Here is a 72,089-nt window from a genome sequence, read left to right as displayed (position 1 = left end):
TCACAACTGCAGCTTGAAGAACATTCAGATCCCAGGAGTGGCTTTTAAGGGTTTCCAGCTCTCCCTTTAACAAAATGTGTTTGACAGTCTATTCTCAGGGTAACAGCTCAAAAATGTCAACAGACCCAGTCCCCCATTAACATAAGTGGAAAATAGTATTTGCTTTTGCAGATGGTAAAATTAAGGCATGGGAAATCTAAAAGACTGAGCCGAGGTCATTCCATGAGAAGTTCAGGTTCCAGATCCTAAGGCCCTGGCCCAGAGGTAACCCTTTCCCTCCATTCTGGCTCAAGATCATTTAAGAAACAAAGTTTATTCACTGGAAATGTATTAACTCCAACAAATATCCACCCACATAAGCACCTACTCTCTGGAATCATGCCTATTGACTCACTTTCCCCCAGGAGACTCCAACACAAGAAGCCCCAAACTGGGGAAAGCCCTGGATGTAGCTTACCTTTAGAAAAGGGAGACGATGTAATTAATTGTTCATGCCTGTCACTTTCACTTGCAAAGGGTAATGCATGACCTATCTTAGAGGCAGGGCAGGGAACAGCTCCAGCACAGCTCTGGTTTGAATTCACCATACAGGTCAGGCACGTGTGTCAAGGCACATCAGTCAGAAGCAACCATGGAAGCAGAAAGCCCAAAAGCAAGCCTAAGAAACAGAACAGATTATGACCCTCTCTTGGCCAGCTAGCATAGGAAGAGCTTCTATCCTGATGCCAAGCCAAGACAGACCAAGAATAAAAGAGAGAGCAATGGCACGCTCACAGCTCCCTGCCACCTTACCCACAAAGGTGCCTGCATATGCCCTGGATTTCACATCTTTCCCCAGTCTCAGCAGAAAAATACACAAACCCTCCTCTTCCCAACAAGAATAATAATTGCCTTTGAGTTCTGGCTCCCCTCCTTGCTGGCATGCTCGAGCTATCCATCAACTCACCTATTTTTCACCTCTCCTTTTCTATTGCCACGTTCCCTTTAGCAGTGTTTCTTAGTATTTGCAGATCACAAATCTCTGAGAAGCAGGTGAGTTCTGCTTGCCCTTTCTAAGGGGTTGACAGACTCCCAGCCTCGTGGAGCCCAGGTAAAGACTCCCTGCTTTAGCAAGTCTCTTCCACCTGAGACCTTAGCTGCTGGTGGACACCTCTCCTTCCTTTCAAAGCACGCCTCTAAAATACAGGCCTCTGTGCTCCCTACACGCTATTCCCTCCTCAGTCCACTGTCCTCACTCCACTAAAGCTAATCCTGCTAAAGTGAGCACTGACATCCTGAAAGCCAAGCCCAACGGCCACCTTTTTCTCTCTCATGTGACGGCCTGCCACGTCTCACTGTGACCCATCCCCATATCATAAAACTCTTTCCCTCATTATCTTAACGCCACAGCAACAAACCTCTCTTAGAGCCTGGCTAATGATTTCTCTTCACTAGGAAATGCCCCTACCACCCAGCTGAGCCCCAGCCACCACGTTTATATTCTCCATGCCTCCACCTCCCCACCACAGTTGACCAGCCCACGAGTGGGCCTCACCGAGCAAGGCCAGTCAGTGACTTCGCTGAGAATTTTTGAGTAGAGAGAAAACCAAAAGAGTGTCTTGTGTCTCCCATTGTTCAAGTCACAAATTCCAGTTACATGCCTATATTTACGTACCTGACTACCCTATATTTTTAGAATACATTCCCTTTTTTCCTTCAGTCAGTTTGCATTTAGCTTCTTTTAATTGCCACCAAGAGACCTAACGGATATACACACCCTCTCACTCTTGAGTCCCCTCCCCTCTCTATGGCTGCTCCTCCTTAGCCTTCTCAGCAGGCAGCTCTTTCTCTCGTCCATCCCTTAGACACTGGTTTATTTAACAGAATTGCAGGGAGTAGTGGTTGCCAAGACTGAAAAGGAGTCAGGTCAGGGAACCTGATCGACCAAAGGCTTTGGATTTCACTGAGCCAGACCGGACCTCACTCAGGACAAGCTATTTGCAGCATGGGTTTCTATGAGGAAATAAAAATCTAGAAAAAACAATCAAAATAAACAGCTGCAAAGTTGACTTATATTAGACTACATTTTAAGAATGAGAGACTCAGAATATATATCACTTTGTAGAAAGGACCGGGCATCAATATATCAATATATATATAATATATATTATTATATATATTATATTTTTATATATATATTATAGATATATATATCCATGTATATGGATAGACATACAAATATATATGTCAGATCCAATAATTTGGACAGCTTTTTTGTTTGTTTTTTAAAATACGTTTTTATTGCTTTTTTTTAGAGAGAGAGGAAGGGAGAGGGAGAGAGAAAGAGAAACATCAATCGGCTGCCTCCTGTACCCCCCACTGGGGATCGAGCCCACAACCCAGACATGTGCTCTGACCAGGAATCAAGCCAGTGACCTCCTGGTGCATGGGAGGACGCTTAGTCCACTGAGCCACACCAGCTGGGCTGGACAGTTTTTGATATAATAGTCAAAAATCAAACTATAAAAGGGTCTTGTCCCTGACATTAGAATCTCTCTGATGTGATGTAGTGGGAACTGCAAACATGACATGACTTTCTGGTGAGCTACTGAAAATGGACGGCCTAAATCTAACTATGAATGCAACTGTTTTGTACAACAACTGGCCTGGACTCTTAAAGCACTCAGTGTCATGGAGAACAGAGGGAGGTGGGAGGACTTTCTAACTCAGACTAAAGAAAGGTAACAAATTGTGATGCATGAAATTTAATTGGAGACTGAATTTTTAAAAACATCTTACAAGAACAGTTTTGGGAATTAGAGTATGGACATGATTTTTGAATGCTATTGAAGTTATGTGGATTTTTTTTTTATGTAAAAATAATGTCATGGTCATTTGGGAGAATTTCCTTGTTCTTGAGAGACACAAATCGAAATACTTAGAGCTAAATGGTCATGATGTCTGTAGCCTGGTGCTCTTTCAGTAGCCCTCTTGTCTTCTCATTCTTCTCACTCAACTTTACTCACACTTACTCACCTATCCTACTCACACTTACCACACTCACCCACAGGCCCAACTTCCAAATCAGTATCTCTGGCTCAGAACTCCCTTCTTAGCTCCAGACCTGTGGAGGACCCTTTCCACTTCACATGCCCACCTCAATGTTCCCTCAGTGCCTCACACTCACTGCATTCAAAGCCAAACACATCTTTTCTCTTCCCAACCTCCCTCAAAAAAACCCTGCTCCTGCCTGGCCGGTGTGGCTCAGCGGTTGAGCATCAACCTAGGATCCAGGAGATCGAGGTTCAATTCCCAGTCAGGGCACTTGCCCTGGTTCCTGGCTCAGTCCCCAGTGGGGAGAATGCAGGAGACAGACGATCAATGACTCTCTTGTCATTGATGTTTCTATCTCTCTCTCTTTCTCCCGTCCTCTCTCTGATATCAATAAAGATATATTTTCAAAAATTAAAAAATAAACCCTGCTCCTCTCTTTGTGTTCTCTATCTTGATAAATGTCAAGTTGACCAAGCCAGAAACTCCTCTCTTCCTTGCGCCATATCTAATCAATTACCAAATCCTGTGCACTTCATAAATATCTAATCTCCACCTCTTCCCCACTGCCCCATTCTTGTCCTCATTGTCTCCCAAACTAAACATTATGAAAGCATCCTCACTGGTCTTTCTTGCCTCTAGTCTCCCACACTTCTACCAGAGTAGGTTGCTCCAAATTCTTCAGTGTCTCCCCAGTGCCTCCAAAATAAAATCGAATAAACTACTTTTCCACAATATTCGAGGCCTTTTATGGTCTTTGTCCCTGCCTTCCTTCCAAATCTCATCTCCTTCTGCACCCACCTCACAGCCAGTTCTTCACACATACTCAACTACTGTGGTTATCTGAGCATGCCTTGTCCTCCAGAGCTGCTCAGCCTTTTCACATATCATTCTCTCATCTCAGATGCCATCCCCTGCCACCCCTACACCAACCCCTCCCCACATTGCATACCAGCACACTCCTACTAGAGAAGATATGTCTGCTGGGAAGCCTTCTCTACATTCCCCCTGTTGATAAGAGCTCCATTTCTCCTATGGCCCCATTAACATCGATACACAACCTCATTAAAGCAATTTAGCTTATTGTATTAAGTTATTTGTTTATGAAACTGGCTTCCCAACAGACTGTAATATTCTTAATGATATGAGACCTTATTTTTAATTTGTTTTTTAAGTAACTAGTCCATTCCCAGTTGATAGTAGGCTCTCAAAAATTATATATTAAAAATTGGCAATTAAGGGGAAGGAAGGAGGGATAAATTGGTGGCATGCAGAGGATTTTTAGAGCAGTGAAACTACTCTGTGTGATACAGTAATGGTGGATACGTGTCATTATATATTTATCAAAACCCATACAAGGTAAAACACCAAGTGAATCCTAATGTAAACTACGGACTCTGGGTGATTATGATGTGTCAGTGTAGGCTCACCAGTGGTACCAAGTACACCACTCTGGTGGGGATGCTGAAAATGGAGAAGGCTATCGTGTGGGGGCAGGGAGTGTGTGGGGAATTTCTGTACCTTCTGTTCAGTTTTGCTGTGAACCGAAAACTGCTTTAAAGGAGTAAATTATATTTTATATGACTATATATATATAGAGAGAGAGAGAGTCACCTTTGAGGAATAAAGTAAAGAAACAGAGAAGAAAAGATGAGAAAACATATAAATACCAAGGTAGGCCAGTGCACAGTAGCTATTCAGTGCCAAAATGAAAGAATAAATGCACAGCAAGAGACAACCTTTGAGAAGAGTTTACTGAAAAACTATTTTAGATGAATTACCATAAAAGTACTGTTAACAAGCAGAAGAATCTTAAGGGGAAAATTAGAAATCCAGCCTCCTGTATTCAGTTGTAAGGGAAAAGAAACTAGTCAAGCAGTGGAGATGAGAGATAAGCCAGGAATGAAGTGAAAAATTTGAAAGTCCCTTGCACAGGCTTAGAAGAATAATTACTTAAACCAGGAAGACAGTAATTTAGGTCTAAAATGTCACTGCCATTAATTCTAAGTTTTATTGTAGTCTGTTAAAAAAGAGTTCTCTGGGGATTATTAATAACTGCTTCTCGAAATGGAAACTGCAAAAACAATGGGCATTTCTATAATCCTTAAGGAATGGGACTTGGAGAGAAAAAATGACTTTTCAGGAGGCTATCTGAACATCATTGTCTGAATAGCTAATATTCGTTCTTGCTTTATGTCTCCCTCATTAATCAGCCCCTATTAAAGATAATGCCATACGTGTACTTATATGGCATAGCATTATGTTAAATATTTAAGACTTTCATATTGTACTATATCTTGGTGTGGTAATATATGGCCCCAATTTGAGTCCCTGTGTCAATTTTTCATAGATTTTCATCTATATTCATGTCTCAAGGCCCCTTAGCAAATTAATAACCAAAAGAGTATAGTCTCCTCTGTTTGTAAGTCCTTAGTCAGTCATGCAGCATATTTCTCCACACTTGTCTTAGCTTTAAAAAACTATTCAGCTTTCTAAAACTATGCCTACCTTGTTTTCTAATTGCCCTGGTTCCCACATTAGATTTTTTTCAGTTACAGTTGGCACTCATTATTATTTTATATTAGTTTCAGGTGTACAGTATAGTGGTCAGACAATTGTGTAACTTACAAAGTGATCCCCCTGATAATTCTAGTACCCACCTGGCACCCTACTTGGTTATTACAATATTATTGACTATATTCCCTATGCTGTACTTTATATCCCCATGACTATCTTTTTTTTTTTTTTTTAAGCATAAAGTCTCTTTTATTTTCATTTTATTTGCTTTGATTTTCTGTACACCATTTTGAACTCCCTGCCTGTAAAGGAACCTAAGTTGAAAACTGCTCACCCAGTTCTGAAACTTCTGAGGTGCAAGTAGCATGATGAAAGAGACCGAGGTGCTTGAGGTTATTTACAAATATTTCATCACGATAAGCCAGCTGAAAACGCCAGGTTCCTGCAGTTCTCCAACATCGCGCCTGTACAAGGCCCTCTGAGCTGGGTTCAGATACTCGTACCCTCCTGAGAGAATTCAGTGGCCACATCCTTGAATGTCAACCATACCTGCATCAAACACAAAGATTCTCTGTGTCAAAGGACACAATCCACAGGGGGGAAAGGCAACCTCCGCGAAATGGATGTGGTGAAAACAGTCTAAAGAATCTCTAACTGTCAGACATTTCAGTTGATTTCCTGAGAAGGAGCCATTGCCGAACCCTCTCTCCTCTCCCTCCTCTCCTGGCTTCTTCCTCAAGCAGCAAGGGTCTCAGAAGTCAGGGCTCCTCCATGTGACCTTCGCTCTTGGCTCTCATCTTGCAACTCCTCCTTGTGACTGTTTTGTAACTACCAATTTGTGCTTCTTAACCACGTTAGGTTTTTCAAATCTAATTATGTATGATTTTAAAATCGCATCACACTTGTAAACTGAGTCATCAAAACCAACAATAAATGAAATAAACCAACACTACTCTATAAGGGAATGATGATTAAACTGAGTCCAGGATAGTACAATAAAATCTAGCTTATCCCGCTTATTCTGCATTTTTAACATACAGCAAAACTTATCTTTTAAAAAAAACTTGCCTGGCCGGTGTGGCTAAGTGGTTGAGCAATTGACCTAGGATCTAGGAGATCCCGATTGGATTCCTGGTCAGGGCACAGGCCCGGGTTGCAGGCTCGATCCCCAGCAGGGGGCGTGCAGGAGGCAGCTGATCAATGACTCTCATCATTCATGTTTCTATCTCTCCCTCTCCCTTCCTCTCTCTGAAATCAACAAAAATATATTTTTTTAAAAAACAACTCATCTTTACCCTGGTCCTTGTGGCTCAGTTAGCTGGAATGTCATCCCGTACACCGAAAGGTCACGGGTTCCATTCCTGGCCAGGGAACATACCTGGGTTTCAGGTTTGCTCTCTGGTCAGGGTGAGTACAAGAGGCAATCAATATTTCTCTCTCACATCAATGTTTCTCTCTCTCTTGCTGCCTCTGTCTCTAAAATCAATTTTTAAAAATACATAAAATAAAATAAATAACAATTTTAAAACCCATCTTTATAATGTTCCCAAGTGCGAACATGGGATTCCGTTCTTCATTCCTTACAACAACCTTATGAAAAAAAGTCTGAACTATCTAATTATATAACCAGGGCAACAAAGAAGGCAAGGTCCTTATCCAAATCTCCAGGAGATCCTCTTTATTAAGATAACCCAAGTCCCACTTTCTGCTCCATGGCTTCTCACCTGTTCACACCTTAGTTCCTCTACCAGTGGGAGCACAGTTCATCCATCATTGTTTTCTCACCTCATTCTGTCACCTCTGGCCAGAAGGAAACTACCAGTCTCCTCACCTGAAACTCTGAAGTCTCCCCTCATTTGGCACACTCCCCTGTGGGAGCTCTCTCTCCCTTCCCCCAGGAAGACACACTGACCCCTCTCTCTCCAAAGGATTCTCAATACCTACCCCCAGGATGATTCTTCACCCTCACCAGATCCACAGACTCATAGGGGATCCAACGTCTCAGGAGGAAGTAAGGACATTTGTCACCTGTCATAGTATCTGGGGAGACAACTAAAAAGTCACATCTAACATCTGTTACATTAGTCAGACTCACAGTTACAAGAAAAAAGACTCACTCAATTCGTCTTAATTAGTGGAGCTTTGAGATAAGAATACTAATGGAATAAGGAGCTTGAGGACAGCTGTGCCCAGACCTCGCAAGAACTAGAAGGCAGTTCAGAGTGTGAAACAGATCTAATGACCAGGAACGCTCGACCCCCTCAGAAAAGAAGTGCCGACTCCCATGACATGGGACAGAGCTGCCACTCTGTTTCTGCAACCATCCCTCCTTGCCAGCTCTTACTCTTACACCCACAGGCCAGCTCTTACTCTAAACTCTGTCCATGGAACATAGTGTTATAAAAGATGTTAACAGGTGAGAGTTCTGTCATCAAATGTCTGGGAAACACTGAGTTAACATTAGACAAGCCTCTTCCTGTGGAACTCTCAGGGTCTTTAAAATGCTGACACACCATGCGACTTTCTTAGAGGGGATGTACATGTAGGGTTTCCCTAATGCACTGGCCTAGGAAACCCCATTTAAAGAACATCTGTTACCTGTTACCAGCTGCAAGACCCAGCTCAGGCTCTGTGACTCGGAGCGAGACATCTTTCATCTTCTTCTTTGGCTTACTTGTGGTTATGAGGCCCCATAGCATCTGCAGACTGCCCTCTCTGTATTTTCAGGCCCTGCTCCCACAACCAACCAACCAACTCTCCCTATGTCTCAATTCTCTTAAAGAAATTGCTTATTCCGGTGTGGTCGCCATCAGGACAATTTGGGCAGATCCTTGGTATTGAGCCATCTTATAAGCTGTTGACCAACCTACAGCCTGACTCACCCTGACCCGGGTGATCACCCCTCACCAGGAGAGTGGAACTAAATTCGACCTCCCACCCTTCACAGGAGACTGTGACTGAGACAGCACCATGACTGACCACTCTAAAAACACCACAGACTCTCTAACTCTTTGTGACAACCAGCCACTAACTGAAGCAGTACAGCCTTTGTAACTGGGAGACTTTTGTTAAATGTTTTTCAAGTGCCATGAGAGTCCCCCAGCCCAGTGACATGCACTGTGATCAGACTGAGACCGGTGTCCACGTAACTCCTCTAAGCTTCTCCACTGAAGAGGTAAGCCACATTTGAAGTATATATAACCTTTTAAATAGATACATTTAAGTATACAGTATAGTTAAGTACTATATAGGATACATAGTATGTTTAAGTGTATATGTGTGATATATATACAGGATATATAGTATTTTAAAGTACTACATAGGATATATAGTAAGTTTTAAATATATATATTTAAGTATATAACATTGACTTCTTCCTTTAACTTACTACGTAGCTCACATGTCAAGGCTAAATTATATTTCCTTGTTTTTTATTGCTATTTACCCATATGTTTACCCATGTCTTTAACAGCTAGTAGCAAACCAATAATAAAAAACATTTTAACTTAAATAATCCAAAGTAAAAGAGTAGATACAAAAATGTCTTGTAGGCTTCTGTTTTAAAATGCTTATTTGCAGCACTGAATTAAAAATGTAGGTGTGCTTTGGTCTTCCTGGCATGTGTTTCTCCCAGCCCGGCTCCTGTTAAAGAGCTCAGCCCCCACCATCTTCACCTCGGCACTCAGTCAGCCCACGTGAGGAAAGTACTGCGTCATCAACCTCAGTTCACAGATTGGGTCATAAATGTACACCTCTTCAACACTGTAAAAACATAAGCCAGCCAATGTGACTGAAGGCCAACTTAAAAAGCCATGCACACTCTTCCAGCCACTCCTTCATAGCGCTGTTTATGAGCCGTCATTAACAGACAATGGCAAGACAGAGGGCTCCCCGCCCAGGAGGAGTTTAGCACAGTGCAAAGTACATGACCTGAAGTCAGACAGACTAGCTCCGTGACTTCGAGCAAGTGTGTTAAATGTCCTACCTGTCAGTTTCCTCTTTTATTAAGTTGAGATGTCGTGTAGTTTCAGAAAGAGGTTATGTACATAAAGGACTGGCGCTGTGCCCAGAATACAGTAGTTGCCCAATAAGCAGTGACGAGGTGGCAGCAGCAGTAGTGGAGGTTAGTAGTGCTGGGGGTGATAGTAGAGTGGTGATGATGGTGGTGTAGGTATCTCTTTGGTTGTCTGTCTTTCTTTTTTTCTTTTTTCTTTCCCTTTTTATTCCTTTTTGTCTACCTAACGTCCCTTTCCTCTATATCCTAATAATAACACCGCATTTTCTTTGGGTAACTGCCCCCTAATTCTATGCGGTCCTGGCCGCGGGGATGGGGTTCTGATCCAGGCCTTTGTAGTGTTTGTTCCCCTTTCTCCTGACTGCATGGCTGGGGCATGGGGAGGCAGGGTGCGGGGAGGACAAATGAGTGAAGCAGAACCAGTCTTTGCTCAGGATTTCATAGAGAGAGGCTGAGAGAACCTCCCCTTCCCGTGGGTGCTGGGCTGGGACGATAGAAGCTGAGCTGTCCGTGGAGGTGCTGCGCTTCGCCTTCCCGCACAGCAGAGGCGCACACTGAAAGGAGAGGACCTGGGCGGCGCGGAGAGAAGCGAAACAGCAGGGGAGAGAGGGAAAATATTTCTATCCCTGCCTCCAGCCACGCTCCTAGATGCACCAGTTCATGAAGTCAGAAAGTTCCCACTTTAGGCTTAAACTAATTTGAATTGATCGTCTGCCCTTTGAAGTAAAAGGTTCCTGTCGAATATAAATATACTTTTTTTAAAAGAGAAAAAAACAAGAGGAGGACCAGAAAAGAGCGCAGAGGCAATAGCCGGAGGCGCAGAGGCAATAGCCGGAGGCGTCCTCAGGGTTCATTCCGGCCCAGAGAACCGGAGCCAGCGGCGTCTGCAGCACCGCCACCCTGGGTGAGCGCGCTGACCCGGCACAGCCGCTGACACCACCCCCTGGAAGACACAGAAAACCATGCAACGTCACTGCCATCTCTCTTCTTTGTTGTTATTAATCCTCACTGACTTTTTTAGAGTGGAAGGGAGGGAGGGGGAGAGAGAGAAACATCGATATGAAAGACTCATCGACTGGTTGTCTCCCACATGCATCCCGACCGGACGAGGGTTGAACCCGCAACCCAGGTACATGCCTTGACTGGGTATCGAACCCGCAACCCTTCAGTTTGCAGGCTGATGTTCTAACCACTGAGCAACACCGGCCAGGGCTCACTGCAGTCTCTTGCCCACAGCTTAGTCGGTGGAAGGAAGAAGGTGACCCCGGGTCTTGTTTCCCTGGCCAGGTTTACCCCCTGCCCCACCCTGAAATAGGGAGACAGTGGCCAGGTAGGGACCATATCACAGTGGCCTCACTGTGAAATATGAAGGAGCTTACATTTTCTCCATTAAGCCACGGAAGCCATCAAAAGTTTTAAAAAGGGTAATGACATAATTTTTGCTCTTTTTTTAAAAAATATATCTTTCTAGATTTTAGAGAGAGGAAGGGAGAGGGAGAGATAGAAACATCAATGATAAGAGAGTCGTTGATCGGCTGCCTCCTGCACACCCCCGACAGGGGATCGAGCCCGCAACCCGGGCATGTGCCCTGACTGGGAATCGAACTGGGATCTCCTGGATCCTAAGTTGATGCTCAACCGCTGAGCCACACCCGGCAGGGTGATTTTTGCATTTTTCCCTGGCCTCAGAATGGTGTCTGGATTAGAGAAGGACAGAGCTGGAAGGAGGGAGACCAGAGGAAAGTTTTAGTAACAATCGAGTGCGTGCTTAAATGAAGACAAGCCAGCAAGGGCAGAGTAGAGAGAATGTATATTTAGCAGGTCAAATCTACAGGACTTAGTGATTGATGGTATGGGTTGAGGCCAGGGTGTGGAGGCAGAAAGAAGGGAGGAACCCAGGTCAGACAGTTACCGGACTTCAGGAACCCAGGAAAAAAGGTCTGGAACTACATACAGGGGAAAGGAAGGGGTTCGTGTTGGATGGAACATGCTCAGTTGGAGAATCCATGGGGATATCCAGGTGAAGACGTGCAATAAGAAATTAGGTCATCGGAGTCACGGAATCCGTGATTGTGGGCATGTTACTTAAATTCTTAGAGCCTCAGTCTCCTTATTTGTCAAGTGGGAATAATATTCTCTTCTCAGAGGTTTTAATTAACTTTCCCAAGTCTGCCCAGCATAAAACATTGTCCTTAAATGAAGAAAAAGAAGAGATAGAAGGTCTTAATTACTTTGAGAGTGACATTCCCAAAAGGCCCCTGATCCTGGGGGAGACTTCTGCTCTCCCCAGTCACCCACGCGCCTACTCCAGCCTTGTCCTTGGAAAGCCCAGAGACATGTGAAGCTCAGGGTTTGCCCTGAGGGTTTTCATGCAACTCGGCCTACTTAAGGGTTCGAGCCCACATTTTGGCCTTTGCACCTGTTGTCGCTTCTGCCTAGAACACCCTTTTCCCACTGGTTTTCCCAAGGAACACCTTCAAGACTTACTTTCTATCACCAGCCCCTCGATGTTTCATGTGCTTAATCTCCGTTGAGCAATTCAAATGTCATCTTGCAATAAGTCTTTCTTCCTTTGGTCACCAGATTGTCCCTTAAGTAGTTGAAGCCTGTGGGCCTTACCTATAATGCTGGCTGACACAACTTGAAACAATCTGAATTTAGACACCATTGAGGTGCGTGCTGGTTACTAAGCTGTAATCTCCCAGCTCCAAACCTATTTCTCCATGCCCCGTGCTGCTGGGGCCGGGACTCTGCAAGCCACATTTCCACTTGGCCAGCGGTCTTTCCGTTAGGCTTTGCCAAAAAGGAGGGCAAGAGGGAGACTGGGAGGCTAGAGGAAGTAGAAGGGACTCCTTCCTGCAATGTTTCTGTCCCCCTATAGCAGCATTTACATTTAGTGTGCAGTTTTCCCAATGCTTGTAGTACCACCTTCATCCCAGACGGTGCCTGCTTCTTAGATCCTAGAGGTCTGGTTCTCAAACCCACAGCCTCTCTTCTCCAAGCTCAGAAATACCGGTCACAGCAGAGCTGTGCCTCCTGCTCCTCATAGGTTGGGCTCCACTCCACAGGGCCCCTCCTCCAAGTTGCTAAATTTTAATAGTCCAGTCTTTGTTCCCTAAGCCCTGTGAATGTGACCTGCTTCCTGCCGTTGACTTGAACTGACTTAACTGAACAACGCTGGTACCAGGTGTTTTTAATTTAAGCATATAATTGGCTTGGATCCTTATATTTTATAGGATTAATGAGTCACCTTCGCCTGGGGTTCCCCAGCTCCTGAGTGTCTGTTTACCCTTAATATGTTCCTGTAGCCCAATCCCTAAATGCCTGGCTACCTTGATGTAATTAGGCTGCCCAACCCCCCGGCATGAATTCTTTCCAGATTCAGGACTCCACCAGGTGACCCCGTTCATGGACAGCCCAATGCAATAGCCTAAGGCAACAGGACATGGACCTAGCAGAGGCATCTGTTGTGATGTGCTACTAGGGTCTCTCTCTCCCCACTGGCAAGATTTTAGAAAAATACTCCCCAGGACCAACACTTGAGTCCTATGGAATATAGGTGGCATGAAAAGGGAAAATCTAGGTGGTAAGCTTGGGCAAGGAATGCCTTACAGTCCCTCTAGCTGAGAGCAACATCGAGCTCTGAGTTGAGAGGGCATTCTCCCCTACCTCACAGATGTCACATGGATGCCTCCGTGAAAACCCTAGGCCACTGGGGACATATGATACTGGGACTCAGACATATCGCCCTGGGACCCAGTACGTGACAGCAGGACCCTAAGGGTATCCTATGGAGGTGGCAAAGTGGCAGCATTGCCAGGCTGGAGGGTGTTCACATACGTACACATGGGAAAAGCCTCCTGGAGGACCTCAGACATATCTCACAGGGTGTAGTCCTGCTGGAGTGAGTGAGATAAGAGCCCACTCCATTTGGGTCATTATGATTGATGTGATTCCATTTGTACTAACAGGTAGTTATCTTGGGTCACGTGTGAAATGTTGCCTAATCTTAAACATGTTGCATCTTTGACAATAAAAGGGCCCCAGGTTTGCTATGTCAGCCAAAACATGCTGCCTTGTTTAAACATAAGGAGTCTTCATTTTCCTCTGACCAAGAAATGTTCAACATACTTTTATTTAGGCAATAAATCTGTACAAGTGCAAAAGCAAATAGGGGTTCAGATGCAAATTGAACTTCAGATGCAAACTGAATTCAAATCAAGTTCTACGAAGCAAAAGCCAGTGGGAAAACATAAAAATGTGTCGCTGTGGCAGGGCTGGATATCAGGACGTGGGATTGTCTCTTTTTGCTCAGCTACTATCACATGTTAATACTAAATCCAATACTATCCATGATTCGATACTTTGATAATTCTGTCACTGTGTCTTTTTGTCTCTGTTATACCCAGAGGACATGCCAATAGGCTTCCACTTTGGACAAGTCAGAAGTGACTTGACTTGACTTTGAGGGTTCCTCAAATTTATAAGTAATGATTCTTTGAAGGCAGGAAGTCATCCTGGCTGGTGTGGCTCAGTTGCTTGAGCGTTGTCCCATACTCCAGAAGGTGGTGGGTTCCATCTGCAGTCGGGGCTTTTGAGGGAGAGAGCTTATTGACGTTTCTCTCTCATATTATGTTTCTCTCTCTTTCTCTCTCTCTCACTTTCTCACTTTCTCTTTCTAAATATCAGTTTTTTTATTATTGTTTTTTTAATATATCTTTATTGATTTCAGAGAGAGGAAAGGAGAGGGAGAGAGAGAGAGAGAAACATCAATGATGAGAGAGTCATTGATCGGCTGCAGCTCACAACCCGGGCATGTGCCCTGACCGGGAATCGAACCCCGAGCGCCTGGATCCTAGGTCGACGCTCAACCACTGAGCCACGCCTGGCCTGGCTAAATATCAGTTTTTTTAAAGTTTAAATAAAGGAGGTCTATTTTATCCTGATTTCTACTAATGGCTAAGGTATCCTTCCGGGACGTACAGAAAAATTAGTTTTGGTTTCTTCTAACATAGCTTGCCTACAGTTTTGGTCAACTGTGCTTGAGGAATGAGACCGTTTAAAGTACTCCATGACAGATGTTTTTCTCTCTCTCAAATTCATTAAAAGGGAAACTAAATGTCTTGGCTAAGGAAAGAGCTGATCGTCTACTAAATTTATAGATGAAAACACCTCTTGGCCAATCCAGAGCTCCTTGAGTCAAAAGGGAAGTTCAAGGCCACTGCTTTTGCAGATAAATCGGTTTAGTCAAGGAAACAGTGCAGATCTGACAAGAAAAAAATGGCATGCTCAAGAGAAGATGAATTTTTACCATATTTCATTATGGAAGTCCACAGTGAAAGAAAAACGACTTCATCAATCCACTCTAGGAGCCCTGGTGAGGCTGAGAATAAAAGAAGAAAAACCCTGGAACAGGCTTCCTGTCACCCAAGTTGCATCTATCAGTACAGGGAAGCTTCAGAGAGGCACCTGCAATCACAGCTGACAGTGGATAAATCACAATTATTAAGACCTTATTAGCTATTGCCCGAGAGTTAAAGAGGGTCATTTGCCTCTATCAGGGAGCAATCGATTGCTTTGTATGGGCTATAACTTATAAGGCCAAGGTCAAGGTATGGTGATGGAAAATTAGGTTAGCTATCAAACATCCTCCAGCACCAATCCTTCTTATCTGAATGAGATTGCTATAAACTATTAGCCCTGTTATATTTTGTAGGAAATATAACAAAATCCAAAAGCATAGTGAGCCCTCTGATGGATAATACGGTATATCAGAAAAAACTAGACAGATTGAACTTTCTTCACCTGATAAGAAGAGAAAATTGAATTTACTCTGCCTTGATGCACATGGTTAATTCTTCAGACCAGCAAGTACTCATCAAAATGGGGCAAAAGACACTTTATAGAGGAAAGATTCTCTTCTTCTCCTTGTCTCTCTTCTTGCTATGATGCAAGAGGACCCATGCCTTAAATGAAAGTATCACAAGTAGCCCATGAGGTTGGCACTGACCAATGTGAGGGGGTAATTCTGTCATAGTGTCTTTTTGTATCTGTAAATAATCACCAAGAAACAAACTACAAATATGTATATGTATATGTGTATATATATGTGTGTGTGTGTGTGTGTGCGTGTGTATAGATATATATACTTCTCAACTGCCTAACTAAAAGATGTCTTATAACATTTTAGAGTTGTCAGAAAATATTAACAATTAATAATTGCCTGAATTACTGAAAATATTCCCATTTAAAAGTTAGGGGGAAATCTTGTGATAGTTGGTAAAAGTAAAAGTAGCTGTGGTTTAATTCATAAAAATGGTTTTGTGTATTTTTGGTATTTCTGTTTTTCTTACAGAATAGTTACTTTAATTTTATGGGCATAACAAATGGCTTCTGTTTTATGTATACTGAAGTTTTTATACCTAGCATTGTACCAACTAGAAATATCTATAAATCGGCATTTTCATACTGATTGCAACAAATATTCAACCAACAAACCTACCTATGTCCTTGTTTGGCAATTTCAAAAACTTGGAAAAAGATAAGACAAAAAGACAAATATTAATGTCATCTCTGATGACTATCTTTAGCATAGTTGAATCAAACAAGGAAAAAATAATCAATTTCCTAAACTTTAGAAAAGCATAAAGTTTTATTAAGTCCATGAAAAATAACAAATATTTTGCCCCTGCTGGTGTGGCTCGCTTGATTGGAGTGTCATCCCGTACACTGAAAGGTCCCAGGTATGATTCCTGGTCAGGGCACATACCCAGGTTGCGGGTTTGATCCCAAACAGGAGGCAATGGATTGATGTTTCTCTCTCTCTCACTTCTTCTCTCCTAAAAAAAAAAAATCAATAAAAACATATCTTTGAGTGAAGATTAAAAATAAATAAGTAACAGATATTTCTCAAATGAATCTTGTTTAGAAATGTCAGACGTTAGAGATTGTTCTTAAAAATCATTAGATAATGAGAATGAGTCTGATCAATTCTCCAGGTGCAGAAAGGGAAAGAAGAAAATGTAAGTCCAGAGTTATCTCTGAATTCTCAGCTAGTTGAACAAACCTACATTATTAAGTCAAATTTTTCTTAAATCAAAACTAAATTTTTCCATAGGTTTCTATAGAGGCAAAAGCAGGAAGCTGCAGAAGCACATAGGCATGAAAATTTACAAGCGTTCAAAATGTTTTACTTTGCAATCTACCGCTGCTCTCTCCCACTACTACTGAACACTGTCATCTGCTGAAATGATCCACTGGAAATGCTAGATTTATCATCTGTTACATCTCAAAGTCTTACTAGCTTACATATATTTATTTTTTTAATTTACTGGGATGACATTGGTTAATAGGATCATATAGGTTTCAAGTGTACATTTCTTTTATATATATATATATATATATATCTTTATTGATTTCAGAGAGAGGAAAGGAGAGGGAGAGAGAGAGATAGAAACATCAATGATGAGAGAGTCATTGATCATCTGCAGCCTGCAACCCGGGCATGTGCCCTGACCGGGAATCAAACCCTGATCGCCTGGATCCTAGGTCGATGCTTAACCACTGAGCCACGCCCGGTCGGGCTCAAGTTTACATTTCTATGATACAAGATCTGTATATTGCACTGTGTGCCCCCCACCCAAAGAGAAGCCATCTTCCATAACCATATATTAGGCCCCCTCCACCCCCACACCCTCACCCCCTTCCCTCTGGCAACCACCACACTGTTGTCTGTATCCATGAGTTTCAGTTTTATATCCCACATATGGGTGAAATCAATGGTTCTTGGCTTTTTCTGGCTGACTTATTTCACTTAGCATAGTATTCTCAAGGTCCATCCATGTTGTCACAAATGGCAGTGTTTCATCCTTTCTTATGGCTGAGTAGCATTCCATCGTGTACATGCACCACATCTTCTTTGTCCAGTCCTCTGTCGCAGGACGCTTTGTCTCCATGTCTTGGCCACCGTGAATAATGCTGCAATGAACATAAGGGTGCCTATATCTTTGAGAATACATGTTTTTGAATTTGAGGGATAGATATCCAGGAGAGGGATTGTTGCATCATATGGCAACTCTATTCTTAATTGTTCGAGGAAAGTTGCCAGACTGTTTCCACAGTGGCTGTACCAGTCTACATTCCCACCAGCAGTGAACGAGGGCTCCCTTTTCTCCACAATCTCTCCAACACTTGTTATTGTTTGTCTTGTTGATAATATCCATTCTAACAGGTGTGAGGTGGGATCTCATTGTCGTTTTGTTTGCATTTCCCTAAAAGCTAGTGAAGTTGAACATCTTTTCACATATCTGTAGGCTGTTTGTATGTCTTCTTGGGAGAGGTGTCTGTTCAGGTCCTCTGCCCATTTTTTAAATGAATTCTTTGTTTGTTTGGTGTTGAGTTTTATGAGTTCTTTATGTATTTTGGAAATTAACCTCTTGTAGGAGTTGTTGTTTGCAAGTATCTTCTCCCATTCGGTCAGTCGCCTCTCTGTCTTGTTGTCAGTTTCTTTTGCTGTGCAGAAGCTTTATAGTTTGATATAGTCCCATTCACTTATTTTTGCCTTTACCTCCCTTGCCTTTGGGGTCAAATTCAGAAAATGTTCTCTTGACCAAGGTCCATAAGTTTAGTACTTATGTTTTCTTCTATGTAATTTATTGTTTCAGATCTTATATTTAGGTCTTTGATCCACTTTGAATTGATTTTTGTACATGGGAACAAACTATAATCAATTTTCATTCCTTTGCATGTGGCTTTCAGTTTTCCAAGCACCACTTATTGAAGAGGCTCTCTTTTCTCTGTTATGCATTTCTGGCTCCTTTGTCGAAAATTATTTGCCCATATACATGTGGTTTTATTTCTGGGCTCTCAGTTATGTCCCATTGATTTGTGTGTCTGTTTTTCTGCCAATACCATGCTGTTTTGATTATCGTAGCTCTGTGTATAATTTGAAGTCAGATATTGTGATACCTCGGGCTTCACTCTTTTTTCTCAGGATTGCTTTGGCAATTCAGGGTCTTTTGTGGTTCCATACAAATCTGATGATTTTTTTGTTCTATTTCTTTAAAAAAATGACATTGTGTCCTGCTGGGCTTGGCTCAGTGGTTGAGCATCAACCTAGGATCCAGGCGATTGGGGTTCGATTCCCGGTCAGGGCACATGCCCGGGTTGCGGGCTCGATCCCCAGTTGGGGGTGTGCAGGAGGAGGCTGATCAATGACTCTCTCATCACTGATGTGTCTCTCTCTCTCTCTCCCTCTCCTTTCCTCTCTCTGAAATCAATAAAGATATATTTTTTAAAAATTAAAATAAAATAAATAAATGACATTGGGATTTTAATGGGGATTGCGTTGAATATGCATATTGCTTTGAGTAATATGGCCATTTTAACTATCTTGATTTTTTGAATCCATGAACACAGAATATCTTTCCATTTCGTTGTGTCTTTTTCAATCTCTTTTAATCATGCTTTGTAGTTTTCAGTATATAAGCCTTTCACATCCTTTGTTAAGTTTATTCCTAGGTATTTTATTCTTTTGGTTACAATTGCAAAAGGAATTGTGTGGTGGGTTTTCATTTCTTTTTCTGAAGTTTCATTGTTAGTATACAGAAAAGCAATGGATTTTTGCACATTGATTTTGTATCCTGAAGCTTTACTGTTTTTATTATTTCTTTTTTTTTTTAAATATATCTTTATTGATTTCAGAGAGAGGAAGGGAGAGGGAGAGAGAGCTAGAAACAGCAATGATGAGAGAGTCATTGATCGGCTGCCTCCTGCATGCCCCCGACTGGGGACTGAGCCCACAACCCAGGCATGTGCCCTGACTGGGAATCGAACCGTCATCTCCTGGATCCTAGGTCAATGCTCAACCACTGAGCTACGCCAGGCCGGGCTGTTTTTATTATTTCTAATAGTTTTTTGGTGGGGTCTTTAGGGTTCGCTGTGTACAGAATAATGTCATCTGCAAATAGTGACACATTTACTTCCTCCTTCCCTATTTGGATGCCTTTTATTTCACTCTCTTCCCTTATTGCTCTGGCTAGGACTTCCAGAACTATGCTGAATGAGAGTGGTAAGAGTGGGCATCCTTGTCTTGTTCCTGATTTTAGAGAAAAAGCTTTCAGTTTTTCATATGATGTTGTATGATATTGGCTGAGGGTTTGTCATATATGGCCTTTATTATGTTTAGGTACTTTCCTTCTATACCTATTTTTTTTTCAGTGTTTTATTCATAAATGGATGTTGTGTCTCATCAAATGTTTGTTCTACATCTATTGATAAGATCATATGATTTTAATCCTTTCTTTTATTAATGTGGTGTATTGCATTGATTAATTTGCATATGTTGAACCATCCTTGTGTCCCTGGAATGAACCTGACTTGATCATGATGTATTATTTTTTTGATGTACTGCTGTGTTGGATTTGCTAGTCTTTTGTTTAGGATTGTGCATCTGTATTCATCAGAGATATTGATCTGTAGTTTTCTTTATTTGTGTTACCCTTGCCAGGTTTTGGTATCAGGGTTATATTGGCCTCATAAAATGTGTTAGGAAGTATCACCTCTTCTTCAATTTTTTGGAAGAGTTTGAGAAGATTCAAATCTTTTTTGAATGTTTGGTGGAAGTCACTGGTGAAGCCATCTGGTCCTGGACTTTTATTTGGGAGGTTTTTGATGGTTGTTTCAATTTCCTCACTGCTGATCAGTCTATTTAAATTTTCCAGTTCTTCATGATTTAGTCTAGGAAGATTATATATTTCTAGGAACTTGTCCATTTCTTCTAGATTATTGAATTTGGTGGCATACAGTCTTCCATAGTATTCTAGTATGATCCTTTCACCAGCTTACATATCTTTCTAATTACTCAATGACAATTTATGTCTGCTCTAATATTCTTTCAGTTGTAAGTATAACTTTTGACCAAAATTTTGTATTTAAATTATTGTGATCCTCCACTACCATATCAAATTAAAATGAAACAAAACTCTGATTTCACTGCTAATTGTAATAAGCTTTAGGGGATTTTGGTAAGGTATAAGAGCTTCCTAGATTTAATTACATTTTTATATTATTTATGCTTGAGGATTTAGTGAAAACAGGTAAGTATCTTTTTCATTTTTTCTTTTTTTTCAGATAATATCTTAAAGGGGAAAAAGTTGTCCTGCTAGCTAAACTTTAATGGTAAATAATAAAGTAGGCTGTTACTTTCCAGGCTCCTAACTAAAAGACTGATGTTTCAGGGAAGCCTCTTTTTTTAAAAAAATTAGTATGAGAGATGGCGGGAATGGAGAGAGAGCAAAGGCAAATCCCCAGCAACCCAAAGTCTATTTTTCAACTTTTTTATGTATTTATTTTTTATTTCATAATATATTATGAACATCTTTCCAAGTCTTTTCAGAGAGAGCTCATTCTTTTCAATAATTGTAAGGCATTTCATTGCATAGATGTACTATAACTTACCTATCAATCCCTACTGACCAACACTGGTGATGTTTCCAGTTTTTCACTGTTAAAAACATACTTTGAGAAAAAAAAGAAAAAAGAAAAAAAAAACATACTTTGAGAAACGCTGTCCTGGAGGGTAGAATGAGAAAAAGGAGGGAACAATTTTCATTAGTGTTTGTCAAATTTAGTTTATTTAGTATTTAATTTCTGTGAGTATCACCCATAGAATAAAATCTCAACATATAATCTTTATACACACACACACACACGTTTACAAAGTTTCCCTTTCTAAGAAAAAAATTAAATTTTGTAACAAATTTATGAATCCATAATTTTTCTTAAACACCATTCATTTTCCATCAAATTTATTGTTAAAAATTTTAACTCTGAAAAGTTATTTGTTTTGAATAATTACATTAGCTAGGTATCACACAACATATTTAAATTAGGAGCACTTTTAAAACTCTATTTTGTTGAGTCTGAATGAATAATTTGTACTTGCTTTAAAAATATTAGAGAAATTTTAAAAAACAATACTATAATTCTCATACACTGCTTATAAGAGTATAAATTAGCATAGTAGAATAGATAAACAAGTCATAGTATATATTCATAAAATGGAATACTATATATAGCAATGAAAATGGATGAATTACAGTTATATGTAAGAGCAGGATTAATTGCACAAGCATAAGCAAAAGAAGTAAGGTACAGTGCGTAAAGCATTCTCCATTTATATAAATTTCAAAATTAGGCAAAGCTAAACTATATTATTTTATGGATGCCTATACAGGTGATAAAATCTAAAAAAAAAAAAAAGAATTGTTATCAAGAAGTCAAAATAGTCGTTACTTGTGAGCTACACAAACAAGCTCTAAATGTAATTTTTAATTTTCTAGTAGTTACATTAAACAAAGAGGAAAAACATGAAATTAATATACTGTATATTTTATTAACCCAATATATTCAAAATGTTATCATTGTAATATGTAATCAATTTTAAAAATTATCAATGAAGCACTTTATATTCTTTTTTTATACTGTCTTCATAATCCCATGTGAATTTTACACTTACAGCACATCTGAATTCCAAATAGCCCACATTTCAAGTGCTTAGTAGTCAAGTGTGCCCAGTGGCTACCATAACGGACAGCCAAGTTCTAGCAAATATGAGAGTCAGGAAAGAAGTTACCTCTACAGGGGAGAAGCAGAATAGTAATTGAGAAGGACACATGGGGACTTCTGGGGAACTGGCATTGTTATCTTTCTTGATGAGTGTTGGTGACATGAATGTTTACTTCAGAAGTATTCATTTAACCATACGTGTGAATTTTATGAACATTTTTTAATGTACTTTGTTTCATCAAATAAATGTGGGGGAGAAAAGGGGACATCTGTAATACTTTCAACAATAAAGATAATTTTTTTTTAAGTTTTAAAAATATGAAAGTATATCCTTGCACATTTATCACTATAAACCTACACAAATATTTCTGAAGGACAAATTTATAAAAGTGTAACTACTGGATCAAATGATATAAACATTAAAACATCCAATAGTACTAAACTGGCTTCCAGATGCTTGTACCAATTCCCACTCCAACCAATAATGAGTGAAAACTCCCATTTCTCTATATACTTACCTACACTGGCTTTTATCAATTTTAGGACATTTCGCAAGTTCTGTGTGAGAAGATATTTGAAGAGATAGGGTCACTCAATGACAATTTCAAGAAATTACAAAATATTCCATTCGGTACAAATTCTCCTTGAGCATGCATTAGCACTAACGGTCAGGGTGCTGGTCCTTCTGGTGCCTTTGAAACAGACGGGCCCCTGCATTCTTGAGCTGCCATTGCCCTGCACCAGCAACTCCCCCCTGCAGCTGGACAGCATTTGAAACAGCCTCCCCTTGGGAGTGCACACACCAGCCTTCATTCTGTCTGCACATTTTTGCCTTCACCTCAGGGCTGTATCATGCCGTCAAGCTTTGGCTTGAGTGGTAGCCAAATGTAAGTCCTCAAAACCAACGATGACCTTGACTCCACTGAATGAAAAATCTTTCCATCTTGGCACTAATCCAACCTTTCTCCTCTAAAGTGTTATCACAGTCTTGTTTCCCTTCCTGTGACATTTCTAAGTGTTTAAAATCTATGTTTGGGACTCACCTAATAAAACTGCCTTCGGAGATGGATTATCAGCCATGCAAGAAAAATGAGTCTCATTACCCTGTAACCATAAAATATTCCTTTATTTGTCAGATTCTTCTCTCTCTCTACCTCCCCTTCTCTTTCCTCCTCCCTCCCTCCCTCTCTCTCTCTTTCTCTCTCTCTCTCTCTCTCCTATTCCCCAACATTGCTTAGCTTAGTTCTGATCTCTCCTTTCTTCCTCTTCAATTTGAGCCCACAGCCTGAGGATCCCAGGGCTTCACAGTCCCCAGGCAAGATGCCCCAGGCCCAAAAGGTGGACAGCAGAGAAGTAAAGGACCCTGGAGACAAATTGAGACTTAACTGCAGAAGGATTTACCCAGAGCTTAACAAGCAGATCTGTGCAGGAGGGCTTCCATGTTTAGTGCTGATTTGCTGGCAAGAGTCAAATACATGGGCACAAACAACTTGGCACCCCAAGTGGAATGCTCAAAAATCAGTCTGGCCTGCTTGTAATTTTCCCTAAATTAAGAAAAGGAAGCTGTCTGGTATTGTAGAACTACAACTGTAGAAAAGCATAACTGACTAGTAAGTATGTCCAAGCTCTGTTGCAGATCTCCTGGATCAGAATAATCAGGATGGTCCTCCTGGTTAGGAGCCACTTAAAGGGAAGCACAGAGTTTCCTAATGGCCCTGGGCATAAATCTGCTCACATGCACAGGCTCATCACTTGTTAGTATGTGACCTTTCAAAGTCTCTATGCACCTTGCGTTCCTTATTTGTAAGCTAGAGATGATGATTACCAAGCAGGACTACTTTAAGGATTCTGTGTATAAAGTATTTGCATATAATAGCATCTCAATGAGTAGTTATTAAAATAATAAGATGATGATTTTAACAAAAATTGGTAAGTGCCATCCAATTTTCCTAAAATTTTTTTTACAATAAGCTCATATTTTTATACTTAGAGGGGAAAAATAAAGCTACTTCTATTTGTAATGGGTCCTGCTTTTTCAAGAGTTAGCCTTTAAGTATCCATTATAGAACCTGCTATTAAAATTCTAAAGAAACAGGAAAATGGGTGTCACTTTCATGGAATAGGAACTGAGGAAAAAAATAATTTTTATCTCTTTGAAATGTAAGTTTTTTTCATCCCAGTTATATTTACAGATACTGAAATAGAAATAAACAAGATAGACACAAGATCTACTCTCAAAGTTTTTGTAGACTAATGGATACAAACGATTTATAACAGACATTGCTAAACTTGTGCTAAGTGACACTGCTCCCTCACCTGGTCTGGAGGGACACAGAGGTTTCCTGAGGAAGAGACACCTTTGCTGGTAGACAAGGGAAAATCTAGGAGAGTGGGGAAGCACTCAAGGGGCAGAGGAAAGAACCTGGGTAAACACCCTGAGGTGGGAAGAGGGCCCAGGGAGGGATGGGGAGAGGGTTGACAGTCCCATGGAAAAGCTTCTAAAGCACAGAATGGGGATCATCCAGGCCTTGTGGAAATGTTAAGGATTTGGGACTGAGTCTCAAATGCAGTAGAAAACCACAGTGGGTTTCGGGTGGAAGTGATATGACCTAACCTGTTCTTTCAGAGATCAGTCTGGGTGCGTCATGAAGAACAGATGTCGCGATATAGTAAGAAAAACATATTTGGTCTTCGTCCTAGGTTCCTGGCACAGAGCTTCTAAAACCCTTGGAATTTCCTGAGTGATAAAGGTGAGAGAATTGTTTTTTGTTATTCAACCGTACCTGTGTTTAAGTTAATGAGGGACTCATGATGGAACCCTAGATAGCTTCGGGATGGGGGTTGGAGGAACCAACCTTGTGATTAGAGTGTTGGAACTTTCAGCCCCACCCCGATCCCTCGCCTCCAGGGTGAGGGAAGTTTCTGGACATTGAATTTAATTACCAATGACCAATGATTAAGCCAATCATCTCCACATAAAGAAATCTCCAATTAAAACCCTCAATAATGGGGATGGGAGAGCTCCTGGGTTGGTGAACACACTGAGATGTTGGGAAGGTGGTACACCTGGAGAGAGCATGGGAGCCCTGTGCCCCTTCCCACATACCTCACTTTATGCATCTAGTCCATTTAACTGTCCCTGAGTATTCCTTATGATAAACTAGTAGTGGCAAGTAAAGTGTTTTCCTGAGTTCTAACAAATTATCAAGGCTAAGGAGGGGGTAATGAGAACTCCCCGCTAGGGAGAGGTACAAGAGGGCCAGGCTCTCCATTCACATTGGAAGTGGGGGTAGTCTTGTGGGACTGGATCCTTAACCTGTGGACTCTGATGCTATCTCCAGGGAGATAGTGTCAGAATTTAATTGAAATGTAGGACACTCAGCTGGTGTCAGAGAATTGGTTTGGGTAGGAGGGAAAAAGCCCATACATTTGGTCTTGGAAGTGTTCCAAGTACAGAAAAAGAGCTTTGATTGGAGTAATGGTAGTGCAGGTAAGAAAAAATAATAAAATAAAAAGGGGGCAGTTCAGATCAGTTAGTTAGGAGGTGAAATCAACAAAACCTGATGGTTGATTGGAAATGGCAAATTGGGGAAAGGGAAGCAATAAGGGTAAATCCTAGATTTCTGATTTTGGTAACTGAGCTTGGGAATACCATTTATTGAGCTGGGGAACAATAATGCAGGATCAGGTCTTAGGAGCCAAAAAGGAAATTAAGGTGCCCAATACATAGCAGGAACTAAAAATACGTGCTAAGAAACGAGGTCTGAATTGCATTATAAATTTGGAAGTGGTCAGCCTAGACGTGTGTAATCAGTATGTCCCAAGACCCCACCACCTCTACCAAGACACATCTCCTTGAACATCTAAATTGCTTCATCCTTTCCCAGGACCCTCCTTCAGGAATACCCAAAGACTCTCAGGGCTGCCCACACTGGCCCAGCTTTCCCAGCCCACATGTGTTTCTTGCTACCACCATAGTGAGGGCAGACAGAGGACTCGGATGTGCCCTGCAAGGCAGTCTACCAACGCTGACTTCTCTGTGGCCAGACCTACAGGCTGCCTCCAGCACCTGCTCCCTGGAGGGCAGAATCAGAGGCCAGTTTTGCCACCAAAGTACTTGAAAGCACTCCCAGCATCTCTCCACCTGGGGAGCTGAAGTGACTTACCTGCTTGGAAATTTGGGAAGAACTGGGAATGTAGGACCCATATCCACCCGTCTTCTTGGGAATGAGCTACCTCCAGGGAGCACCAATTCAGCTGCTCCTCAGAAGTTGGCTCTTTCTCCCCTGCCCTGGTCCATCACTGCCTGTGGCAGAGAAATTCTGCCTAATTCTCGACTTAGAGATGAACAAGCCCATTTGAACAACAGATCTAAAATACAGCATGCCCTTTGACAGTAAAAAGATGGTATTTGGGCCCATTGTGGTATCTAGTACATAATGTTTCTTGAGCTAGGCCTGTAATGCTATGAATTTTCCTCTCAGGACTGCTTTCGCCGTGTCCCATAGGTTTTGGGTTATTGTCTGTTTATTTTCGTTATTTTCCATGAAGTGTTTGATTTCTTCCTTGATCTCCTTGGTAACCCATTCATTGTTTAATAACATGCTATTTAGCCTCCATGTGTTTGAATATTTTTGAGTTTTTTTATAGTGGTTGATTTCTAGTTTCATGGCACTGTGATCCGAGAAGATGCTTGATATGATTTCAATCTTCTTATATTTGTAGAGACTTGCCTTGTGCCCTAACATGTGGTCTATTTTTGAGAATGTTCCATGTGCACTTGAGAAGAATGTGTATTCTGCTGCTTTGGGGTGAAATGTTCTGTAAATGTCAATTAAATCCATTAGCTCTAGTGATTCATTTAAGGTCTGCATTTCCCTGTTGATTTTTTGTCTTGATGATCTGTCCAATGCTGACAGTGGGGTGTTAAAGTCCCCCACTATGATTGTGTTGCTGTCAATCTCCCCCTTAAAGTCCACCAATAAATTTTTTATATATTTAGGTGCTCCTGTATTGGGTGCATAAATGTTTATAAGGGTTATTTCCTCCTGTTGGATTGATCCCTTTAGTAATATGTAGTGACCATCTTTGTCTCTTGTTATGGTCTTTATTTTGAAGTCTGTTTTGTCAGAGATAAGAATTGCTACTCCAGCTTTCTTTTCCTTTCCATTTGCATGGAATATTTTACTCCATCCCTTCACTTTTAGCCTGTGTGAGTCTTTTGCTCTCAGGTGGGTCTCTTGTAGACAGCATATATTTGGGTCCTGTTTTCTTATCCATTCAGCTACCCTTTGTCTTTTGATTGGCCCACTTATTCCATTTACATTTAAGGTTACTATTGATATCAACTTATTTAATGCCATTTTTCCCCTTTATGCTGATGTACCTTTCTCTCACTATTCCTTCTCTTTCTTAAAGCAGCTCTTTTAGCATTTCTTGCAATGCTGGTTTAGTGGTACTGAACTCCTTTAGCCTTTTTTTTGTCTGGGAAGCTTTTTATTTCACCTTCAAATTTAAATGATAGCCTTGCTGGAAAAAGCAATCTTGGTTGCATGTTCTTGCTTTTCATTACTTGCAGAACTTCATGCCACTCCCTTCTGGCCTGAAGAGTCTCTGTTGAGAAATCAGCTGTCAGCCTTATGGGGGTTCCCTTGTAGGTCACTGCTTATCTCTCTCTTGCAGCCCTTAATATTTTCTCTTTGTCCTTGACATTTGTCATTTTAATTATGATGTAACTTGGAGTGGGTCTCTTTGGGTCCCTCTTGTTTGGAACCCTCTGTGCTTCCTGAACTTGTGTGGCTTTCTCCTTCACCAGCCTAAGGAAGTTTTCTATCATTATTTCCTCCACCAAGTTCTCGATCCCCTACTCTCTTTCCTCCCCCTCTGGCACTCCTATAATGCAAATGTTGTTTCGCTTCGTGTTGTCCCAAAGCTCCCTTAGACTGTTCTCATGCTTTTTAAGTGTTTTTTCTTTTTGCTGCTCTGATTGTGTGATTTTTTTCTAGTATGTCTTCTAAGTCACTTATTCTATCCTCTGCTTCATTGAGCCTGCTTTTAATTCCTTCCAGTGCATTCTTGATATCAGATACAGCATTCTTCATCTCTGTCTGAGTTTTATTTATGGTATGTATCTCTTTTTTCATGTTTTCACTAAGGTTCTCGATCTTATCATCTAGAGTCTTCTTAAGTTCCTTGAACATCTTCATCATCCATACTCTGAACTCCATTTCTGATAATTTGCTTAACTCCATCTCATCAACGTCTTTTTCTGGCGATGTTTCCTTTTCTTTAATTTGGGGGTTGTTTCTTTGTCTCCCCATTTTGGTAGGTCTTAGTGTATCTATATATTAGATATATTTGCTGTCTCCCAGTCTTGTGGGATGGGATTTTGTCTTGTGGGTCCAGTGGAGCCCAGAGGTGTGTTTTCCTTACACCTCTGAGCTCTTTGCTCTAGGCGTGTCCCTCTTGTGGGTGCCCCTTTTGTGGTTTCTTTATGTTCTCCTGTTGTGGTTGGGTCTAGATTGTTGTTGTTCAGTCCTTGGGAGGACCCTCCTCTCAAGTTGGCTAACTGTGTCTCAGCCCCAACCTCGACACGTAAGCTGTTGTACAGGTGCTGGCAAGGCAGGACAATATACAACTAAAATTCCAGGAAAAAAGAGGTATCTTACAAAATATCTTGACAGTCACAATGAAAACAACCCACGTGAAAATAGAACTGGGAGAATGAAGGAGAACACACACACACACACACACGCGAGCGAAAAAAAATGCTTAAAACAAAAGAAAGAGAGAAAGAAAAGCAATGCTTAGAGAGAGAGAGATGTATATTGTTGTTAATACTGGTGAAAATTTAGAAAATAATAATAAACTAAAATGTAAAAAATAGAGAAGCTACTGGGAGATAACAGAAGCAGAGAAAAGATTCTCAAAGAAGGGCCAGCACAAAATTAAGGGAGAGAATAGGAATAGGATAGTAGTTGAAAATGAGAAAACAAAAATACAATAAAGAGAATAAGAGAAACTAACAATCGGACAGGAAGACAGAAAGGAGCATAATGAAAGAATGAAAGAAAAGTAGAAAAAGAAAAAAGAAAAAGAAGAAAAAAGTTATGCCAATGGATTGAGAGGAGAGAGAAAGATAAAGCCCAGGCAGGCAAGGAGTCCGGTAAGAGATTTGGGCAAAACTATAGAGGAAAGCAGTAAACTTGGTTATAATGATAAAGTCCTAGTCATTAAGCAGGGATATCAAGAAAGTCTTGATATTAGAAGCAAGGATAAAACAAAACAAAGCAAATAACCAAAACAAAACTAAAACAAGCTAAGCAAAACAAAATTCTTTTACGAAAAAGAGGGGGCAGAAATTTAGTTAAAAAAATGTTTAAAAAATTTTTTAAAAATTTAAATTATTATAAAATTTAAAAAAGAAGAAAAAACAAATTTTCTCCCCTTTCTCTTCTTCTTAAGGAAAAAAATAGAAAAAATAAACAAACCCACAAACAAAAACAAACAAAAAAACCCAAAAAACAAAAACAAAAAAAAACAGCAGGAAAAAAAGGTAGTCAATTAGGTGAGTTTCTTCTGGGCAGCTTATGTTGTCTGAGGGTAACTGTTTTTTGTGATTTCAGTTCTCCTGGGAGGTACTTGTGTATCACCCAATGTGAGGAGCCGTCTAGGTTTGGCTCTGGTATCCTTATGTAGATGGTTGATCTGAGGCTCTCCATGGGCCACCTCCTCTTATCAACTATTTTGCAACCTTGTAGTTGCCTGGTCTTACTGCAGAGTCTTCTGTAGAGTCTTTAGGGTGCAGGGTGGCTAGTGTAGACCAGGGTATCACTCCCCTCGAGGCTTTGTTTCCTAGGAAGGTGGCGTACCCTCCAGGACTCACTGCTCCCCTGGGCCCCTCTGCCCTGTGCACGGGGTGCTCCTTCCCCTCTCGTCACTCCGGGTGTGGGGTCCCCGCTTTTGGAGGCCAGTCCACACTCCCAAGGGGAGGGAGCTTTGCAGCCTCCAAGCCTCTGGGCTCGGAGCCCAGCACAGGCTTCAGGGGGACTCCCCCTTCCTACCCCCCCCTCTCTTACCAGACTCCGTGCTGTTTCTTCAGTGCTCCCCACTCGCACTCTATCCACTCAGGTATGTTTCTCTGGTTTTTTCAAGCTGGTTACGTAGGATTTTAGGAGTAAATCGAGTCCGTGGCTGGGAGAGGGGGCGCTGCTGCTTCTCACAGGGCCACCATCTTCCCTTCCACAATGTTTCTTATTTGCTGTCTCTCCATAACAAAAACTAGGTGTGGGCATCATTTTTAACGGTTGCTTAGCAGTCCTCAGTATCACACACCATAATTTCACCAGTCCTCTATGAACAGCATTCATCTTGTTACCACTTTTCTATTATTTTAAGCCTCATCTCAGTTAATATGTTTGAACATACAATTTTATATAACTGTCTATAGCCCAAGAGTAGAACTGCTGGGTCAAAAGGCATATATATTTTTGTGTGCTTGTGGTATGTTTTTTTATTTTAAATATTGATACCTCTTGTTTGAGACAATATATACTTCTATCAGCATGGGTGTATTAGTCTCCTATTGCTGCATAATAAATTACCACAAACTTAAAAGCATAAAACTTCCTGTGACTCAGGAGGGCAGGTGCAGCTTTCCTGTGTCCTCCGCTCAGGTTTCACAAGGTCGCAATCAAGGTGTCAACTGGGCTGTGTTCTCACCTGAGCACTCAAATAGAAAAGAATTCTCTTCCCTGGTGCTGTGTGAAGGAGGGTCTGGCTTCCGAATGGCTGTCAGCCAGAGGCTGCCCACAGCTCCTGGAGGCCACCCACGGTTCCCTGACGCATGGCCCTCTCCACAACAGGTTCATAGCATGGCTCTTTGTTTCAAAGTCAGCAAAAGACTCTCTCTCCAGTCTGCCAAGAGAGAGTCTTACAAAATGTAACAATCGTGGAGGTGACAGCTCATCACTGTGTTGTTGTAGAAGCAAATCACATGTCCCACCCACTCTCAAGGAAAGGGGATTCTAGAGAGCATAACACCAGCGAGCAGAGATCGTGAAGCCGTCTTAGAATTCTGCTTACCAGTGAGGGTGCTCGGCTCCACTGCCAATCCTAGGTTATCAACCTCTGCCAATCTGACAGGTAACAAAAGCTATCTTGTTTTTATTGGCATTCTTTGATTACCAGTGAAACCAAATACCTTTTTGTATGTTTATTGGGTATTTCCTATTTCATCTTTTGTGATGTTTCTGCTCTTTGCCCAATGTTTTACTGAAATGTTAGTGCAAGTCGATAATCTCTTGTTGACAATTCAAAAAAAATTTTAAACTCTCAAAATCTTAAGTTGTTCACAGCCCATTTAGTAGCAAAATCTGGCTTGAGCTAAACTTATATGTCAGCAAAACCTCTGGACAGATGCAAAGATATTTATAGTTCTATTTATCTCATTTAGCCTGAATATTCACATTATTTCAATGCAGAACTAAACATGTATTTGACTAACTACATACTGCCCTGGACCTCACTGGGCATATTAAATAATATATACCATTTACCTTTCTAAAGTCCCACCCCCTCAAAATAGAATTCTGAAATATTTATAGTCCCAAAGGTTTTTGATAAGGAATTATGGAACTTACTGGTTTCCAAAATGTGTTTCAGATTAGGAAAGTGAACAGTGCCAGATTTTCCCTCATTTTGTGTTCCAATCTAGCTTATAGTGCCATAGGTTTTCCTAATTACTAATTAATTCACATTCATTGCAAAAAATCAAATATAGATTATAACAGTGGTTCTTAATCAAGTCAATGATGACTGAAAATCTGACTCAAATACTGGGAAAACTCCTCAAGAAATTTACCTAGAATTTTGTGTATAATTTTTCAGGAGCATTACAGACTTAGACACCAGGTTAAGAGCCTCTGCTTCCTGTGAGCCTCCTAAGAACTTTTCATCCTTTCCTTTGACTTCGGTTGCCATCTATCTCTATCTATGACTCCCTAATACATGACACATCGCTCTACCTACATATCTTCAGCCCAGATCCATTTCCTGATTGTATCTCTATATTCAACAGACTACTAAACAACTCCACTCAAATATTTCACTAATATCGAACTCAATATATAAAAAACTGAAATCATTTCCTCTTAGGCCAAACCCATTCATCTTTTTATATTAATTTTTAACTAATGGAACCACTAACCACACAAACCAGTCAGCCAAAAATCTGGTCAGCAACCATGACTCCCCCCTCTCCTCCATCCTGATACCTCTCAATTTTACCCACTTCTCATCTCCACTGCAACAAACTTCTCATCTCCATACATTACCTGAATTACTCTAATAGCCTCCTAAATAGTTTCCCTACAGAGTTTTTATCCCCTCCACTACATGTTCAACATTGCAGCCAGGGCAATCTTTCTAAAATGCAGATTTGGTATCACTCCCTCATTTAAAACTCTTCAGTGACTCACCACTGCTCTCAGGATAAAATCCATACTCAATATGGCTTACAAAGTTCTTTACCACCTACAACCCCACTTAACTGCATAACCACCCCTATATCTGATCCTTCCCAGCCCCCAGCCCTATATTAATGAAAGTCATAAATTACCAACTAGCTCAAGACAAAAACCTGGACTCTTTCTCCCATCTCACCCTCTAAATCTAATTAGTCACCGTATCCTGTTGTTTATACCTGCAGTGCCACACCCTGGTCCATGTTACCATCTTTGTCTCACCTGGACAACTAAACTAGCCTTCCCTCGTTGAGGACAGAGTAAAACAGGTCTTTCTGAGGAACAGCGTGACCAACTAGGCTTTGTAAAAAGTTCCATTTTGTACTGTAAAAACGTGTAATAACATATTACGTGCTCTTAAAAACCCTGGTGAATATTAGAGATTCATGGAAACTAGAATTTCCTTGTAAACTATTTTTTAAAACCCACACAATCAAGGCTTTATATGTATTCAGGAGACTGAAAGCTGACAAAGCAAGAAAACAAATACCAAGAAAAAAATGTATGCTTCAATTAAACCATGGTACTATTTTATTGCTCAAAGTAAATTAGAAAAGTATAAAGGGACTGAGATTTTATCCTGCTTGAAAGCTAACAAGTTAGCCAAATAACTGTTTCATGGATGCAGGCAAAAGAAATGAGACTCCAGGGTTAGAGACAAAGGCCTTTGTTGCCCAGAGCAACACCAATAGCTGGTATTAATATTTTCTTGTCCTGGTTCCTCAAACTCTAATTCCCACAGAGAGGCACAAAGGGGGCCTAGGTGACATCTACATATACAGTGGGTTTCATTACAGGCAAGAACCCCTGACCTTAGAGAACTCAAATAATTTTTAACTGGGCAGGAAGCATGTCTGCTCTTTGTTCCAGAGGTAACCACTGTATATCCCACGGTTCTAAGCAAACCTATCCTTTGCTCTAAAAGGAGGCTGTTCCCTTTACAAATATCCCTGAAAAGATAGTCTGGAACAAAGACAATTAGAGCCACTGTTCACAAGACATGCAGAAATGTGAGAGGCCCACAAAGAACTATTTCCCAACAGTGTTCACACCTCAGACACAATTGTTTCTACACATCATATGCCACATCATCACCACTGATTAATCTAACCAACAGAGGCTGGAACCAAATCAACTTGTCTAACACAACATTTAATTAAGGTTATTACCGATTGGACTCCATGCAGCCGGATGAGGCCATCCTATATTGATCTCAACCATAGCCCCCAAAGTCCTAGAACAACCAATTTAACAAATCCCATAAACCACCTGGGTATACCTAAGAAAGTGAAGTGGCTTTTTTTTTTAAAGTTTCTCTATTGACCTTTCTACTTCGCCCAAGACATTAACCCAGACACAGCAAGATGTTATAGAGATTGCACAGACTCTACCTGGCCCACGAGGAAGAAATCAAGGGCAGTCCTCCCATCTATGGCAACTTTGGCTAATGAGCTGAGGCCAACCTGAATTCCTTCCTGGGCTAAGGCGGTGTCGTTAATCACTTCAGCTGAAATCATGAATAAATTTTGTACTACTTTCCCTAATTGGATAACTCCTATTGTAGGGATAACTGCCCACAAGGTGTGCACAAACAATGAATGAGTTATCTTTCTAGAGGTTCTCATTTTGGAGAGATTTCTCAGTCATCTGAGGGCCACATGATCTATCAGTGGTGCTTCCTTCAACACTCAAAGGTCTCTTATGATTGTCCATAAGGAGTTTTCATAAGAGGCAAGTTAACTGCTGGCTTCCACATAAAAAAATAAAGTCCAGAGAACACACATTTCCCTGGAAAGAAAATGTTTACAATTGTTGGCTTCCACAAGTGGGACCTATGTCATTCAAAGGGACTCCTGGCAAGCAGTAAGCCTTAGTTAGGATTCCCCATTCAGTTTAAATAATTGAATCTAGTCCCTATTTTTGGAGGGGTTGCCTGAGAGCTGTCAGTCCAAACTGTCCTGTCTGTCCACACCACCAGAAAGGTGGCATTCATTAACCTCCCCTCCCACCCCACCGAATGGCTGGCAATAGCTGTGGGAATGGAAGACATCCAGAGGTGTAACCAATGCTTTGCACTGGGGGGTGCAGAAGCTGTTTTATCTGATAGATTTCTTGGTAAGGTCAAGGAGAGTGACCATCAAAACTATGGTCAGAGCCATCTGGAAGAGGGGGAGGAAGATGGCAAGTTCAGCAGTCAGCTCCCTGTAAGGTGTTTCCAATAGTTTGGAAGAGCCACAGCAGGGCATTTCCTTTCTGAGGAAGGATCCAGGGTGGCTCTGAAAGACAAAATGTCATTAGAATTTTGCCAAGCTGACAAAAAAAGTTGTTCTCACCTCAAGTGTTGGACTTGTTGCTCTCTCACTATCACTACAAAATCAGTATGTCCCATTCCAATAGCTGTAACTTCACCTTTTTCCAACAGTCTCTACTCACACCCAGACCTTTCATTCAGAAGAGTCAAGTGCATGAGGGGTAAAGTATTTTATAAAACTTACAGAAACTCATTATGCCACCCACGCTGGCCTTCGTGACTCATGAGGCAGTGCACTCGCCAAGTGGTGATCAGCCTGATGATATGGGGCCATATAAACCCAACGAGAGGATCCAGGTGGCCGAGCCAGTCGGAAAGCCCTAGGACCCCTTTTGGCTGGGCTGCCAGCCTACCAGTCTAGGGCTGCCGTGAGTGAACAGAAAATCATTGTGCCCAGGAACAGTCAGAAGGAAATCCCAAATTTCAAAACAATAATAGATCATTCTGATCATTAACCAGCAAGTGGCTGATGACCCCTTTCTGAGCTCAGCCACATTCAGTCACCAAAGTGCCTCATTAAAGTGTGTGAACCAGGAAGAGGTAAGGAAGCTAGAGGCAAAAGTCTACCTGAATTTATTTTGATATTCCAATACTCACCAATATCAGATGCCTGTGAATGATAGGGAGCATGGCATGTCCATCAAATACCTTGACTATCAGCACACTGTTGAGTAGATTTGTAATAAAAAGCACACAGTCATCAAGCTATAAATGGTCCGGAAAACTGAAAACAGGACAGATTAGTTTCAAGGGCCCCAATAGAGTGGCTGGAACTAGCCGATTAAGCTGGAAGAGCAGTATCGTAAAGCTGAAAAAGTGTCAACAGCAGTGAGGCACGACTGCTGATAGTCAAGGTATTTGATGGACATGCCATGCTCCCTATCATTCACAGGCATCTGATATTGTTGAGTATTGGAATATCAAAATAAATTCACATAGATTTTTGACTCTAGCTTCCTTACCTCTTCCTGGTTCACACACTTTAATGAGGCACTTTGGTGACTGAATGTGGCTGAGCTCAGAAAGGGGTCAGATAGCCCTAGAGGAGGTCAGAAGTCTGATATACTCAGTCTTCCAAGAGCAAGCAGGTGGGGGTGACCCACACACACACAATGACACCCTTTAGGCAGCAGCCATAAGTCTGACTTGCAGTGGGGGCCTCTGCATCAGAAACGGTCCTTAAATTCGTGCTGAGCCTAAGACGGTGGATGTGCAGCCATGTCCAGGACAACGATGCACCCAGGCAGTAACGGGCAGCGTAGTCTCGATGTGAACAGCAGCTGGACACCAGAGAACTGGCCCTTATTATGGGCATCTACCTGAGAGGTCCAGATAGCCCATCAGCAGCTGTGATTTGTCATATATATTTTACAGCCCCAAAGAGGCGTGTCATTAACTTACCAATCTGTAAATTCCAAACTGCCTAACCGTTAGCTACATCCCAAAGGTCAGTAAAAATACAAGTTTTATCAAGAAGAGCATTGGCCAGGACTGTGAGAACAGCCTTGAGTTTTGTACAGCAAATGGAACAATTGTGCCCGCATTTGGTTCTGCAAGGCTGCTACTGAGCTCAACAGTAGCAGAAGCTCAGTGGAAACACCAGGTTTAAGCTTAGCCAAGCCATCAGTGAACTGAGACCCTGCACTTACGGTCATCTCTGTGAACTGAGGTCCACTTTTTCATGTAAAGCTGAGAACCTCCTGGAGCCAGCTCAGCTGCATTCTGGAATATGGCATTTCCACTTGACAGTGAGGCTTGTTTGGACCTCCCCACCTTGTTTGTCTTTGAGTCTGGTTGATCCATCCCAAAATGAGACTATCATGCCAAAGTCACAAGGCCTCCGTGGGTCAGTTTCCAAAACAGCCCAGTGGCAGGTTAATAGTTGCTTTTCAAAAGGATAGCCATGTCAGGGGTAAGGGGCCCAAGGATTCCCAAATATCCAAGAAGCACCTCAGATGGAAGATACCTCTATTTGCCAGATTCTAATTGATTAAATCATTAGTCACAGAAACTTGTAGCTCAAAGGGATCATTAGGGTTGTGGGGACTCAAAGGTACAGAGAATCACCTCTGGTACTTATAAGCATTCATAGTACAGGCATGTAAACATTGATACCAATACAGTAAGTGCTCATTTAATGTTGTAAACAAACTGCAACTTTAAGTGAAATGATGTATAATGAAACCAATTTTACCATAGGCTAATTGATAGAAACAAGAGTTAAGTTTCTATGGCATATTTCTGGTCACAAAAACATCACCAAACTTCTAAATAAAGGCCCAAAACATTTCCACTATTAACATTAAATAGGTGTGAGCTATACATACATCTTAAAAAGATGAATGAAAACAAGTAAAATAATTCCTTTCCAACCCGCTTACTTCGGTTCAGAGTCAGGTGGCTGTAGCCTATCCTGGCAACTCAGGACACAAGGCAGGACCCCATCCTGGAGGCACTTTACCGAAGGTTCCACTCACACACCCACATGCACTCAGACTGGGACAGCGTAGACACGCCAGTTTGCCTCATGTTTTCATCTTTGGGATGTGGTAGAAAAGAGGAGTCCCTGAAGAAAACCCACACGGACATGGGGAGACCGTGCTAACTGCACAGAGACAGCGACCCCTGCTGGGAATCCATTATTTTTTTTCTCATAACGTCATAGTGAAACATTAAATAAAATAACATGAGCCCGGTCAGGTGTGGGTCAGCATCTGAGCATCAACCCAGGATCCAGGAGATCTTGGTTCGATCCCCAGTAAGGGCACATGCCCGGGTTGCAGGCTCGATTCCTAGTCGGGGGTGTGCAGGGGGCAGCTGATCAATGACTCTCTCATCATTGATGTTCTCTCTCTCTCTCTCTCTCCCTCTCCCTTCCTCTCTCTGAAATCAATATATTTTTTTAAATAAATTTTTAAAAATAACATGATTCAAGGACCTGCTGTATACAATCATCAGTGGAAGCTACAACTGCACACTGAATAGGCCCAAAGGGCTCCACCTAACAGGGCCACGTTAATTTCCCTGCTCCGTTGCAAAAACTGCCCACACTCCATGAGTTGGATTCTGGTGCCCGCTCCTCCCAAAGGACTGGATAGGATAACGACTTGGGTGGCCATAACCAAGAGTTTGAAATCATAAAAGTTTGAATCTCTCCCCTGTGCACAGTGCCCCAGCATCCTCAGGCAGGTGGGTGCTGGGTCTCACCCTTAATCATCTTCCTCCATAATGAAAGTGAAGTCAGGGTGGAAGAGGGGGGAGAGGGGGCACAAAGGGAAAGAGAACAGCTCTGAGTCGATAAGCAAGGCTTTGCATTCAATGTCAGTGGCACTCACTCACGGTTCTCCCTAATGTCTGTTTTCAAGCCACACAAAGGTCTGTATTGAATAACCTGCCCCTCACTGCTCACACCACTTATTTCAGTTTGGGGGATTCTTTGGCTTCGCAGCCACAGAATCTTCAGAGTTGTCCCATTATCGTAAGATTCCTACTTCCACCTGCCCAGAGGAGAGTGAAGCACTAAGGCACCACCTAGGCAGCTGGTTTCAATCCTACCTCTCACTGCTCAGCCTCTCATCATTAACAAGTAGGATGCTGGGGGGGGGGGGTGTTATTACCCTAACCATTTACTCCTGGGTACCAGGGAGCCGTCTCATCTCTCAATCTGGCCTGTGGATCATTCTCCTTCATCTTCCAGCAGACCATGTCTCCGTCAGCATCCCATCCTCACCACCAAAACTGTCAAGAATTGTGAAGGGTTCGAGACTCTACCCTACTTGCAGGTTAAAAGCCTGGCACAGCTTTGTGGGTGCTGGCAGAAGATATGAGATTCCAGGGTCAGACACAAAGGACTTTATTACTCATAGCAACAGCTGACGTATCATTTTCTTTTTCTGGTCCTCAGCCCCAGTTCCCACAAGACAATGTGAAGAGGGCGAAGTGATCCCAGAACATGCAGAGGGTTACATTATAGGAGAGGAACCCTGAGCACAGGGAACCCAAATCTTTTCTAGTGCCCTTTGCTCCAGAAGACAGTCTCTATTTTGCAAGGCTCTGAGCAAACCTGCCCTTTTTTCTGGGATGGGACACTAACTCTTCTCTATATTCTCTATCATACAAACATCACTGAAAAATATTCCAGAGTAAAGGCAGTCAGTACCTCTGCTTGAAGATATACAGAATCCAAAGAGACCCATGGAGAATTGTCTAATAAATGCCTTCTTGAAAACAGATAAAGTAGAATGATCTCCCCATTTGTTATTTGCTAACAAATAAACCAGACACTTGAACTGGTTGGTGAGAATGCTTCCCTGATTTATTCATTATTTTATATTTATGCATTCATTATTTTGCTTGAGATAGTATGAATACAGCTCAGACATAACCATACTGAACTACTTTTAACTATTTCAAAACTAAATTACATAGTAACCTCACCATCCCTACCCAAAAGTGGTGATAGAGATTAACTCTTTAAAATACCAAAATTTACTCATTACTCATTATTTCCAGACTAGAAAATACTTGGCAAGTCTAGTCCTTAAAATTTAGGACCAGAAATACTGATGTTTTTAAAAAAATAGCAAAACATTATGGAAAGCATACTAAAATATAATGTGTATAATTTTTTTAATTAGCAATACTTTTATGTTGAGAGACATGTTAAGATCTACTTTCTGCTTATATGTCCACAGCAATCAGTTCAGAAATATAAATACTAGATCAATACTTAACCACTGAGGAAAAAATATACTGCTACCGCAGCTGATTTTTCTTTGAATTTAATGAGTTTACATCAAAAAATTAGTCATTTTACATTGAAGGAATAAAAATCTTTAAGAAAAACAATACAAAGAGTGAAAGAAAGGATTTTAGCCGAGTTTACATTTCTCTTTGCTACAGCTTTTAACAATTCATCTCGTCACATTTTGTTGCAATGTTCAAATGCGTATGCAGCACCCATTACAATCGGGAAATTAAACTTAAGGAAGTACATTGTTAATCATGACCCTCAGAGGGAACTGATTTACTTTCTATTAAAAATTCCATGGCATATAAGCATTACACAAGAATGCTCCTTAACCAGCTGTTGTCACAAGAATCATCACCAAAGTTTTCTGGAAATGAGTCCAAATAAGAATTAAATATTTAAAAGGTGAAATGTTCCTTATTTGTAACTTTAGTAAGAGCTTCCTTTTTCACTGTTAAGAAACACTTTAATCGTTTTAAAGCAGAAGCTGTTAGAGTCTAGAGAGCTAACACTGTACTTCTGAGTTCAAACTTACAGGTAAGTCTTTTGTAAATAGTTCTCAATAAAATATCCTCCCTCCCCATCCCCCTGCCCCAGTTCTTATAAAACTTTGGTCAAGAGTAGAAATATATCCAGGCAGATGTATATGCCATACAATAGCAAGAACAGTAAAGCCCAACTAATGACTCTGGGTTTTAGAAATAGAAGGCAATTAAAATATACTCAAAGTTACATTAAGAAAAGCTTTCACAGGGTAAAAGTCAAACAGTCACAAAGGTTAAGAAAATACTGATATCAAAGTACAAATGGCTACAATGTTAAAATAGACAAAAACTACTATACAAGAGCCTCTTTTAAAATTAAAAATAAAGAACACGACGCATGAGTCAGGATTATTTTCCTGTCCTGCTCATGAATTTTAGTCTTTATATCCATAGGGTTGGTTACGTTGACATCTAGTAGAGCTTCTTATGACATCCGATGAAGTCTCATTCCAGCTTCAGAGGGCAGCCCTTCCCTGATTCCGGTCACGTCTTGGTCACTGCACGATTTCAAAGTAGTGCAGTATGGCCATGATGTGCTGAGGCATGAAGACGTAGCCCGTGTACAGCGCCATCCCCACGACGGACACCAGCATGGAATCTGAGTTGCAGTTAAGGAAACTTACTATTTTTCTGAATTTATTCAAAACTAAATCCCAACATTTTTTCAACAAATGTTTTATGTTCAAGTACCCATTCATTTGATGCTTTCTCATATATATTAAGTATTTATAAAGAACTAATAACTGGCCCGGCCGGGCGTGGCTCCGCGGTTGAGCATCGACCTGGGATCCAGGCGATCGGGGTTCGATTCCCGGTCAGGGCACATGCCCGGGTTGCGGGCTCGATCAATGACTCTATCACTGATGTTTCTATCTCCCTCTCCCTCTCCTTTCCTCTCTCTGAAATCAATAAAGATATATTTTTAAAAAAAAAAAAAAGAATAACTATAGCCGTTAATATTAAGATTTTTTAAACTCACTTTACCTTCACCATCACCTTACAGGGTAGTTACTCCCAGTCTCCCTATTATACTTCAAAGCATCAGACAGCTTAAAATTATGCATAGAAAGTGACACCGTTCAACCTGAGAAACAGAAATGTGTAGAAATAAAACTATTTAATGACTGTACAAGGTCTACCAACTTGAATAAGTAATAAGAATGTATGATCCAAGCCCTTTTAGATTTAGACTAGAATGTGGCTAAAAGCATTGGCTTTGGAGTCAAAGCTCAAATCAATCATACACCAGTGACATATAAACTGACGGCACCTGCCACTATTAAACATTTAGCACTATCACCAAACTTTGCAACAACATCAGATAAAAGTCATTTTGACAACCTAAACAATAAACATTCTGTACAGTGTTCCTTCTTCTCATTCCAAAGGGAACTGAAACTGTATATATGCAAATCGACAAAGGGCCCTAACAAAATTAAGTAAAACCTAAGAGCTTTTCATTTTGCAGAGTCACATGGCCATGCTAAGAGGAATAACAGCTTCTGAACTGGGACCGTGTTTTACTCGTTCATTCATATTCTCTTTCTCCCCCCCACCCCCGATTCACACCTTTCAGCTCTACATACTACTAGTTCTACAATACCTTACAATCTTTTATGAGAAGATAGGGTTTATATAAACAATGTGCTTACTACCAACTAATATTTATATAACAGTTTAGATGGCAAACCTCTTTTACACATTATCTTTCAGAGTTCCTGTGAAATGTTTATTATGACTATTACTCCGCAGAGGCTGACAAAACACTGAGTGACTTGTCCAGGGCCTTACAAGAAGCTGTCTTTAGAGCCGGAGAGCAAACAAGCGATCTGAGTCCAATTCTAAATTCATTCCCCTCCTCCAGCAAGCATGGGTAAAAAGTCTCCCATAATCATTTTTTAAGCTTCCTTTTTAGCCTTTCTCAATCCAGTTCTTCCTTAAACTACCACCTTCTATTTACCACTCCATTTCTTTTTTTAAAAAAGTACATACTTGCTGCTTCCATATCATTCATTGCTCATCACACACACAACTGTGTGACTTTTACCCCTCCAGGCTATACACACTGCTATCAGGTCACCAATGACCTCCTACCAAGTCCAATGGCTATCTGAATTGACATTATTTCAGTTCTCCCTCTTTCCACCCTGGGCTGAGGTACTCTCTAGGGCTCTCCTCCCATCTTTCTCACCACTTTTGTTTCACTGGCTCTTTCCCCCGTCTGTCCCTTTTGTGAATTTTGTGCTTTTCTCTCCCACACCCACTCCTCCCGTCTCCTAGTACACCAGCCATGCTCTCTGGGTGTGCCTAGCCCTGTCCCACTTCCAGGGGTAAGTCCTAACTGATACCTTAACCAATCAGTAAACCCTTTTCTTTGTAACAATGCCGGCCCCCAAAACTGATGAACCAGCTCAAAGCTTAGGACTTCTGCCTGGAGTTCAGGAAGGCGGGTCCTCGCTCTGCCTAGAACATGCAATTTGCTGATGGATTCCTGGAATCACTGATGTCACTCTGCCTCCAGGAGGAAAGCAAGACTCAGAACAAAGCTGACTCATGAAGGTGGTAGAACAAAAATAATCACAGAAAAATGGAGCCAGAACTCTGATGAAACCACCCTGGAACCCACCCTACCACTGGATTTTCTAATATATAAGCCAATAAATTCCCTTCACTCTTAAACCAGTCTGAGTTAGATTTTCTTAGTTACTTACAGCTGAAGCATTCTAAATAACAAAAATAGAGTTCCAAATATTTTGTCTTGGGTCCTATCCTTTTTTTTTTTTTTTTTTTTAAGAGGGAGGGAGGGAGGGAGGGGGAGAGGGAGGAGGAGAGGGAGGGGGAGAGACAGAGAGAAACATCAATGTGAGAGAAATACATGCCCTGACTGGGACTGGGGATTGAACCTGCAACCCAGGTACCGGGAATCAAACCCGTGACCCTTTGGTGCGCAGGCCGACACTCTATCCACTTCCCCACACTGGCCAGGGCCCTATATGCTCTTATAACTTAACCAATCACCTTCATGTTGTTGACCTGACCCCATCTTCCATACTGCAGACAAATATTTCCTACAGTTTACTGAACATTTCTATCTATGACATTCCATAAGGGACTTTGAATTCAACAGAACCAAAACTGAACTTATTTTCTCCAAAATGACCTCTTCCTATTATTTTCAACTACTTGAAAATAGTTGATATAATTACTTGAGATAAACTATTTGATATAATTATTAACTATTTGCCCAGACATCCAATCTACAAACTTCTTTGATTCCTTCACCCCACATTCAAATTATTTAACTTCTCAGTTCTTCCCAACCCTGATCCTAATCAATGATAAATGATTGAGGCTTTTACTACAGTGATCCTTTTAAAATGCATTAGGTTTCCCAGTGCCCACAGGACAGCACTTGAAATTCTAAGCCAAGCATACAAGGACCTTTCCCATCTAGTCCAAACTACCTGTCTTAGGTTGGAGTCCACAGAAGCAAACAGGAATTGAGAGGGACCAAGAGCATTACGATACTTTTCCTTTGTACCTCCCAACACTCCAAATCATTCCAAAAAACATCATCCAGCGGGCAGCCATATTACATGAGCCTTAGGAGACAATATTCCTTACTTTCATACTGCTCTACCTTTTAATGTGGCTTAATAATAACATAAGAATAATAGTAGTTCCCTGGGCAGATAGCTCAGTTGGTTAGAGCATTGTCCTTATACATCAAGGTTGTGGGTTCGCTCCCCAGTCAGGACACATACAAGAAGCAACCCACGAACACATAAATAAATGGGACAACAAATCAATGTTTCTCTCCCCTCCTCTCTAAAAATCAATAAATTTTAAAAATAAAAAAAAGAATAGTAGCAGCAGCAGCAGCCTTCATTTGTGAATATCTAGTGCGTGCCCAGCAGGCAGGCATCTCAGCATGTTCAAGTAGCATCCCCAACATCAGAGCAGTGGAGCCAGTTCCAAACCAAGTCAGTTGAACTCCAAAACTCTGTGTTCTTAACCACTATACTATAAGACAGTGATTTTAACCTTTTTCATCTCATGGCACACACAAACTAATTACTAAAATTCTGCAGTACATCAAAAAATATATATTTTTGCCAACCTGACAAAAAAAAAATGGGTATAATTTGGACTCATTCGCACTGGATGGCTATTGTTATGTTGGCGGCTGTCATTTTTTATTTGACAGTCAACAGGAAAAGAGATTACCCTAACTAAATAGTCGGGTATTGCATGTCTTAAAAATTCTTGCAGCACACAACTTGAAAACCGCTACTATAACCTTCATACATATTGCTCCTCATAAAACCTAATCCTCCTTAGAGCTCAGTTACCTCCTCTTCTATAAGGCCTTCCCTGGCACTCATATTTTTCCCATTCCTATCCCATTCTTATCTTGGCAGAATTACTGCCTACTGCTCACATAGCACAGCACTTATCACCTGACATTACCTATTTGTAGATATATTTATCTCATCCGGATGATCAACTCCTTGAACTCAGGAACAATGTCTTATTTTCGTATCTCCCGCAACGTAACACATACTCAACAAATACCTGGTGAATAAAGGACTCGCTCAAGAAACACTATGTGCCCAGCCAGGCGTGGCTCAGAGGTTGAGCATCAATCTTGGATCCAGGCGATCGGGGTTCGATTCCCGGTCAGGGCACATGCCCGGGTTGCAGGCTCGATCCCCAGTGCGGGGAGTGCAGGAGGCGCCTATCAATGACTCTCTCATCATTGACGTTTCTCTCTCTCTCCCTCTCCTTTCCTCTTTCTGAAATCAATAAAGATATGTTTTTAAAAAAGAAAAAAAAGAAACACCATGTGACTGTCGATTCACTGTGGTACTCCCTACATAGCCCGCACATTATGTTACTGACCAACTTTACAGCGACCACGAAGGAGAAAAACAAAATCCATTTCCAGGCAATACTGTACTTTTAAAATGCTTTCTCGGTTGTTTTTTGACAGCTTTTATGTAAGTCTTATGAAAGTATACACAGAGCAAATGAAATGGTGTAGTAATAATCTTCAGGTCACTGGCTCAAATTCAATTCAAATAAGAAGTGATTATTAAAAACAGCTATTTGATTGATTATATCATATACTCTTTATGGCACTATAATTCTCCAATTTAGTATGGAGACTATTAGTTAAGAAACATGCAAGGCATGGGCATAAATTAGCTTAACAGAGGTTATGCCCCTATAAGACAAGAATCTGAAAATTAAGTTCGATTTTGCGAACACTAAATTGCCTAACTTTTAAATTTTATATGGATGTGAAATCATGATGTTTTCCTAAGTGAAACAAGAACTTATCAAACTTAAAATATGGTTTTGGCTGATTAAAATAAAAGATACTAAAGTTCATGACTTTATATAGCATTATGTTGTGATATGTACATGTGGAATAAAAGTAACAAGAAATAAATGGCAATTATATATGCTAAATTTGGAAGAGCGGTTACATGGTGGGGTTAAAGGGAGGAAGAAGAAAGGAGAAGCAACAGAAAAGGGGCATTAAGGGGGCTTCAGATGTATCAGGAATGTTTTCCTTCACCTAGTTGGTAGTACATGCACATTCACTATATTCTATTTTGTGGGGGTTTTGAGCCTTAAATAGCAACTTTTTTTATTTTATTTTTTTAAATAGATCTTTATTGATTTCAGAGAGAGGAAAGGAGAAGGAGAGACAGAGAGAGAGAGAGACAGAGAGAGACAGAGAGAGAGACAGAGAGAAACATCAATGATGAGTAGTTGATCGGCTGCCTCCTGCACGCCCCCTACTGGGGATCGAGCCCGCAACCCCAGCATGTGCTCTGACCAGGAATCGAACCACAATCTCCTGGATCCTAGGTCAATGCTCAACCACTGAGCCATGCTGGCAGGGACAGTAACTTTTTTCTAGTAAGAACTGTAAAGGAAAATAGAACTACAAATAGTACTAGACTAAAAAACTTTTGTGTGAAAGATCTTCCTCCTTTACAAAATCTGGGTTAGGTATCACCAGATATAATCTGTTACTAGGAAATAAACAGAAAGTCTAGTCTTAGCTCCCAGAAATAAAATAAACAATTCTCAACTCAGGCCAAGATAAACAAAAAATTATCAAAAGTCAATTGAACCTAGATGCAAATGCCAATTTATAAGCAGCTCAAAAAAATATAAAACTTAACCTCACCTTTCACCCAGAGCTACTCACTAAATTTAACTTTTATCCTTTGCCCCCCCAAAATGTTTCTATATCCTGATCCCATCTCTAATTAAATAAGCTTCTAAAAGTGAGTTTTCTATGCAATTAAATTTCAAAATTATTCCTCCAAATGATCTTAAAGCTTTCAACCATAAGACAGTATTTTAAACTGACTTAACAGTGACATTCACACTAAGTGAACAAGTAGACAATAGAACCATGAGGAACTTCTACTAGCCTTAAAAAGAATGCAAAAAGAAGGCATCTTTTATAAGCCGCTTTCTACAAATGCAATTTAAGCCATGTAGTGGACATAGTTCCACTGTACTGAGTTGAATAGTCCCTGAGATTACGCTTGGCACCATTTAAAATGGTAGTTTTACTGACACTCTTAGGCACTGGTTGTACTGTGACATTTGCAAGGTTAGGGAATATGTGATGTTCACCTCCTTAGAAGTGTTCTCACAAACAGAGCTACACCATTTAGAGTGTACCAGCTATAATTTGCTATCTGATACTTGAGAGGATTTCTTAATTCATCGCATTCTTTAGCACACCTCTCAAAGTTTAAAATGTCCTTGACACACTGCAAAGTACATGGTTACTGGGAACACCATGGAGCTGAAGGCAACCTAGGTTTGAGTTGTGACTCTGCCAATCCCTGCGTGTGTCAAAAACTCTCCATCACCAGTCACCTTATCTACAAAATGGAGTTGATGTGAGAATCTGGAATCATATCTATTCTGCAACAAAAGAAAATATAATCCTTATTAAAACTATTATTTGAGGGGTTGGGCATTTAACATCATGACTCAAGCCAATATGTGGGAACTGCCCAAAGTCACCCTGCTATGAATTTGTAATTAATTTATAGTACAATCCTGGGACATCACAACCACTCTAGATCCGAGCTGCTTCTCCATAAAATGAGGCTGCTTCCTTCATTAATATTTTAGGATCCCACTTGCTTGGAGCAGGCATTTACACACCACCCCTCAATCATCTTTCATGTAATTTTGTCACACACACAGAGAAAATAGGAAAATAATCAGTGTTATCTAACACACATATATTGGAATATACAAAGTGATAGAGTAATCCTTCTATTTGCCAATTTCTTGCTGTTTGTATAAGTTTCAGTAGCTGTACACAAATTAATCAGATCTATATTCTAGAGGGGCCTACATGATTCAAGAAATATACAATAAAGTTAGTGAAATCTAGATTAAAACAAAAGACCTCAAAAACTAAAAAATAGGATTTTCTGTTTTGTGTGTTTATAACTCTCTACAAATGAATTTTAAGTGCTTGAGAGGGAGAGCACCTCAGCTCGGCCCATCCTTTGCTTCCACCTGTAGTGCACTGCTAGATGCAGCAGGCACTTCATAAATCATTCAAGAACTGAGCAGGTAATGTGCCAGGACGTGCGCAGGTGCTAAAGATAAATTTGTTCAGAAGCTGAATGAACAATCAGAGGTTACTAATAACCTTGACATAACATAAATATTTTATGGGTTCAATGGATTTAAAAGCAATTAGAAACCATGTATCTGAATGTTGTTTGCTGTGTCTTTAACAGGGATCACCAACTAATCAGGAGCTGGTAAGTTTCCAGATAGGAAAATATACAAAATTTTTGCCCATAGAAGGGTCTTCCCCAACCCTTTTCCAGCAACAACCAAAAACAAACAAACAAACAATAACAAAGAGAGAAAATGCTTTAAAAATAAGTAGAGTAATCAGAAGGAAGATCACAGTAACTAACATTTCTTGTCCCAACTAGGAGCTCTGCATTATCACTGCCTACCTTAGTAACCTATTCACAAGACTTTGGAGAAATCAAAAATAGTTTCTCACTGGGAAAAGGCCAGGGATCTTGTCCCAGTGGGTATGACTTATCTCTTCATTAATCTAAATAATTTCAATGCTTTAAGTCTCTGATTGCACTGGTCACATCAAAAAGCATAGCTAAAATGGCATATAAAACAATCCTATCATCTATTAGTCAAACTCCTTTTTTAAAATCAATTCTAAAATACTATTTCTATGCTTAGAAATACTCAAAAGTTTTAATAAATCGAATTTATTTTAAGGAGCCATCCTACTGAAAATAAAAATAAAGCATTTGGCAAAGAAGTACCATAGGCTATTTGGTGAAAACCAATCAGACCCCTAAGTGAAAGCAGTCAAGGGAAAAGAATTACAACCTTTAGCAAGAAACATCCCTCAGCTCAGCTGCCGCACAGGCAGGAGTCCTTTTAGCTCCGTTTTAAGACACTTAAAAATTAGCCCCTGCACCTGGGCCCCCTCTCCAGCAGGGTACACCTCCGGGCTCGCACAGGGCCTCCTGGCGGAGGGTGCACCGCCCTCTGCATCTCCGCAATGGCGGTGCACGCCGTCTGCATTACTTCAGCATTTTCAGTCAGCCCTGCCCAGGCATGTCTAAAGTCCTGTGGGCCAGCTTCCAGCCTGCCTGCCCAGGCTATCCAAGTTATCCCCCAAGATGCCAATTATTGTTTTTGTTAGAGCCTGCTTATGAAGTGGAATAGACTTTGAGTGGTCTGCTCCAATGCTATTGTACCATAAACCCTGTTATTTGGGGATTTTTCAGGAACACATATAAGACATGATGGCTGAAATTTCTGTGATGGAAGCAATTCTACTTTTCATAACTATTGATCATAAATACTATCTTTCTCTCATTCCATAGCTACTACTTTTTAAGCATTCCAATTCATGAAACTATAACATAGTATACACTATACGATATTAAGTAGATCTTCTGGAACATATAATTTAATTACTAAATTTGAGCATTGGGTTTGTTGTGTTTTTTTAATCAAAACAATTTTAGGTTGTCTTTGCTCCTAGGTACCATAAATGTTACAACACCCAAAGCCAGGAAGTGGGGGTGGGAGGTGGGTGGTGGGGCGTGGGGGACGGGGTCACAAAGTCTTTAAGAATATGAAGCAGAGCTCAGCAGCTGCAGGGGGGTGGAGTCCAAGGTGGAGCCACATGGTGTGTGGCCAGCAGAGACGTACCAGGCCAGGGAGTGATGCCTCATGAAAGTGACCCCAGGGTCTTCACCGAGCTCATTAAAGGATTTGGTTGCCGAGGAGCCCAGGTAGAAGAAACATGGAATTTAGAGCCTGAAATTTTGAAAAATTAAAGCCTGCTCATGGGTTTTTTCTTTTCAAGTGGCAGCCAGAAGAAGAACCAGCAGGCTCGGTGGTTCAGGACTCCAGGCATGACATGATATTTTTTGCCAAGCAGGTAATAATGCTGTGCTACTCAAGCCAGAGTGTGTTATTGAACTGTGCTCATCAAGACGTCCACTTAGGAAAGGCATTATCAGACCTTAAAGAATTCTCACAAAGTTTTGATGCAGCTATGAAAAATTTAGCTCTGAGCAATTCAGATGTGACGGGACAAGTACACAACAGCTTCGCCAGACAACAAAGGTTTCAATTTGATGCAAAGACATCAACAAAAGAAGATGCTTTTCACTTTGTCAGTTATGTTCCCGTTAATGGAAGACACTATGATTTAGACGGATTAAGAGAAGGACCAACTGATTTAGGTGTGTGCAATCAAGATGGCTGGATCAGCAGCATGAGGCCAGTCATAGAAAAAAGGGTACAAAAGTACAGTAAAGTGAAATTCCAGTTAACAGCCATTGTGTCTGACAGAAAAATGATACATGAACAGAAGATAGCAGAGTTACCAAGACAACTTGCTGAGGAACCCCTGGATACAGATCAGGGTAATATCTTAAGTGCTATTCAGTCAGAGGTTGCCTAAAATCAGATGCTTATTGAAGAAGTACAGAAATTAAAAAGACGTAAGATTGAAAACAACAGAAGGAAGCATAATTACCTGCCTTTCACTATGGAATTGTTGAAGACTTTAGCAGAGAACATCAGCAGTTAATATCACTAGGAGAAACGGCAAAACAAAAACAGAATGCAAAGAAAGCACAGGAGACCAAATGAAGATGATGCTTTGAGATGTGTACACATTTCTGCTTCTGCATTTATATTCATGAAAACCATTAAGATGGTTTTTATATTCATTAAAACCATTATAAAAAACTTTGAGCAACATCCTAATTGGCTCAGTGAACGTTTGGCAATAGCACCAGTCTGTCCTGTCTATAATGCATGGATTCATAAACGTTTCCTAATTTGCATCATGTGCATGTAGTGCCTATTAAATAAAAGCAATGTCAAGAGTGCTTGCCCAAGAACATACAGTGGGGGGCGGGGAATTCAGTGGAGTAAAGATAGTCTATTCAATAAGTGGTGTTGAGAAAATTGGACAGATACATGCAAAATATCTGAAACTAGGCCACCTTCTTACACCATACGCAAGAATAAACTCAAAATGGATTAAAAACTTAAATGTAAGACTTGAAACCATTAAAATCCTAGAACAAAAGATAGGCAGTAAAATCTCAGACATTTATTGTAGCTATATTTTTTCTGATCTATTTCCTTAGGCAAAGGAAACAAAAACAAAACAAATGGGACTACGTCAAACTAAAAAGGTTCTGCATAGCAAAGGAAACCATCAACAAAATGAAAAGACAACTCACTGAATAGAACAGTTTCACCAATGATACATCTGATAAGGGCTTAATATCCAAAATTTAAATGGAACTCATACAACTCAACATCAAAAACACAAACAATCCAATTAAAAAATGGGCAAAGGACCTGAATAGATACTTCTCCAAAGAGGGCATACAGATGGCCACCAGACATATGAAAAGATGCTAAATGTCACTAATAATCAGAGAGATGCAAATTAAAACCACAATGAGATATCACCTCACGCCTGCTAGAATGGCTACCGTCAATAAATCAACAAGCAAGTGCTGGTGAGGATGCAGAGAAAAGGCAACCCTCATGCACTGTTGGTGGGAATGCAGATTAGTGCAGCCACTATGGAAAGCAGTACGGAGTTACCTCAAAAATTAAAAATAGCCCGGCCCACATGGCTCAGTGGTTGAGTGTCAACCTATGAACCAGGAGGTCATGGTTCAATTCCCAGTCAGGGCACATGCCTGGGTTTCAGGCTCGATCCCCAGTAGGGGGCGTGCAAGAGGCAGCTGATCAACAGCTTTCTCATCATTGATGTTTCTATCTCTCCTCTCCCTTCCTCTCTCTGAAATCAATAAAAATATATATTAAAAAATTAAAAATGGAACTGTCTTATGACCCAGTGATTCATTCTGGGAATACATATAAGGAAACCTAAAACACTAATTCAAAAGAACATATGCAACCCTATATTCATTGCAGCATTATTTACAATAGGCAAGGTTGTGAAGCAACCCAAGTGCTCATCAATAGATGACTATATTAAAAAGCTATGGTACATTTACGCAATGGAATACTACCCAGCCATAAAAAAAGGAAATCTTACCTTTTGCAACAGTATGGATGGGCCTGGAGAGTATTATGCTAAGTGAAATAAGCCAGTCAGAGAAAGTTCCATATGATTTCACTTATATGTGGAATCTAAGAAACAAAATAAACTAACAAAGTAGAAACAGACTCACAGATACAAAGAACAGACTGAGAGCTGTCAGAGGGGAGGGGGTTTGGGGATTAAGTGGAAAAGGTGAAGGGATTAAGAAAGAAAGAAAAAAACTACCCAAAGAGGCCCACACCAAGACACATCATAATTAAAATGCAAAAGGTTAAAGACAAAGAGATAATCTGAAAAGTAGCAAGAGAAAAGCAGTTAGCTACCTACAAGAGAGCTCCCATAAGACTGCCAGCTGATCTCTCAACAGAAACTTTGCAGACCAGAGGGATTGGCAAGAAATATTCAAAGTAATGAAAAGCAAGGACCTACAACCAAGATTACTATACCCAGCAAAGCTATTATTTAGAGTTGAAAGACAAATAAAGAGCTTCCCAGGCAAGAAAAAGCTAAAGGAGTTCATCACCACCAAATCAGAAGCACATGAAATATTAAAGGGTGTTCTTTAAGAGGAAGGGGGGAAAAATTTAAAAATTTGAACAATAAAATGACAATAAATACGCATCTACCAACAACTGAACCAAATAAATAAACAAACAAGCAGAACAGAAACAGACTCATATAGATACAGAGAACATTTTGACGGTTGCCAGATGGGAGGGGGGTTGGAGGGTGGGTGAAAAAGATAAAGGATTAAGAAATACAAATTGGTTGCTACAGAATAGTCATGGGGATGTAAAGTACAGCATAGGGAATATAGTCAATAATATTCTAGTAACTATGTGTGGTGTCAGATGTGCACAAGATTGATCGGAATGATCACTTAGTAAGTTATGTAACGTCTAATCACTGGGGTGGACAACTGAAAGTAATATAATGATGTATGTCAACTATAATTGAAAATAAAAATGATTTTAAAATAAATTTTAAAAAATATTCAAGTATACACCCACTGGACCCTAAAGTATATAACAAGTGAAATTAAAGCTAATTTAAATTTAGGGTTGTTTATTTTATTTCACTCTGACTTTTGGTAACCTGCCAATGTGCATGTGGTTTGTGTATCATGATACAATAAATTAACAAATATATTCAATTGTTCTAGAAAAAATCAACAACAAAAAAAAACACCACTTCATAGACACATACATTACCAGAGGGAAAGGGGGCTTGGGAGAGACAGAAGAAGGTAAAGCAGAAATAAATGATGATGGAAGGAGACTTGACTTGGGTAGTGAACACACAATACACTATACAGATGATATATTATAAAATTGTGCACCTGAAACCTATATAATTTTATTAACCAATGTCACTCCAGTAAATTCAATAAAAATATTTAATTAATTAATTAATTAATAAGAGTGCTTGCCCAAATTCCATTATTTGACACTGGATCTGAGAACTTCTGTTGATTCCCTGGATATATGACTACCGTAATGAACCTAGAAAATGCACCAATGATATTCTCTACCTGTATTGGTTATCATTAATCCTTTGATCTTTTAACGCAATTAAATGCTTTAAATGTATAAATGTCAGATCTTGATTAAACTGAATTGCTGTTTCTTCTTATCATTAATGGGGAGAAAATCAGTATTTCTGCCTTTAATATCTAAATATTTTTAAGGATTTTTAAAACTGAATTTTATCTCCTATATAATTATTTTGGAAAAGTATGATTTTAATGCAGATCATCTGAAAAGGAAAAAAAGGTACAGTTTCTAGTGATGTTCACTGCTGATAGTCGAAAAAGTAATAAACATCCCAATTTTATTTTCACAAACTTTAAAAAAAAAGAATATGAAGCAGTGGAGACAGGACCCACAGTCACCTCTTCTGACAAATCACTGTATCACCTGCTGAAACACCAGAGAATATCTATGTGTGCCCTGTGCCCACTGCCATCAACCCCCCATGACTTTCTCCGCCTGTCCTGTACAGACCACCTAGTTCTCCTGTGTGGTTTTCTTCATCGTCCGCCTTTCCTGAAAGCTACTAAAGGAAAAGTTCTAATATCCTAAGAGGTGTACATGAGGGATATGCTAACATTCTCCACTTAGCCAGCCAAATATCCAGGCAGCGCAAACATACTCGAGCAGTCTTCAAACGAAAGCCCAGAAGCCCTGGGGTACCAGGCTTTCCAGGATAGGATCAGTCAAGGGGAATCAGTTTACAGACCTCCAGCTTCCACTGTTCTCTCTCCTAAAGGGGATCTGAGAACTGCTGTGACCTGCAGGTTCTCCTTCCCACCCCCCCTTACAACTTCACTCCGCCCACTTCACTTCCTGCGTCTTACAATTATGCATTTCCCTAGGATATAAAAGAATGCCTGGGACAGGAAACAAAGGAATAATAACTAACTTAGGTTGTACTTTAGTTCATTCAAGTAACAAACCCCTGGCACACCTCCAAGACTCGCCTATCTACCCATCTAATAATATGAATTCAGAAGTGAGCCACTTTCCAACCACAGCCAAGCAGAACAGAGGGTGGCAAGAAGGGCATCCTGTCATCAGTGTGGCAGTGACAGGGGAATACACTACCGACATGCACAAGCACACTCGTGGAGTGGGCGTCCAGAAGCGCGCCTCAGAGGTCAGAAATTTGCCACAAAGGACATGTGAACTCCAGACATACCACTAACACCAGGCTCAACAAAGCCTTCTGAGCCAAAGGAACAAAGACTGTCCCACACCGTATCCAAGTGCGGTTGTCTGGAAAACCTAATAGTGACAACGATTCACCAACAAGCGCTACACGTTGGTTACCTGTCCCCACTTTCATAATTCTTTACATAATCAATGTGGATGAGAACTAACCACTAACTGTCAGATAGCTATGAAAATAAAAAATAAATAAAAATTATTTTAAACTAACCATTACTTAAAAACAAGTTAGACAGGAGTTAAGGTGTTACATAATTATTTGAACAGAAAATAGCATTGAGCTTTTTCCGGACAGAAATGAAGGCTGATTTGGCCCTGGCTGGGTGGCTCAGTTAGTTGGTTGAAGCACTGTCCCCTGCACCAAAAGGCTGCAGGTTCGATTCCCAGTCAGGGCACATACCTGGGTCAGGAGTTCAATCCCTGGGTCGGGGTGCGTGTGGGAGGCAATGGATCAATGTTTCTCTCCCACACTGATGTTTCTCTTTCTCTCTCTCTCTCCCTCCCCTCATTCCTCTCTATAAAATCAATAAACATATCCTCAGGTGAAGATTTAAAAAGAAGGCATTAAAGCTGGCTTGGCCTACTTGTCCTCACAATGAGGGCTGGCTTTGCCAATTAGGTTACATGATAAACATTTTCTGTGAACTGTGTAAGAAAATTATACTTTAAAGGTTTTAACAAAAATATGTAACAATAAAATACATGTACAAAAAGCAAGAAATTAAATCCTTTTGTAACTTCCTGAAAGATTTCAGATGTCAACTAAAGGAGCGAGAGGATACACAGCACGTGCTCTTAGGGGCCACACAAAAAGTCTGAATACCACTGGGCTGGGGATTCGAAGTATTAATTTACCAGTCACAATTACTGCTACCTCTGCTTTCCCCATTTAGTTCTTCCAGGTACTGGAAAGCTGAGTTCATTTCTATGAAAGAAAATGGCAACTAAAAAAAATAATAATAAATTAATTAATTAATAAATAAGGAAATGGCATAAAATACAAACAAAATACTGAAGACTGTTGAGAAGAAACTCATTTTCTACGTAAGTTTGAAGGTTGTGCAAAATGTCCAGGTTATGTCAAGGTTATTCTGAAATCACGTTTTGTTTGAAAGTACCTTGAGGAAATTCTTTCTAAAAGGCATTAAAGCTTATTTGCTAAGAATATTTTTCTAGAAGTCACCCTCTCTGATATGAAACATTTTATCTAACTATCAAATCACATGCTGATTTTTACTGGAAGTCCATTTAGAGTTTTAGGATTCTATATGTACATTTTCTATTTTTATATTTGAGTTCACTGATTTTAGAGGGAGAGGAAGAGAGAGGGAGAGAAATAGAAACATTGCTGAGAGAGAAACATCAACATCGATTGGCTGCCTGCCTCCTGCACACACCCCTGCTGGGGATCGAGCCCACAACCCGGGCATGTGCCCAGACTGGGAATCGAACAGGTGACCTCTTGGTTCATGGGTCGATGCTCAACCACTGAGCCACGCCAGCCAGGCTTGAGTTTATTCTTCACTTAACTTTTAAAACACTACTATAGTTGAATATCAAAATAAAAACAATAGCAAGTAGTGAGTATATTTTGATTACAGTCCTTCACTCATTCACATCTGCACATAAAATGCCAGCAGTTTATTCACTGGCCCCATTTAGAGGTCTGACACTGACCACCACCCCTAGGATGATGTTTATCATCCTCGTATGCTTCTCCATTGGAATGGTGCCATCTTTCTTGATTTGGATCAAAGCCCACCAGCTCTTCCTAGTCCATTTCATCAGTCCCTTCAACTTCCTTCCTTTCAGGTAGGAGTTTTTCCAGCAAAGAGAGTTTATCAAGAGAGAGAGCCATCCTCAGGAAAGTTTACCTTAAATACGATGATTAGGCGACCCTTTTCCTATGGTCCACGATAACCTGGCATGCCTTCATTTAGCACACATTTAGTATCTCCATGCTTGACAATCTGACCTGGGTGAGATGTGATGACTATGGTTCAGTTGTCAAGAATAGATATTGACTTTTGGAAGCCACACAATGCTTTAACCAGCAGTATGTCCATACACGTGCAAAGGCCCTCTCCTTGCACATAAAAACCACCTACTACTCTCCCCCACCCATTCACTCAGCTCCAGCAATACCTGCCTCAGTAACGGCCTTCACATATGCCAGGCAGGCTCTGGACTCAGGGACTTTGCACTGGCTGTTCCCTCTGCCAGCTATTCTCTTCGCTCAGATTCTACCCTGCTAACTCCCTCACCTCCTTTATGTTTTTACTCAAATACTCCTCAATTAAGCCTCTCCTAGTATCCTCTTTAAAAACAACAACACAAACCTGGCCAGGGCGTGGCTTAGTGGTTGAGCGTCGACCTGGGATCCAGACGATCGGGATTCAATTCCCGGTCAGGACACATGCCCGGTTGTGGGCTTGATCAATGACTTTCTCATCATTGATGTTTCCATCTCTCTCTCTCACTCTCCTTTCCTCTCTCTGAAATCCATAAAGATTTATTTTTTAAAAAGTAAAAAGAAACAAGTAAAATTCATTTAAAAAAATAAAATAAAATAAATAAATAAAAACAGCAACACAATCCCACCTGCATATTTCTTACCCCCATGGCTTACTTTTCTTTTTCCCGGAATGCTTACCACCTAACATGCTACATAATTCACTTACTATAAAAGTTCCACAAGGACAGAGATCTTTGTCTCACTTTCTTACTGATGTACCACAAGCACATAGGCCATCCTCTGGCCCAAGTTACTCAGAGAAGTATGCTGAGTTAGTAAATGGCCCCAACCTGCTTTTTCAATGTTCCTTCCCACCTATTCTGCCTTAAAGGGTCCCTGCTCCAGCCTGTCAGCCTGATGTACTCGCCAGCCCAGCACACCTCTGTTCCCCAGTCTCACATTCTTCCAGTCTGGGAAAAACAAGGAACACTCGAAACGCCTCCCTGAAAGTGCTCTGAGCACTCCAGTCCACGGCGCTCTTCCTGCCCTGCATCCCACACACGGCACTTGCTGCCCAGCTCCCTGAGCTAAAAAGACACAGGCATCATTCTAAGAACATGTGTAAATTTGAATTTTTCCTGAAACTTGGCTCTAATTTCCTTGAAAGAATAAAGTTCATCTTCTTAGAAACTTATTAAACAACTCAATACATTAAAAATAGGGGGCGGGGGGGGGGAGACAGTTCCTAAGTTGCTTTTTTTCCCCATTCAAAATGAACTTTGAGTTTCATGGAAAAAAGAAATGTATATTCTTATGTCTAATTTTTCTAGTTTATTAAATGTTAAAATGTCAGCGAGAAAACTTACTGGATTTCAGTGACTCCACTTAAAACATGAGGCACTTCACTTTATCTCCAAAAGTCTCACTCCAATGCCTAGGAGGCCCTGTGGGATCTGACCTCCTCTCCTGCTACTCACACCCGCTTCACTCTGCCCCGGCCACAGCGGCCCCCAGCATCCCTGAAACCTACCACACATGCTGGTGCCTCGAGGCTTCATATTACAGTGCCTTCTGCTGGCAACACGCATTTCCCTGAATTCTTGTTCTGCTTAAATCTTTCTAAATGTCCCCTTCCCAACCACTCCAGCTAAAACTGAACAACACTCTGTCTTCCTTACCTTCCAGCCTCTTCTCTGTTTTCTTTTTCTCCATACCAGCTTTAACAATCTAATCATCGATATTTTTTAATTATTTATCTAGCGGCATTAGAATAAATATTTTTATCTGTTTTACTCACAGTTATAGTCCCACTATCTAGAATAGTATGTAGCAATTAGAAGGTACAGGATATGTTTGGAATACAGAATTCAGCAAACGTATACCTTTTACAAGTGGACAGAGCAATGCAAATTTTTTAACATCTCCAAAAAAATCAAGGAAGTTCTTTCAATCATAGCATTTTCTACTTCTTTAAATTTGAATTCTCTCCAAGAGCTGAATTCTGTTCATTAGGAACAGCCAAGCTTCAAAGCTACTCTAAAAGTGGTTTAAAATCAGGTCTCTTTTACCATTCCCAAATATTTACGCAATGGCTTTGAAATGACACATCAAGATATAAACAAATGTTTCCTGAGCATTATTTGTGTGCCCGGTACTGTGATTTAAAAAACTCTTCCCTTGAAGAAATAAGGCCTGTTTTTCAGGGGGAATTTAATTCCTAACATAACCCCAAAACTGCCCATATTTTGTTTAAAATAAATAGAAGTATAAAATGCCATGGAAATACAAGAAGCCATAGAGAGATAGCAAATATAGCCCAGTGGTTACAGAATAAAACTCCATTTTTTAATTTAAAAAAAAAAAGCTAAAATGACTTTTACTTGTGCATCAAATTATTTTAACAAGGTATTTTTATTTTTTCCACCTGCCCTCAACAGCATGGTTACAATGTTATTCAATGAGGCACTACAGGGAGTGTCTCACTGGTTACAAAACCTGTCTTGGTTACAAAACCTGGCCTTTTCCTTTGCACTGATGGCTGCCAAGAGAGAAAGGGGGCTTTTGAAACACGTCAAAAACGTCCCCTCTGAGATGGATTCATTGTAATACTACTTAGCACTTACATGATTCATTTTATTGTTACCTTCTGTCTTAATGCAGGAGTCGGATTGCATTTTTTTGTAAGATAGAAACCACATCTGCACGGGAAGAAAGTTTAAATACTGGCTGACAAACCAAAAGCTAATTATTATTTAAAATGTGCTATCAGAAGACAAGAGAAAATTTAGGATGCAGGTCCTGGCATGGAAGGATTTACAAAACCAATTTATAAATGTTATTGTTTCAGGAACTATTTACAATGTGTCTGACTTGACACAAATACATTTCCTTAAAATATTTTACTTTTTATTAATCACAATTTCCTCACTTAGATAACTTCAAAAACCCTCATTATCGATTGAGATTTCCCTTTCAATTTACAACAGCTATTAATTCACTTTTAGCTATTTGACTTAGGAATAAACAAATTCAGATGTTCAAAGATGCCCCCTAAAAAGTGTGCAGAAACAGATATAGCTATCAGTTTTCCCTAAAATACGGACAACTTCAAATTATTAAATGAGAGCAACGAAATGTAAACTAATGCATTTACCTTCTTCTAGAATCTTCCTCTGTCCAAGACTCCTAACTCAGAGGACATTTTTCAGACAGCCAAACAAAATTTCTCTTACACTAAATTTTAGGTTTCTAGCCGTGATAACTGTGTTCAATGTAAGTTTTTTAAATGTCTGCATTTTTAAAACCATGTAACTGGCTGCAAAATAGGTCTGGGTGAGGCTTACTAATTCTTAATGAATTTATGAAATTCAAACTACTTCACAGTAATTAAGGCTCCCCATTAAGTACAGGGGAAAATCCAACTTTCTCATTAGTTCTTTCCTCCAAGCTAGAATGAGGGTTCAATCTCAAACTGATGTTCCAAACTATAAAATAATTAAATGCCTAACTTCAAAATAACTCTCGAAGTTGATTTGACAAACAGTAATACACATACAACAGCTAATAGTAATTTAAGATTGGCTTATGTCAAAGAATTGCATTTCTATCCTGGATTAATTTAATAATGTGAACTTTGAAATAACTTTTTTTTAATGTTAGGTTTAAAATCATAGGATTCTACAGTACCCGGTGCTAGTTGGTTGTAGTTCTCACTAGTACTTTAAAAAATGTAACCTTGGTCACATAATCCAATGAGAAGTCAAAAGCTTCAAAGGCAAAAATCTAAAGAGGCACTATGTTTCATTTCATAATTTACTTCTCCATCCCAAAAAAAACCATCACCTAGGGATTTATGGGACACTATTACTACTGCAACATAATACAGAAAAACCATAACACCAGTGATGCTGTAGCATTTATCCACAGGCCAACAAAATCTTTTAAGTGTAAAATCTATACAGTAGTTCCCCATAATCCAGGGGGATACTTCCCAAGACCCCCAGTGGATCCCTGAAACTGCTGATAGTACCAAACCCTACATATATTGCTTTTTCCTGTATATACATACCTATGATAAAGTTTAATTTATAAATTAGGCACAGAGATTAACAATAATGAATAATAACAGAATTATAATATCCTGTAATAAGTTTTATATATATATATATATATCCCCTAACCAAACGGCTACTAAGTAGCAGGTAGTGTATACACTACAGATACTCTAGACAAAGGGATGAATTCACATCCCAGGCAGAACAAATCAAGATTTCATCACAGCAAGCAATTTTGAACTTACGAATTCTTTATTTCTGAAATTTTCTACTTAATATTTTTGAGCCATGGTAGACCACGGGTAACTGAAACCACGAAGAGCAAAACCACAGATAAGGGGGTACAACTGCAGTAGGCTCTGTAGTGGGTTGTACGTTCAATTTCTGATTTAAAGAGTTTCCATTTAGCACAACATTGTTTAAATTCACTCTTAAGATGAGTTTGAATCAGATAGTATGTGCTTCCATATTTTAGTATACATTTCACAAGGATGACCTCATGAGCTCTAACCTATAGAACTTAAGAGTGAGACTAAACTGCAGCTGCGAATAAATGGTGAAGTAAATCAGAGAACACCTTACATTCAGACATCAAATCCAAAATATGCATTCTGGTTCTTAAGATCTTATTTATCTTTAGAAATAAATGCCAACAGTAATAAAAATAAACTTCCTTGTAATCTAGCTAAGCTTCCTCAAAAGTGTTGAAACAAAGACTCAGCTTTAAGTACTATCTTATGCTAGTTCAATACAAATAAACATGCTTATCAGGGCTCGGGATGAAATCACCTCAGTCACTCCACCAGAATGCAACTCTGCATCTGCAAAGTTGTTCTGAAGCTGCTCCAAACTAAAGCTCACTGAAAAGGAGAGACCCTGTCATGAAGTAAGCATGTTGCGTAAAATACTTGTTTCACATTGGCCCCCAGGTTAAACAACGTTACATCTCATGATTAGTGTTTCTTCTGCAAGAATGGTATCAAGGGATATCAACACAGACAAATGGAGAGACAGACATCACGGACTTCAGGGAGCCTATCTTCACAAGCTTGAGTTACTAATTGAGGTTAGGAAAGTTAGATGAGTTAAGATACAGGCAAAGTGCTTAGCACAATTGCTTGGCTCATAGTAAACCCTCAATAATCATTAACAAGTATGCATTAGCTCTCTACCAAAGCAGTTTCAAATACTGTCTACAACTAACCACGAATTCCTTTTCAGGCCCTACTTCTACGGACTGTGCAAACAGCAAATGAATGCATAAAACACACTTTTTAAACTACCCATCTTGAAGACTGAAATGGCACAATAAGAAACTGCTTACAAAAACTGTATTGGGCTGCCAGGAACACAAATTCACAACCTGACTAAAAAGCTGGCAAACTAGTTAGCATTCTCATTAGGACCGGAGCCAGTTAAATCAGGGACAGTTAAAGGTCAAAGGCGTCCAAGCCCGGAGCGATTTTCTCCGCTCACACGGACCCTGCCTCCCCCTGGAACAGTGGACTGAACCAAAGGCAGGCGCGGCTGAAGTGCGGGCGAGGACACGCCGGGCGAGGCGTCCCCCTAGGGGATTCTTCCAGTTATAAAGACGCTTCTACCTTGGGTCAAGGGACTCAGGCGACCTGGGATCTCGAGGTCTCGCCCACCACCCCCGCCCCAACCGCGGGAGCGCCGCCCTGGGCCCCAGGACCTCCGCCCGCGCGCCCGCGGTGGAGACGCGAGTCCGTGCGCGTGGTTCCCCGGGGCCGCCTCTCCGCTCTCCGCGCCCACGCACTCCAGGCCCTGGGCCCCGGAGGATGCCGCCCAGGCCCCAGCGCCCCCACCCCGGCCCCGCGCCCGATGCCTGGGCAGGATACTGAACACAGTCCGCTCCCAGGGCTCCAGCATGTAGAGCGCCGTGACCAGCAGGTACTGGTAGTAGAACCAGGACATTTGCTTCCAGGCCCGCGCCAGCGCCATCCTCGCCGTGCGGCTTCCTGCGTTGCAGTCCAACGTCGGTCTGTCCCGCAGGCCTCCGGTTAGTGTCCTAAACCCCCGGCCTGGAGGCCCGCCCGCCCGCCACCCCGCGCCCATTGGCCTGCGCGCCCCGGCGCGTCACCCATGGGCACGCCCATCCCCCGCGCGCGCCCCCGTAGCCGGCCGCAAGCCCCGCCTGGCCAGCCGTCATTGGCCAGGCCCCGCCTTGCTTCGTTCACTCCCCTACCCCACTTCCCCTTCCCCTGCCCCGGCCGCGCCCACGCGAACCGAGGACAGTCCGCGCGAGAGCGCGCGCCGCGCCCCGTCCTGTCCGCCCCGCCTCGCCGGGCCGTTGGTGGGCGGGGCGTTGGTGCGGGCCGGGGTCCACCCATCCGGCCCAGAAACGCTCTCCTGGAAAGTATTTGCGGCATATGTGAGATGCCTCAGGTATTCTACTGGCAGGGGGATTGCAGGGTGAATGGGCACGTATTAGGTTCCCATCCCCGTGCAATTTACCACCTAGCGGGGGAGACAGGTACTAATGACACGAATGCAAGTAAAGTTGTGATGGGTGCAGAGGGAGAGAATAAGGTGTTCAGTGAGGGTGGGGAGGCGAAGGTCACCTAGTCAAGGTCAGGAAAGGCACCTCTGAGGTGATGGGCACCTGGCTTCCTTCCTCCCCCCTCCCTGCACCTCCGCGCGCAGGCGTTTAGGGATACACACACACACACACACACACACACACACACACACACACACCCAGACCCGCAGACCCATGCACTCCTTAACCTAAAGACAAAATAAATTACCGTAAATATGTCTATCTGCCCGCCTCTCTTGGTGACTATAGGCATCCTGTAGGTCAGGTCTGCAGAAGGATACTGACCTGGCGGGCTGTGCAGACGACAGGCTGCTTGAGATCTGTGGACTGATAATTCCTGGAGATACATTCTTGAATGATCAGATTTTCCCACTGGCAAATAGGCCAGCAACATTGCACTCACCTTCAGGAATGAGCTGCATGGTTAGCACGTGAAACGACGCCACTAAATGCCCTGCCCTTTTAATGTTAAAAGGTTTCTAGGTTAAATAGCCTACTGCTTAAACTTTAAAACTAGCATGGTTGATACTGTTTTACTTATTCACTTAGAAATATCAAGCGCTGTTCACGAGCTAAACAACGGGGATGGAAAGGCAGATAGACTAAGATCTGCCTTCATAAAATACACTGTCTACTAGGAAGAAGAGGCAAGTTAACTGATTACAGTGAGATGTGGTAAAGGGTGTTTTTATGTTATACGTAGGATGCCACAATAGCCCAGAGAAAATCAGACTGGAATTGTGAAAGGCGTCTGGGAAATGGTGCATAAGCTGAATACTGAAGGAAAAGTAGAAATGGCAGAATGAGTGGGGTTGGGGAGGAGAGGGTGGGACAGATATTCCAAGCCCTGCACACGAAGGCCTGATGCACTAAAAGAGCTGGAAGAACTGCCTCATTCATGGCTAAAGCAAAAAGAATGTGTGGGCAGTGGCAAGAAATGGGGCTGCATAGTAAACAGGGACTGTAAAGAAATGGGATGGATAGTAAACAGGATACTGAAGGGCCCTGTCTGTGTGAGGAGCTAAAGCATTTTTAACTTGATGTGCAAAAGTTTAAAGAGCCAATGGCTTAATAAGAGTTGCTTTAAGGACAAGACTTGGAGGTAGGTAGTAGCCTGGAGGCTACTGGGGAAAAGAGGATCCCGTAGGAGACACTGCAGAGGTAGAACTTGTAAATGGGACGTATATAACCCACATTCACTAGGGTCCTCCTTACCCTTAAGGGACCCAAGTACACTTGGCCCTCCCACTTCTGCATCTTACTGTGTCGGGCTTCTCTCTACCCATGTTCCTCACTGGGCTGTCTCTGTTCGGATCTACTCAGACACAGGCAAGCTCTGTTCCTTTAGCTTCAAGAACTCCAAGTACCTCAGCACTTGGTGATACTCAGTTAAGTTTACCCAGGCTTGGAAGCACCACCCATAACTACCCTGCCGTCACTGGGCCAGCTCCCTAAGTGCCATTCCTAGTACGCGGTCCTCCCTACTGTACATAGCCCACCAGTGCGCTGCATCTCTTTGGGAGAGAAGCCCTACTGAGCCCATCTGCATCCCTCAGCTGCCCTGGGATTCTAGTGAACAAAAATCCATCTTGCAAGCGCTGACAACTGGCTAGAAATGGGGCAAAGAGGCCGAGATCCTGGATGGTGACAATATTCACAAAGAATCTAGGGGAAGAAGTTTGGCTGAAAAGATATGAATTCTGTTAGGACAGGCTGAGCCTGAGGTGCCTGAGGTACATTTAAGAGGAGGTGTGTAGGGGGCAGTTGGGCATATGATACGGGTGTAGAATTTAGAAGAGCAGTCTGACCAGGAGCTAAAGACATGAGTTTTCAATAAGCCCCTGGTCATTGAAGTCCTGATTGCTGCTGAGGTCACCCAGGGAAGGCACACAGAGTGAGAAGGGCAGCGTACAGAATAAACACAGGGACTCTGACATTTCGGGGATGAGAGTCCAAAGGGAGTCATTAAATGGCACTCAGAGGGAGCTGAGATCTGGTGGCCAAGAGGAGAGATGTACCGGGCAGGCCAAGGGAGGAAGAGGCGGCCAGCAGAGCAGATGGCTCCGGGAGGACAAGCAAAAGGAGGAAAGGACGTGCCAGTTTGTCTTGTCAACTTGGGGCTCAAGTGATGTCTCATTCACGGTGGAGTGATAAGGGCAGAAACCTGGTTCCAGAGGGAGTGGGACGTGAGGAAAGAAGAGAGCTGATCAGTCCTGCCTTTGCAGGAACCTGGCCTTGGAAGGAAAGCGAGAGAACGTGATAGCGAGGGGTTTTGTTTGGTTTCTCAGGTGAGAAAGGTGTGAGCAAGTTTATGGGCTTAGAGTAATGACACGGGTGAAGATGGTAGAATGGGGGAGCAGCTCTAAAGCCTTAATAAACACCCCTCCAAAATCTACAAAGTCTGAATTCTACCTCTACTCCCTATTGAAACCATTTGCTAAGGTTTTCCAACTTCCACGGAGTTTAATCACTCTTCTTACTCGGCCTCTCTGCAGCATTTGACACTGCTGAACAGTTCCAGCTTCTAAAAATTCTGCAGTCTTGGTTTCCACTACTCTGTGCTATCTAACCTTCTCTTGGAGTCCTTGCTGCTCCTTTGATAGACCCAGATTTCTCCCCAATCTCTAAAGACTTGCCAGCCCCTCTGTTTCCCCATTCACGACTGCTTCCTCAGTCGTCTCATCCCTTCCTTTGGATACCAAATGTCACTCAAGTGTTTATTCTAACTGCTGGCAGAATATATCTAAACATAATTAAAATAATAATAAAGGTTATCATTATCATAATTGTCTAGTCCCTCACAGTTTTCAAATTTCAACATGCTTTTCATCTATTATCTCCTTTCCTCAGAAAGAGCTAGTACAATCCTATTTAATAACTATGGCCACTGGAGTTCAGAGACATATTTGGGTCCAAACTAATCTTGCACCCAAAACTCACTTTTCTTATCTCTGTTCATGGCAAAAAGAGCCTTGATCTCCAGGCCAGAAACCTTGTACCCATTTTAATTCCCTTCTCTCCTTGCCACCCCTGATTTCTGTCCCTGAGTGACATGGAGTCATCCCTCCAAGTATCTCAGGTTTGCCTTCTTCAATAGGATCTGCCATTTCACATGTTTGCACAGAACCTCGCTCTTATCAAGACAATGAGCTGCCTATTGTCACCCAGACTTGGCTTACCTGTTACCATTAGTTCTTCCTGCTTGTTATGAACCCTGAACACTTTCATCCTGGAAATAGTTTTAGTAGTTGAGAAAAGAATGACAGATTTTCAAGAAACTACCCCATGTTGTTTGCCTCCTGAAAGTTTTCACTGAAATCATCTTTTCAGTTAAAATGACCCGGTAGTTAGTTCATTAATGCATTCCCTCACCTCTCACTACTGTGTGCTCACAATGGGCCAGCTGTGCTAGTGGCGAGTTTCAGAAAGACCAGTGCAACATGCCCTCTGCCCTCAGAGTCCCTGAGAAATATGTCCATGTGTCCCATGGAAAGAATGTTATAATTGGTTTAAAACGTTAGCGAGTGCCTACCTTTGCTGTGGAAGTGGTAAGGCCAGTCACCCAGAGCCAGCCCTTAAGGGATTAATGGCCCAGAGCCGTGAACACACATACGGGCAATGAACCATGTGGTTCATCCTGCCCACTTGGTTTTCAGGACATTCCTGGGACAGTAGCCACAGTAACCTCCAGGTTCTAGGCCCAGCCCATGCTGTAGGAGCTGGGCAGAGCTCCTGATAGCCAAGCTGTTCCAGGAACAATCAGGGGACCATTTGTGAGTTGAAAGAGAAAAAATATAAGGTAAGAAGCAGAGACTCTGGGGATGACAGTAGGGGTGAGAGCTGGTTCCCAGGGTAGAGAAACTGCTGGTTTGGTGTGGAAAGAAAGGGGGTCAAGTAAGGCTAATCAGTTTGAGCATAAACTAAGGAAACCTCTCCAAATATATTGCACAGTAAATATTTGGTAAAAAAAAAATTTTTTTTAAGTGTAGCAAAATTTTTTTAATATAGCAAATACAGAATGGCACAAAGAAGAAAATAAATGTTCATAATAGAATGACTATCAACATCTTTATACATAATTTATTCAAATAGATTGTTACTGTGGAATAAGAACAGAGCTCAGCAAATCAACTTTGGAGTTTCCCTCAGCAACGTTAAAAGTAAATATGCCCTAACAATTGGCTAAAATATGGCTAAATATGGCAAGTAATTTCAGTCAAAATAAAGGACCTACGAGAAAGTTGATGTAACCACTGTGTTCATTCATTCACACATGCATTTAGTGAATCCTTATTGAATCCTTACTGTGTGTGAGGCACTGAGGCCTGATTTCTAATAGCACTGTTGTGTTTGGCACCAGGTTACTACTAGTGACTTCTGAGAATGCCAAGGAGCAGATGAGGTGGCACTGGTAGATCAGGACCCCTGATGTCAGTGACGTGTAGTCCAGATGTCAGTGCTCTCTGTGGTTTCCTAGGAGATGAACAGCTGCAAGTGAGGAGCTTATCCCCACCACACAAGGGCCTACTGTCAGCACCATCGGTCCCCACTCTGACCTCAGGTCTGCAAGGAAATGAAAACCTGCTCCCCCTTGCAAAAGGCACACCTCCTGCATGCAGTCCACTGACCTGTGGGACTGATTAGAAGGGTGGCATGATCTTGCCCTCCTCCCAACAGAGAAGAGGTCATCCAAATACCCAGATCCATCAAAGAGAGGCGCTGAGGGAGGGAGATCCAGAGCGAGAAAGGAGATGACAAGTAGGGATCCTGAGGCTTGAGAAGTCTGAGGCTAAGGAGGCAAGGAGGCTGGGGAGGTGCAGAAGGCTGAGAAGGCAGAGTATCTGATGAGAATTGGAAGGTGGGGTGCAGAGTCTGGCTGGAGAAGTGGTGTCCTGAAGGTAGACCCAAGAGCAAGGGCCAGATAAATGTCCCCTTATGGATGCCATCAGTTGCCAGCCTGCCTGTCTCTTTAACCAATGAATATAAGCAACAGACCCTATTTGAGACCTCACATTAACAGCTCATGCTTTTTCTAACTCAGTATGTCTAATTTCTAAGCACAAATACAATAGTGATTTCACATTTAGTCTCCTTTACGATGCAAATAAATAGCAGGCCATGCCCCATTGTGTCATTCTTTGTAGCTTTTATAATAACCTCTGAAGGAGCAAATATAGACTATAAAATAATTTATCTTAAAACTCTGCTGTGAAAAGTGAAAGATTTTAACAGGTGATCATCAGTTTTTGGGTGCTGAACTTTTAAAGTCTAAAATTCATAAGCAGGAGATTTGGCTACTTTAGGGGGAGATATTTGAACTGATTAGCAGTTCACCTATGAGACAGAATTCTACAAAATAATCATTTGGTAAAGCAAAATACCTTTTCTCCTATGACTCTGAAAATTATATCAAATAGGCTTTGGACTGTGCTAATTTAATGTAGACAAAATTAAGTCAACTTAAGGACTTGGAAGGGCTTGTCCCAAGCTTAAGGTGAAAGTGGTTTCCAACTCTGTTTAAATTGCACATCTGCTTTTTTAAAGCTAATTAATGTTTTCTGTCATTAATGGTAGTGATACTGTTGTAATTAACAGTTATTAATAACAGGAAAGGAGCAAAGGGAAGGCCAACTATTATAGGCATGTCGTTTGGGCAGCTTCAGCAGGAAGTGAAAGCTTTACACTCCCCAGGGAGCCACCTATCTATTCCCCACTGGTCCCTGGGGGAAGGGACTGGACAGGAAGGAGAAAGGACACATGCCCAGTAAAGCTGGGGTGATGTCAAGGAAGGTACTTGTCTGTCAGTCACACCTGGCTGGGAACAGGTCATTGGCTAGAATGAGTGTGGCCACTGCAAGGGCCCAAAATTTGAGATACTAAATCTCCTAAGGAGTCCACTCTCTTGGTTCCTCTGGGTCTATTGCACCTGACTCCTGGCTTATAGGGCTCTCTCACTCCTGCTCCCCCGTATTTGCCCACATGGTCCATGGCCATGTGGACCCCACACACAATGGACTAATGCACTGTAACTAGCCTGATGCTAAACTGGACCGGGCTGCAACGTGGACGGAAACCCAGACACTGGCTTTGCTTCTAGCTTTTTCTGAAACCCCCGTTACTCTTCTTCTATGACTGAAATGGGACTTTGGAAACCCAGGGATGTAATTCCATGCAAATAAAAATTACTTATCCTCCCATGCAAGTCTCAGAAAATTCTTTTTCTCGAGATATGGTAAGGACCCCACCCCAGCATTTAGTGGGGAAAGGGACTCTCCAATAACACTAGTGCTGAGTTTCAACCCCATCTGGAACATATATGACACAGGCCAGGGATTTAGGAGCAGCTGCCCGGTATTTTTATATCACACGATACGTTATCTCATGAGAATTTCATAAATTCTACATACAATAAAAGCTGGATTATCTGACATTGCTCTAACAAGTTCTAGAAATTAGTGTCTCTGATATTCTCCCAGAATAAATCTTTATGCTAGTTGACTACTAATACTGGAATTCAACCAGTGTCAACACGTGTAAGACAAGAAAATAAATAAATCTTTCTCCTAAAGTTAAAAATAAGAAAAGCTTCAGAGATTTATAAGAAATTCCTTTTTTAAACATTTAATTCAGGCTACAGGGCTGTTGCATTTTATGCAAATGTTGTGTTCCTAAAGACTTTATATAATTTTTTTTTTTAATATATCTTTATTGATTTCAGAGAGACGAAAGGAGAGGGAGAGAGAGAGAGCTAGAAACATCAATGATGACAGAGTCATTGATCGGCTGCAGCCCAAAACCCGGGCATGTGCCCTGACCAGGAATCGAACCCTGATCGCCTGGATCCTAGGTCGATGCTTAACCGCTGAGCCACGCCAGGCCGGGCAGACTTTATATAATTTAAAATATGAATTCAAGACAGAGTCTGACAAAGTATAGACTTTATTTTTGCATATCTGATAAAGAAGAAATGCCATGTGGCAATACTTAAATGCAGTTTAAAATTTAGTAACCCAACCAGTTTTAGAATATGGGATTCTTTTTATTATTATTATTGATTTGAGAGAGAGACAGAGAGACATCGATTTGTTGTTCCACTTATTTATGCATTCATTGGTTTATTCTCGTATGTGCCCTGACCAGGGATGGACCCCACAACCTTGATGTATCAGGATGATGCTCTAACCAACTGAGCTACTCATCCAGGGCTATGGGGTTCTTGATTATTTGTAATTTGGAAAGATTTTCATTGTTTCAAACTTTGCATAGAAAGTGTGACTTAATATCTTTATAATGCTCTATTTCAAATTTAAATAATTGAAAAATATATTAAACATGATTATATTACATAGGAACTTGAGGAGGTTACACAAAAGGAAAAGAAACTGGAGCTTACTCATTAAAATAATATGGTGTAGCCATATATAATTTGCCTTCATCAAATTCACAGCATATATGATGAGCCAATATGCCTAATAATATGCAAAGAATTTTTACTAGTCAATAATAAAAAAGATAAGCTAGTGATATAAATCCTCCTGTCTTCCTACAGAATCTTTAGTAAAATCCACTTTACTCCTAAAAAAAAAAGAAGAAAAAGAAAGAAAAGGAAAAAGATAAGCTATTTTTTAAATGGGCAAAAGAAATGAACAAGTGTTTCACACTAATAAGAATAGTAATAAGAATAATAAGAATACAACCTTATAAATATAAAAAGATGCTTGACAGCAGTATTTAAAGACATTCGAATTAAAGCAATGATTAGGACATTTTCACCCTATGAGATTAGCAAAGGTTTAAAAAAGATCAGTAAATAGCCATTGTTGTCATAGGTGGGGTGGGAGGTGGAAGAAGGACTTTAATCCCTGTTAATAGGGGTATAAATTCTTACATCCTCTGAAAGAAGGTGATGTGGCAACCTACATGAGAACCAGAAATTTTATCTGTGGGAATTTGCCCTAAGGAAATAAAGCCATGCCGAGAGGCAGGTGTCCATGAGCATTGTATGCAGGACCCAGGATGTGACTGCCAGCCTCAGGCCTCATCCGTGAAGACTAACTCAGTTCCACCTGCACCAACTCAACACACAACCCACCCCTGCAATGCCTTCCACCAGGAATCCAGGCACAGGGAGAACACAGGGATTTTTGCTGCCGACCTGGGCAAGAATACAAGTGGGACTTCTCATCTCTCAATGGCATTTTACTGGAACACCCTCCAAAGATCTGCCTCTGCACCTGGGCTTCAGGCCAACCCTGTGGCTCCTCCCAGGTCCCTACTCAGGAAACCTGCTGACTGGTCTTGAAAGGCCAGACCTGGAGGCTGGCATCCACCCTATAGGCAGGGCTTACCAAGGCACCTCTGCCCAGGAGGCAGGATTGCTTGCACTAGCTGCTAAGAACAAGAAAATGTTCCCTGTTATTATATTTTCAGTGGTGAAAAACTAAACCACAAGTATAAATGTACACCAATAGGGGGTCAGACAAATCATGATACATTCATACAACGGACTGGCTTTTGAAAGTAATGAGTTGGGTCCATTTTGGACTAAAGTGAAATGATGTCCAAGAGGTACAGCTAAAGGGAAAAGACTTGTTGAAGAACAAAATTCAACCGAGTATATTTGAAGATCTAATTAATTTTTAAGCAATTCAGAAATCAGGCAGCATCCCATATAGCAACTAGAAGGGAATTACCATGGAGTGTACTAAATGGAAGGGGGGGGGGGTGTCTGTGTATTGAACATTTATTACTTTTTATTTTTCAATTACAGTTTACAATCAACTTTATTTTGTATTAGCTTCAGATGTACAGCATAGTGGTTAGACAATCATATATTTTATGAAGTGATCTCTTGATATTTCCAGTATCCATCTATCACCATACATA

At 41.2% G+C, this 72,089-nt stretch overlaps 1 protein-coding gene and 1 pseudogene across 2 annotated transcripts; one reads left to right on the top strand and one right to left on the bottom strand.

Moving 5' to 3' along the window:
* Positions 1 to 39,728: 39,728 nt before the first annotated feature.
* On the bottom strand, positions 39,729 to 62,736 carry SPTSSA (serine palmitoyltransferase small subunit A). Its single transcript, XM_081122153.1, has 2 exons — positions 62,503 to 62,736; positions 39,729 to 40,856 (listed from the first exon to the last, which is right to left on the bottom strand). Exons 1-2 carry the CDS (start codon positions 62,717 to 62,719, stop codon positions 40,753 to 40,755), a joined length of 321 nt encoding a protein of 106 aa, XP_080978279.1. The 5' UTR covers positions 62,720 to 62,736; the 3' UTR covers positions 39,729 to 40,752.
* LOC308549493 (ubiquitin carboxyl-terminal hydrolase isozyme L5 pseudogene) lies at positions 49,866 to 50,467 on the top strand (annotated as a pseudogene). The gene has a single exon. The product of its transcript is annotated as a ubiquitin carboxyl-terminal hydrolase isozyme L5 pseudogene (transcript).
* Positions 62,737 to 72,089: the final 9,353 nt, after the last annotated feature.

The sequence above is a fragment of the Miniopterus schreibersii genome (assembly GCF_964146895.1).
Source record: "Miniopterus schreibersii genome assembly, chromosome: 1".
Lineage (NCBI taxonomy): Eukaryota > Metazoa > Chordata > Mammalia > Chiroptera > Miniopteridae > Miniopterus > Miniopterus schreibersii.
The sequence above is the reverse complement of the archived record's forward strand: the minus strand, read 5'-3'. Positions and strand labels throughout refer to the sequence as shown.

Bases quoted from the DNA above. Each gene is read 5' to 3' on its own strand.
- SPTSSA (XM_081122153.1), bottom strand. From the start codon at position 62,719: ATGGGCGCGGGGTGGCGGGCGGGCGGGCCTCCAGGCCGGGGGTTTAGG. The intron at 40,857-62,502 runs GTATCCTGCCCA...ACTGCAACTCAG, and splicing joins CTGGGAGCGGACTGTGTTCA to ATTCCATGCTGGTGTCCGTC.